Below are 72,089 nucleotides of genomic sequence, written 5' to 3'. Positions count from 1 at the left end.
TATAGATATTTCACTCCGAGGCAGAACCATGCTTGCATCCTTTTTTTTAAAACATCCATAAACAGGACCAGGAAATTAGTCAAAATAACAATAATTGTTTGGAAATATAGCAAATAAGGGCTCTGCAAAAAACGTGCCTTTTTTAACAAAGGAATCAACAAAAGGTTTGCTGTGCTAAGGTCACCACCTTCCCAACTTTCAGAAACACACAACACTCAACCATTTTTTTACCACCGTTTTGCTGTTTTTCAAAGAAGTAGCCCACATTTCCTAATGTATGTGCTATCAACCTACTTTGAGTTTGTGGTAGAAACCAGTGTGAAAACCATGGCTAGTCCCAGAAAGCTAAGCATTTTTGAAAAGTAAACACAATTCTAACTTCAGCAAGGGGTCATTTGTTTAATTCCCTGGTGGTCCTCCCAAAGAAACTATCTGTTAAAAAAAAAGAATGCTGAGAATGAGTAACAACATTCTTTCTGTAACTTCTTGTCTTGATGGGAGATTTAAAACAGTAATATACCATTATGTTTTATATAGGGTTTGTAGGTTCTCCAAGATACCCAGAGCCACCAATTGAGCAGCACCTTACAATGTTTTTTCTTTTTGTGCCAACTACACAGCAATTTAGATGGTAAAATATAAAGAATGAAAAAGGGGTGTGAAGGAAACCTATATATTTCTGAAATGCACACCAGACACAGTGTTTAGGAGCTGGGTTTATTTGTACATCTATTACATTTTGGCTACCCATACTAACAAAGGGCATTTTTCAAAATGTCTTCTTTCTTACACACTGACTTCATTGGAAGGCACAAATGCAGAGAAATCCAGTTGGTAATAACAACTTTTGAAAGATTCTGTGTTCCCCAATTGTATACCTCACTGTGTGAGTAGGCCAAGAGCCTACAAAAGGTAAGGCCCAAAAAGCAACATGTACACATCCCATTTTTCCACTGAAAACTGACCCTTTTTTTAAAAATATGGATAGCTGTGGATTTTGGGCCCTAGCACAGCTGGTATCTAGGGAAACCTAGAAAATCTGCAAGATTTGAAAACTCTAAACCATAAACTTTTGGGAATCTACAATGGGGTGACGTGTATGGCTATCAACAGTTTTCTTACCCTGAAGCCCTTTCAAACCTCAAACTTTGGCTGCAAAATACATTTCTTCCCATTTTTGTGATGGAAAATACTAGATTCGGCAGAGAGGCACAAATTTATAACTATCTAAAGTTCTTCCAAGTGTCCCAACAATAATGGGAGCTTACTTGTGTGATGGGTTTGCTGCCCACTGCAAGATAGGCCCCAAAATACAACATGTATACGTCACATCTTTCTACTGAAAACTGATCCTTTTTTGCACTGAGTAGCTGTGGATTTTTGACCCCAGCTCATCTGACACCTAGGAAAACATAGCAAACTTGCTCACCACCTAGAGAAATCAAGGCCGGGGTGACTTGCATGGCTCTCATCTGGTTTTCTAACCCGGACGCCATGGTAAACCTTCAAACTTTGACAAAAACCACATTTTTCTCATATTTCTGTGATGGAAAGTTCTGGAATCTGCTGGAAGCCACAAATATCCTACCACCTGGCATCCCCACTAGTTTCTCAATAAACATGATACCTCATTTGTATGGGAAGGCCTGGCGCCTGCGACAGGATAGTCCCTAAAATTCAACACAGATGCAGCACATTTTTCACTGGAAACTGATTTTATTTTGCAAAATAGGTAGTTATGGACTTTGAGTCTTAACTGAGCGGAAACATAGAAAAACGTAAAAAAACCTTCACATTTTCAAACACTTGACACTCAGGTGATAAGGGAATCCAGGTTAAGGTAACTAGCATGGCACTCATCAGGACATATTATCCAGAAGCCCTTGCAAACCTCAAACCCTCCTAAAAACATTTTACTAACATTTCTGTGATGGAAAGTTCTGGAATCTGTGGGGAGCCACACATTTCTGACCACCTAGACTTTATCCTACTCTACCAATAAAAATGGAACCTCACTTGTGTGGGTAGGCCTAGTATCCGTGACAGGAAAGACCCCAGAACACAACATTGACTCATCACATTATTCCAATTAAAACTGACCCTTTTTTTGCAATGTGATCAGCTGTGGCTTTTGGACGCTAGCTCAACCAGCACCTAGGGAGACATAGCAAATCTGTCCACTTTTGAAATATGAAATCAATTCCAGGATAGCTTGTATGACCTCAAACAGCAGCTAAGAACACAAATTTTCCTCATATTTCCGTGACAAAAACATCTGGCATCTGTGAGGAGCCCAAATTATCCTACCACCCTATGTTCCCTCAAGTCTCCCAAATAAAATTGGTACCTTTTTTCTGTCAGTAAGTTAAATGTCCTCCACTGGAAAGGGCCCAAAATGAAACATAGACACATCATAATTTGTAATACTGCCAAATGACACTTTTTTGCCATGTGGGTAGCTGTGGGGTTTGGGCCCTAGGTTGGCCTGCACATAGAAAGACCTAGCAAACCTGCACATTTTTGTAAAGTAGGCACCATGGGGTGTCTACGGTGGCTTGACATGCTTGGGCCTCACCAGCTAATGTTACTCTGAGGCACTTGCAAAGCTCATACTTTGCCTAAAACATCTTTCCTGTAATTTCGGTGAGGAAATCTGCAGGGAACAACAAATGTCCTACCACCCAACATTCCCTCAAGTCTCCAGATAAAATGAGTTGTGTGGGTAGTCCTAGTGCCCGCCGCAGAAAACGGCCCAAAATACAATGTGGAGACATCAACATTTCATGATGCAAAAATAATGTGATTTGGCAATGGGGATATCTGCCTTTTTTGGGAACAGGTCTTGCCTGCCTCCCAGGGCTACCTACCAAACATAGGCATTTCCAAAACCTAAACAACTAGGATAGTCAGGGTGTTGCTCTTGCATGAATACCACAGAGTTTTCTTAGCCACAATGCCATGAAAACCTCAAAGTTTGCCTAAAATTGTTAATTTTCCTTGCATTTCTGTGTTGTATACTTCTTGAATCAGCACAAATCCACAAAATTCCCACTATCCAGTGATTCCCCACTTGTCCCACTAAAAACGCATGTCCCACTTGTGTGGGTTGGCTTGGTGCCCACAAAAGGAACAGATCAAACCAAGGTCAATGAAAGTTCCTTTATGAGAACAACCATTGACCTTAGTTTGTTATTATTAATAATTAAGATAATTGAAATGTTGGAATACTGAACCAGTAACGCATAGCTCCTGAGCTGCAAAGCAATGACAAGACATTAACCAATTGACATGCCATTCACATACCTTTTCTTGCATCACATGCACAAAACCATTCACACCACCAGCTGGGGACCCAAAACATTACAAAACTCACATCAACAGATGGTGCCATTCACAGGCCCCTCACTTTTATACACCCACCGGACTGGCCCACCAATCACACTGTGGTATTGGGTTCCCAAGGCCTACATGCTCCGCAGAATACCCACTTACACCAAAAGTTTATTAAGACCCCATGGGGTGGTGGTACATTCCTACAGCACCCTTCGGCAATGCAAGAAGTATCACCCCGAACGTTGGTGCGAGTCCTTCTTTTATACAATTTTACAGACAATAAAAAGGTAGGCGGTACATGGTTACAGAGTTTAGGTACATATATGGTCATTTTTTTTTTGAAGCACAGCCAACTCATGGGAGGGGTTACAACTCCACTGGTCAGTTTGGCGGAACATTCCTAAGGGGTGACTGGTCAGTTGGAACTGCGCATGTACAGGCTTGACCGTTACTAAAAATAGCCTGTTGCTGGGCAAACTCGAGCGGTCAGCGGCACGGACAAAGGACTAAGGGGCATGCTGACCACAAGGCCGCTCATTCCCTAAAATAGCCGCCGTAACATACAAAATGGCGTTTTCGAATAAGGCCAAGTTAAGGGAAATAATCGCACAGCAAAGCTAAGCGCTAACCCAGCCATCGTCAAATTACGACAGACGACCCTTTTAGCGTTTAGCTGAAGCTACCTCATAATGGACATAGTCGGGATACTCACCTTCGATATCAATTGACATAATTTGAGCCACTTCTTTATGAAGCATCAATTCATTTTGGGCAAGAGCTCGTCTAGACGGAATACAAGCCGATAAACACATGGAACATAATGCAGGGCCACATTGTATACATAAACACAAAAAGAATAATATCCCAACTATGATACATAAGATTGTCAGTAGCTTCCAGCCCCATGTACTAAGCATTGACCAGAACCACCCCGATAGTGTCCATGTACCATTGTCCGGATGTATTTCAGCAGCAATTTTATGCAATTTTGATATGGCATCATATACAGATGGTGAGTTGTCAGGAACGTACACACAACAGCTACTTCCGATAATTCTACATGCCCCCCCTCGATCAGCTAGAACTACATCTAGAACCATTCGGTTCTGGAGCGTAACAATTCTAGATATTTGAAGCTCTTCAGTTATATTCCCCAATGCGAAAGCGGTATCATTAGCTACAGCCTCAACAACACGGGTCAGTCGTCGTATTTTCCGACTGTTCAGAGCAGCCCCCACAAAGGAAAACAAACCCAAATTAAAATCCACATATTGTTGTAGTGCAGTATCGGTCTGGTCAATGTCTTCCAGGACTACAGCACGTTTGACTCTATTTAACACAAAATCATGGTACAGTACATAGTCATTATGATACATAGGTGGGGCAGTGAATACAGGGGGCAATACAAAGGAGATATAACATGTACCTAACCATCCTAACGGGAGTTGATGATAACCTTTATTACCACAGATGAAGTATGTATTTCGGGATGCCACAAACGATATGCCATTCGAACTGTCAAATGTAAGTGTGGTGTTACATTCACTTTTTCCAACAGGGATTATACCTTTATTTCTTATGAAAAGATCAGCTTTAGTCTCTATAACATTAATGACATGAGAGCTGGACATATTAATGTTCCGTTGGTTACTGTAGATTCGGGGTGCAGACACATTGTCGGGGCGGTACTCTTCCCATTCGAATCGGGTACCCTCAGCTTGTGGATAACCGTCCCGATCATGATAGCATATCTTGTTTAAACGGAAAAGCACCCCCCCTTTTGTTGGCCAGCGCAAAGTGAATAGAAGAGTATACCAAGCATTGCAGGAACCATTGTGGGAAAACGGGAGTGGGATAAGTGGAGTGCCTCCTTTCTTCTGGTGCCCAGGCAACATCCCACACACCCAACAGTTAGAAGTGTTCGTCATATTGTGAGTATGATGCAAGATTTGAATGAAGCTATTGTTCAGATAAGTCTGTCGATGCCGTTCTTCATGGTAGGGTAAGGTGAAATGAAAATGTTCAGATGGAGCCGGGGTAGTCGGCAGCAAATGTTCTCGCACTGGCACCACAAGTTCTACTAACAAGGCTATCACTGCTATTATCACAATTGTCAATACAAACAATATAGCACCAAGAATTCTTTTATCTCGTGATGCAGAAGGCGCCATAGTTCAGAAGAGTTCACAATGTCTCGAATATACAACTAATAAAAAAAAAAAAAAATGTGAGTGCTGAGCTCCGAGGTAGCCGTTGTTTTCTTCTCCGGGGTCAAGACGGGTGTCGCTACTCTTGGCAGAACTGATCCCCCCCCTTTGAGATTCCCGGCTTCCGTTTCACAAACCCCAAACCAACGAGTCTCGCACCAAAAAAAAAAAATCTTCTTCCTATCATGGCCGCAGACTGTAGCGCTGTTGTCCAGAAACAGTATGGTCCGGGAAGGCTCCCTCAGATTCGGCCGACGTCACAGCTGGGCTCTTTTCTTCGTCCAAGATCTCTCTGTAGTCGGACAGCACAGTAGGATTCACCAGGTCCGGAGAGACGCGACGGCAGTGAGTTGAATGCACCCACCGCTTCCTGTTGGTCACTCGCACAGCCGTTCGAGTTGCAAGCAGGACTTGCTCGGGGCCACGCCACCTCAGTTCCAAGCTGTTCGCTCTCTCAAACGACTTTATCATTACGAAGTCGCCGGGACAAAGATTGTGAGCCTCTCCAATGGAATTGTCGGGGAGCGCTTCTCGAACCTGTTGGTGAATAGAAAGTAAATCATTTGTTAATCGTGCCAAATAATCGTTCATCATTATACAAGGCACATCATGTAACAATCGCGGCTTAGGAACTCCCCATATATTCATTGACCTTCCAAACACTATCTCATAAGGTGTGAGGCCAGTTCAAAAGTAGGGGACTGATCTAATAGAGAGCAATGCTAGCGGCAAGGCATCCGGCCACTTCAAAGACGTGGACGCCACAATCTTAGCCAGTTTTAGTTTCAACGTGGCATTGTACCGCTCGACAAGACCTGCTGATTGAGGATGGAACACAGCATGGAACTTTTGCTGAATCCCCAATCCCTTTAGCACATATTCCACAATTTTCCCAACAAAATGAGGACCATTATCGCTCCACAAAAATTTGCAAACTCCATATCGAGGAAAGTACTCTTTGAGCAAAACCTTAGCCGTTGTCAAAGCCGTATTATCTTTCGTGGGGAAAGCCTCAACCCATTTAAAGGCACACACCACCACTAAAACATACTTAAGGTTATTGCAACGCTCAAGCTGGATGTAATCCATTTGAAGTACCTCAAGTGGTGCAGAAGGTGGAACGAACCCTCCTTTCGGAGTATGCGTCCCTTTTGCAGGATTGTGCTGTAAACATATCAAACAAGTCTGCACTACTCTCTTGGCAGTGTTGGCAATCTCAGGATGCTCCCAAACTCGTGTTAACAGTCGAGTGATTGCAAGAGCTCCAACATGTGCCAACCCATGTGTCATCTGGACCATCGCTTGCAAGTAAGCTGCAGGCAATTTCCATTGTTCCATGTCCTGGCTCCTCCAACAACCCTCATCATCCAACACCCCTTCTGCTGCCCATGTTACAAGTTCTGCTTCAGTTGCTGATTTTTGGATGTCTAATATCTCTGCTCTAGCATCATGCCATCGCTCGGCCTGCAACTTCAATACATACATAGTGGAGTCGTTTCGTGACATAGCTGTTTGTCTTGCTATACTGTCTGCAAAGGCATTGCCTTGTCCCACTTTGTCAGTGACCTTTTTATGTGCACTGCATTTGATTATCGCCACTTTCTTTGGACAAAGCAACGCGTTTAGGGGATCACGCACTAGTTCTCCGTGCATAATGTGTACTCCATGAGAAGTCAAAAACCCACGCTCTCTCCAGAGTAGGCCAAAGTCATGCGCTACTCCGAAGGCGTACCGGCTGTCTGTGTAGATGTTCACACATAGGCCAGCACTCAATTCGCAGGCTCTTGTCAAAGCTATCAGCTCCGCTGCTTGGGCTGATTTCTGGGGTATTCGTGCTGTTTCTACCACCGTCTTAAGTGTCGTGATCGCAAATGCTGCAGAAGTTGTGCCATCTGGCAGCCTCAAACACGATCCATCAACCCACAGTTCCCCATCCACATCTGGAAGTGGCATATCCTGTAAGTCGACTAAGCATGGGCGAATTTTGCGGATCTCGCGTTCGCGAATTTTGCGGATTTGCGAACTCGCAATCCGCAAAATCCGCGAATTCCCGTGAATTTGCGGATTTTTTTTTTTTTTGTGTTCGCAAGGGTTTCTGCCAGTTCGCGGGGATTTGGTACTAGTTCGCAATTGCGAACTGACTTGTCGGCTCGCAACGGTCGCGACTATGTTGTTTCTACGTCTGGTTCATCATCACAGCCTCCCAGCACCCTCTGTTTCACCACTGGCACCCTCTCTTTGACCCATGCCACCCTCTGTTACATCAATGCCACCCTCTGGTTCATCATCACTGTAGAAGATGGGGGGGAAAAGCAAGCCCACCTGCCCTGCTTGAACTGACATGAATTAATTTGGGGTTAGTTTATTAACAACACCTGCCCTGCCCCAACTGACAATAATGAATTAGGGGCTAATTAATGTGTCACTGAAAGAATTTGAAGTTCCAGCCTGGCACCTGCTTGTCTGCTCCTTTAGCTGTAAATCAGGACCTTTGTGGCATACAGTTAAGGTCAGAGCAGGGTCACACAATAGTTGCAAGCAGGCAACCGAATTCTGGAGGGCCCCCTCAGGAAGCACTACAGAGAATCGTTACAAATCATGAGGTTGACCTTTTGCACCTGCTCATTGCTTTTGCTTTTGCTAAAATCGTTTTTCGGTTTTTTCGCGCTATTCGCGGGGCGCGGCGTCGTGCGAAACCGACCGCGGAAGCCGCCAATTCGTGCGAATGAGCATTTTATTTTTTTGCGGCTTGTTGTTTCGCGAGTTTTTTTGCAGTATTCGCGAGCCGCTTGCAGCGCAACACGCAAATTTACCCCAAGGTCGAGTACGGGCGCGGCCATTTTGTTTGCGTGACGTATTTCCGTTTCCGCCCGCTATGTATAATCTCGCGCAGTAAGCGCATTGCGAGTAGAGGTTCGCACGAGATCGCGCGGGAAATCTAGAGGTTCGCACGAGATCGCGAGGAAAATCTCGCGCGAACTTACTTTCGCGCTCGTGAACGGGCGCCGGCCATCTTGTTTTTCATTCATTTCCTGTGTCTGGGCATGGTGTTTAATCCTCTTGGTATCTTTGCCATCCTTTGCTTGTTTTCAGGTTTTTTTTTACGATTTTGCTTCTTATCTATCCCTCTCTTTTCCTAGCTGTATATTTTTGTCTTTTCTGCTATTTTTCTTTACTTTTAAACTACTTTTTTAAACTCTTTTCTTTTCTTCTTCCCTATCCTATTCTTTCTTAATTTTCTACTTCTTCCTACCTTACCTGCCCAGACCATGGTCAAGCCAGGCGCTGTGAAGCTGCCCAGGCACTTGAGGGCCGCAGCGGCGGCGGGGAGTAGTGCTGGACCCAGTGCCAGGACAGCATGCGGGAGATTGAGGGGGGAGCAGGTGACGCGACGGGAGATATTCAGCCCGGAGGAAGTGGGCGCGCTGGTCTACTTCGTCCAGCGCCGCCTGCCCAGGACCATCGCGGGAGGCGGCAGGATAGCGGCCGGCGGCTACAACATGCGGTAGCGCCGGAAGCGGTGGGAGAAGGTGTGCTGGGCCATATCCCACCTCTACGAGGTCCAGCGCACCTACAGCCAGGTCACCCATCGCTGGACGGACCTCCTGGACCGCGAGCGCGACCTGCTGGACCAGCTCGGCTTGGAGATCCCCGGGCTTGGTGAGTAGTAGTAGCCATTTAATCACTCACTACTATGATGTTTTCTCCTGCTCTGTGTTGTTGTATTGCAAATATTTGTTTTTTACATGGAGCAAGCCAATAATGCCGCTGATGACGATTACATTGTAGTTAAATTATATTTCAAAATCTTCTGTGCATTTCAGGTGCACTGCTCTCCTTCTCAGTGGCGTTGCTACTATGCTTATTTGTTTTCTATTTCGTGGTCTCATTGGCCTGAGTAACTATTATGTATGAGTGTACTTTACAGAACTGCGTAATGCTAGACACTAGGGGGCAGATTACATTTACAAGCCCCTTGCGCCACGTTTACGTTGCCTTGCGTGACGCAACAGCGGTGTAAACGTGCCGCATCCCTGCAAGTCATTTACAGCATGACGCATCTAGGGAGATGCGTCACGTTATAAAGCCATGGGCCTGCACCACAATGGGTGCGTTCCTAGTACGCAGGGTGGGCGGTCCGGCGGCTGTGCGCCTCGCAAAATTGCCTGCGTGAAATCTACAAGATTTAACGCAGGCACTTCTGCGACGCTGCTACGTCAATTCAATTCCTTATGTCTGCTTGAAGCAGGCGAAAGGACTGACACAGCATGTTAAGTATTGGGTGGCCCTGAGCATTACTGGAGTTGCATTGCATTGGCGACGTGACTCCAGCGATGCGCCGCTCTTACGTGACGAGATGCGTCACGCAAGTGCCTACCCTTGCGCCAGGGCGCGCCGCATTGTAAATGAGGCGCATCTGCCGTGTCGCAAGGGTAGTTTTGCGTGACGCATTTGATCTGGCGCATCTCTGGAGATGCGCCAGAACGCGTAAGTAAGTATGCCCCTAAGGGGCAGAATTGCAATTACCGTCGCATCCCTGCAAAGTAGCAGGGATGCGCCATTAATTGTGCAGCCCGCTACCACCACCAAACATGGTGCGCCGTATTTGCAATGCGGCACACCATGGGCCCAAAACGTCACCGAAGCTTTACTGCTGGAGTTGCGTCGCAACGATGGCGCAGCTCCAGCAATGCTCTGGGGTACACTATCTCCCCAATGCTGGGTCAAGCCGTACGTCTGCTTCAAGCAGGTGCAGGGTTTGTGTGACGCATCATTGTCCTAAAGGTGACTGATTGAAATTTTGTAGATTTCCCTCAGCCACTTTTAGGATGTGTTCCAGCGCAGGAATGCCCTCCCTTGCGCCGGAACGCCCCCTGATGGCGCAGGGCTTTATAACGGGATGTTGTTTCTACGTCTGGTTCATCATCACAGCCTCCCAGCACCCTCTGTTTCACCACTGGCACCCTCTCTTTGACCCATGCCACCCTCTGTTACATCAATGCCACCCTCTGGTTCATCATCACTGTAGAAGATGGGGGGGAAAAGCAAGCCCACCTGCCCTGCTTGAACTGACATGAATTAATTTGGGGTTAGTTTATTAACAACACCTGCCCTGCCCCAACTGACAATAATGAATTAGGGGCTAATTAATGTGTCACTGAAAGAATTTGAAGTTCCAGCCTGGCACCTGCTTGTCTGCTCCTTTAGCTGTAAATCAGGACCTTTGTGGCATACAGTTAAGGTCAGAGCAGGGTCACACAATAGTTGCAAGCAGGCAACCGAATTCTGGAGGGCCCCCTCAGGAAGCACTACAGAGAATCGTTACAAATCATGAGGTTGACCTTTTGCACCTGCTCATTGCTTTTGCTTTTGCTAAAATCGTTTTTCGGTTTTTTCGCGCTATTCGCGGGGCGCGGCGTCGTGCGAAACCGACCGCGGAAGCCGCCAATTCGTGCGAATGAGCATTTTATTTTTTTGCGGCTTGTTGTTTCGCGAGTTTTTTTGCAGTATTCGCGAGCCGCTTGCAGCGCAACACGCAAATTTACCCCAAGGTCGAGTACGGGCGCGGCCATTTTGTTTGCGTGACGTATTTCCGTTTCCGCCCGCTATGTATAATCTCGCGCAGTAAGCGCATTGCGAGTAGAGGTTCGCACGAGATCGCGCGGGAAATCTAGAGGTTCGCACGAGATCGCGAGGAAAATCTCGCGCGAACTTACTTTCGCGCTCGTGAACGGGCGCCGGCCATCTTGTTTTTCATTCATTTCCTGTGTCTGGGCATGGTGTTTAATCCTCTTGGTATCTTTGCCATCCTTTGCTTGTTTTCAGGTTTTTTTTTACGATTTTGCTTCTTATCTATCCCTCTCTTTTCCTAGCTGTATATTTTTGTCTTTTCTGCTATTTTTCTTTACTTTTAAACTACTTTTTTAAACTCTTTTCTTTTCTTCTTCCCTATCCTATTCTTTCTTAATTTTCTACTTCTTCCTACCTTACCTGCCCAGACCATGGTCAAGCCAGGCGCTGTGAAGCTGCCCAGGCACTTGAGGGCCGCAGCGGCGGCGGGGAGTAGTGCTGGACCCAGTGCCAGGACAGCATGCGGGAGATTGAGGGGGGAGCAGGTGACGCGACGGGAGATATTCAGCCCGGAGGAAGTGGGCGCGCTGGTCTACTTCGTCCAGCGCCGCCTGCCCAGGACCATCGCGGGAGGCGGCAGGATAGCGGCCGGCGGCTACAACATGCGGTAGCGCCGGAAGCGGTGGGAGAAGGTGTGCTGGGCCATATCCCACCTCTATGAGGTCCAGCGCACCTACAGCCAGGTCACCCATCGCTGGACGGACCTCCTGGACCGCGAGCGCGACCTGCTGGACCAGCTCGGCTTGGAGATCCCCGGGCTTGGTGAGTAGTAGTAGCCATTTAATCACTCACTACTATGATGTTTTCTCCTGCTCTGTGTTGTTGTATTGCAAATATTTGTTTTTTACATGGAGCAAGCCAATAATGCCGCTGATGACGATTACATTGTAGTTAAATTATATTTCAAAATCTTCTGTGCATTTCAGGTGCACTGCTCTCCTTCTCAGTGGCGTTGCTACTATGCTTATTTGTTTTCTATTTCGTGGTCTCATTGGCCTGAGTAACTATTATGTATGAGTGTACTTTACAGAACTGCGTAATGCTAGACACTAGGGGGCAGATTACATTTACAAGCCCCTTGCGCCACGTTTACGTTGCCTTGCGTGACGCAACAGCGGTGTAAACGTGCCGCATCCCTGCAAGTCATTTACAGCATGACGCATCTAGGGAGATGCGTCACGTTATAAAGCCATGGGCCTGCACCACAATGGGTGCGTTCCTAGTACGCAGGGTGGGCGGTCCGGCGGCTGTGCGCCTCGCAAAATTGCCTGCGTGAAATCTACAAGATTTAACGCAGGCACTTCTGCGACGCTGCTACGTCAATTCAATTCCTTATGTCTGCTTGAAGCAGGCGAAAGGACTGACACAGCATGTTAAGTATTGGGTGGCCCTGAGCATTACTGGAGTTGCATTGCATTGGCGACGTGACTCCAGCGATGCGCCGCTCTTACGTGACGAGATGCGTCACGCAAGTGCCTACCCTTGCGCCAGGGCGCGCCGCATTGTAAATGAGGCGCATCTGCCGTGTCGCAAGGGTAGTTTTGCGTGACGCATTTGATCTGGCGCATCTCTGGAGATGCGCCAGAACGCGTAAGTAAGTATGCCCCTAAGGGGCAGAATTGTAATTACCGTCGCATCCCTGCAAAGTAGCAGGGATGCGCCATTAATTGTGCAGCCCGCTACCACCACCAAACATGGTGCGCCGTATTTGCAATGCGGCACACCATGGGCCCAAAACGTCACCGAAGCTTTACTGCTGGAGTTGCGTCGCAACGATGGCGCAGCTCCAGCAATGCTCTGGGGTACACTATCTCCCCAATGCTGGGTCAAGCCGTACGTCTGCTTCAAGCAGGTGCAGGGTTTGTGTGACGCATCATTGTCCTAAAGGTGACTGATTGAAATTTTGTAGATTTCCCTCAGCCACTTTTAGGATGTGTTCCAGCGCAGGAATGCCCTCCCTTGCGCCGGAACGCCCCCTGATGGCGCAGGGCTTTATAACGGGATGCCTCTCCCAAATGCGTCACGTTGTTATAATATTATACGCCGCACCATGGCGCCCTTTTTTGTTTAGCTGCTGCGTCACAAACGTCACGCAAGAACGGCGCAAAAGAGCCGCAAGGGGCTTAAATCTGCCCCTTCCTTTGTACCCCTGACAATAAGAAAAATAGTGGCGGTGGATTGATAGTTTGACTATTTAAATGACTGGTAATGTAGCAGGCAACTGTTAGTGTTGTCACTGATCTGACTGAAATCACAATGGAGTTTGTCTGTCACTTTGCGTCTTGCCTGCGGACTGCTGCCTGCCAGTCCTAGGTAACCCTTTCAGTACTTTGTTTAGTGAGTTACCTGACTTTCGAAGTCACAGGTCCGCAAATAAATAAAAACTAACCCTAATCAATATAATTTCGCGGAAATATTTTGTTATTGTTCTTTTGAAATGTTTGATTTGGTTGACATTGACAAGCAACAATCATCCATGTTTTCTGTTCTTTCTTTCATGTTGTACGTCAGCTCCCCCCAGGGGCGAGAGGAGGACACAGGAGCAGCAGGCGGCGGATGCTGTTCAACAGGGCCAGGATCGGGCAGGCGAGGGCTCCTTTGCTGGCCCCAGTAAGTTTTCATTTTAGACTAGTACCTATTTTTCCTAGCGTTCCTCATTTGACTTTTTTCAAAATTTTCTTTGATCTTCTTGTAGACTGTATCTAAATTCTTATCCTGCCTCTACTATGACTCCCTGTGGTATTACTAGATTATTCTTATTAGTCTGTCTGTGTAGCTAACTAAGATTGCACGGTTGGCGAAACTCCCATGATTCTAGTCAGCAATAGCTCTATCAACTTAGTGCAGTCCTCTGGGATTGTCCATAATGTCTTTTGAAGTGTTCTATCTGGACTCATGCTTGCAAAAATTGCAAAACCTTTCGCTCAGTCACTCTAGTCTGGACCAAAAAACACAGATTGTATTTAAGTTTAAAAGCTTTATTAAAAGTAAACACATTTATTAAAATGAAGTCATAATAAAACTAAACGTTTAACTGATAATGGAAAAGTGGTTAGTGCTGACGATTAATTGAAGACATTTCTTGTGGTCGAGCCGAGCTCTCACCTGGTTTCAACTTGATCTTGTTGTTAGAAGTCCATCTTCTGTCTGTGTGGAGAAAAATGGTGCGTGTTAAAAAAACAGCCTTCATCAGTTGTGCCAAAAAGTGCTGCAAGACAACCTTCCCTGGAAAAAGGGACATTTTTTTTAACTTTAAAGTAGACAGTCACAAATTACATTGTTTTCACATGTCTTCATTCCTAGACCAAAGACTAGTGAGTGCTTTATTCTAACATTCTTAAATGTACTTTGTAGGTGGAACATCTGGTGGCGGGGCCAGCGTGGAGGTGGTGGTGCTCGACACGGAGGCGGAGGGCGATTCTTCAGGGGAGGAGGCGGCGGCTGTGAGAGTTGAGACGGTGGTGGTGGCGGCCAGAGGTAAGCTCTTATATATTCCTTACTTATTGAGATTGAAGACTAGCTGGGAAGGCAAGAATATGAGATGCATGGCTGGGTGAATGATGAAGCAATGATGGGTGGAAGGACAACAGCCTGGGTGGGTGACACAGAAACTGTATGTGTCCATATACCTGGATCATGCTATTATCTGACTCTTAGATAGCATATGTGTATCTAGAGCAGGGGTACTCATAGTACGGCCCGCGGGCCGGTGGTGGCCCGGCAAGCCTTCCTTGGCGGTGCGCAGACCTTGCAGACAATCACTGCTCCCCCGGCCCCCACAGAGCAGAGGCTTTTTTGTATTTCACCTGTTAGCGCCCCTGCATCTCCACTCTGACAATCACTGCTCCCCCGGCCCCCACAGAGCAGAGTGGAGATGCAAGGCCACAAAGAGGTGAAATAGAACAAAGCCTCTGCTCTGTGGGGCCGGGCAAGCAGTGATTGTCAGGGTGGAGATGCAGGGGCGCTACAACAAACAAAGCCTCAATAATATGTTAATGGTCTTTTAAAGACCTGTTAAGTACTTTGGTGTTGTTGTCTGTGTGTGCGCGTTGAGGAAGCGGTCTCAACCCGGGCTGAAGGCTGACACAGATAGACACACACACAGTGAGATGACAGAGGGGGAGGGAGAGGGAGGGCAGGAGAGAGAGAGAGATGGAGAGGGAGGGGAGGAGGGAGAGCAGGAGGGAGAGAGATGTATGTAAATGCTGGGTCTGGTGGCTCAGTGGATGAGGGCATCTGCTGCAGGGATCTGTGTGCAACCTCATGGTCACAAGTTTTCGTTTTGCTTTAGCCCCGCCCCCTCTGACTCCGCCCCCACCAGTGCGGCCCTCGGCCACAAACTACACTGTAAATTTAGCCCCTGAGAGAAAGTTTGTGAGTACCCATGATCTAGAGAGAGTAGACGGTCAGTGGATGAACTAAGTGTAACTTTGAAGAGCATGTAACACTGCACCCGCACGTCCGTTCCAGTGTAGGAAAGGCAAGGAAAAGAAGTTTTAATTTTGTCCAAATACTACCATCAATAGTAGCAGTAGTTTGTATTGCAAGCACAGCATAGATCCGGTTATTACGGTGGCCACTCCCTACCTCTCTTAATAAGTTTAGTAGTACTCAGTCATTCATGTGTGGATGTATCACTGGTCACTCAATAAAAAGCTAAGCACCTAAAGTCATCCCATATATAAGCAAAAACATCCCATGTGAAGTGATAGATAATCAGATTATTTACCTTCTTCAATTTTCCATTTCTAGTACTCATTTCCACTGTAGGGTGAAAGTTACATTAATTCAGCAGTAGCCCTTGAGTTGTAACAGAGTATTCTCAGTGCCACCCGTAATAGAAAAGTAAGAGCTTCACCACCTGCATGTACTGGACGGGTACAGTAACGCAACGCAAGTCTAGGTCACTCCTCATGGCGTGCGTCTCTTTTTCTCGGGTGCAAGTTTACTGTGCTGGCATTATGCCGGCTTGCAGAAGATAACGTACCAATTTTCCTAAACAAGAGACAAGAAGAAGAATAAGACTGGTGTACTTTCATAGTCGACTCCAATGGAAGTCCATAGTGCTCGTAGAATTTGTTCCTTAAACTCCCACTAATGTTAGAGCAAGGATGAAGAAGTGTGAGGTTAGATAGATACTGGCCTCAATAGTTATGTAATGCGCTTGCAAGTTGCTAGTTGTAGTGCAACACAAATTTCTGCTGAATGATTGAGTTAATCTTAAAGAGCATTGGTTACAGACTATGTCTTTCTTTCTTCATATAGGTTCTCCTTCCAAACGAACAAGGAGGAAGGAGCTGGCTAGAGCGGCCCGGCAACGGAGGATCGATGCCACTGTGGCCGAATATCGGTGGCTGGTGGCCCTGGAGGACGAAGAAAGTGTGCAGTCGACCACAACAACTACGTCGTCTGCATCGGCCTCCGTTCCCCCATGGGCTGCCAGTGCCACCCAGCACAGTGGTCCACCCAGACTGAGCCGGGCTGCCAAAGCCAAACGCCACCGCCGAGTAGCAAGGACAACAGCTTCCTCTCACAGCCGTTGCACCTGCAAGGCATTGAAGGCACGCCTGCGCCGCAGTACCCTGATGGTGTCCCGCCTCCAGCAGGAGCTCCACCACTTTTCAAAGGAGTTGGAGGGGCTCCGCGTAGAGCACGCCTTGCTCCGCCAGGAGCATGATGCCCTGGCCCAAAAAGTTGACAGCATCCACCCATAGTGTCCCTTGCCCCTTTTTTAGAGACTTTTGGGGGGTGGGAATTGGGAGTTGGGTTTTTGGGGACTTTTGAAGGACAATCGTTGGGGTTAGGGAGGGTCTTGCGGGAGATTATTTTGTTAGGGATATAAATATACTTTTTCAAACTTCGTCTGAGCATACCCGTTTCTTACTGCTTGCCTGGTGGGTGGGAGTTTAACAGTGACTTTGTTTTCCTGAAAGTTTAGTTCCATTTTCTTCCTTTAAGTGTAAATGCCCAAATGTTTTCAACACTAAGTGCCTCTCACAGAGTAAGTGAAGTGAATCCAAGAGTCCTAGGACTTTAGTAGTACTACCTTCAGTCTCTCGTCTCTCCTACTAATACTCCATTATACCCCCAAACCACCAAACGCTTATCTTACCTGTAATTTGTGTTTGAAAGTAGGGCTAGACCCAGGGCTGGCTCCACGGGAAACAGCGAATAAGGTTGGCAATCTTGGTCGGATAAAATTTCCTCATAGCGGTGGTACTGGTGGTGTGACACAGTGGCAGTTGCATGCCTATGAAAAAAAAGAAAATGAAATCTGGTTTGTCCTCCTGAGCAATTCAACGGTACAACTGAGAATATAGCAGGTGACAGAAGTACACTAGAACAGTGCCACATTGTAGCCTAACAAATGGTAAAGTATAACTACTAATTCGGTTGAAGTTCTTTGACATTAGCCATGGTATTTGTCAAGCAGAGTAAGAATATATCCTCGGATTTCTTCACCAGCTTGTTGCTATCACCTTATCCTCCCCAGCAAGTGTGTGGATTTATTGCTGTAATTTAGTCACACATCAATCAAAACCACACAGCCCGGGGGAAGAGGGTTAGGGTTTGAAAAATGGATGGGTACGGGGGTTTTTGGGAAAGGTTTTGGGAGACAAGAAAAAATAGCACAGCATAGACAAACAATTGTGAACATAAACAAATCTTTGGGTACAAACCTATCCATCAATCTTTGAAAGTGCATGCACTACTGCATGCATGTCAGTGAAAAGTAAGTAGTACTTTTGACAACTGTGGAAGAAAGAATGCGACAGTACAGGGCCTGTGTGGAATTATTGATAACGATATTCAACATAAGGTCTCTGTAGCCAGATACCCGAGAGCCTTGCTGGTCACTATAAATCCATTCACAACAACACTCAGTGGGGTTGGTCTGGAAGGTATAGTAGATAGAAAAGGAGAAATTGCTTTTTTTCTAGGTGTCCCTTCACTCACCAGGGTTGCCCCTTGGTGACATGCTTCATCATTGGGGCCATCCCAGTCCTCTACTGCCTGGGGCGTGCTGCGACTTGCGAATTACGTAGGAACACTTACAAATGACTATGTGTGGTGCAGATGTGATAGTGGAGTGGACTAAGTGATGTGTTAAGGGATCAATTTAGAAGCAGAGAGAGATCCAAGAAATGCAGTCACAGTCAGAGAAAAAGGCAAGGGATACTGTATCTATGTGGTTGTAGTGGTCCTGTTGGAAGTGGTAAGTAAGTTGCCTGCAGAAAAAAAATCCTCTTATTAGCGGCACTCCTCCATTGCAGCCAACGCTTCGTCCATCGATGTTGGTCACCAGAAGACACCCTGTAAAAAAAGCACAGCATAGACAAACAATTGAACATAAACAATTCTTTGGGTACAAACCTATCCATCAATCTTTATAAGTGCATGCACTACTGCATGCATGTCAGTGAAAAGTAAGTAGTACTTTCGACAACTGTGGAAGAAAGAATGCGACAGTACAGGGCCTGTGTGGAATTATTGATAACGATATTCAACATAAGGTCTCTGTAGCCAGATACCCGAGAGCCTTGCTGGTCACTATAAATCCATTCACAACAACACTCAGTGGGGTTGGTCTGGAAGTTATAGTAGATAGAAAAGGAGAAATTGCTTTTTTTCTAGGTGTCCCCTGACTCACCAGGGTTGCCCCTTGGTGACATGCTTCATCATTGGGGCCATCCCAGTCCTCTACGGCCTGGGGCGTGCTGCGACTTGCGAATTACGTAGGAGCACTTACAAATGACTATGTGTGGTGCAGATGTGATAGTGGAGTGGACTAAGTGATGTGTTAAGGGATCAATTTAGAAGCAGAGAGAGATCCAAGAAATGCAGTCACAGTCAGAGAAAAAGGCAAGGGATACTGTATCTATGTGGTTGTAGTGGTCCTGTTGGAAGTGGTAAGTAAGTTGCCTGCAGAAAAAAAATCCTCTTATTAGCGGCACTCCTCCATTGCAGCCGACGCTTCGTCCATCGATGTTGGTCACCAGAAGACACCCTGTAAAAAAAGCACAGCATAGACAAACATTTGAACATAAACAATTCTTTGGGTACAAACCTATCCATCAATCTTTGAAAGTGCATGCACTACTGCATGCATGTCAGTGAAAAGTAAGTAGTACTTTCGACAACTGTGGAAGAAAGAATGCGACAGTACAGGGCCTGTGTGGAATTATTGATAACGATATTCAACATAAGGTCTCTGTAGCCAGATACCCGAGAGCCTTGCTGGTCACTATAAATCCATTCATAACAACACTCAGTGGGGTTGGTCTGGAAGGTATAGTAGATAGAAAAGGAGAAATTGCTTTTTTTCTAGGTGTCCCCTCACTCACCAGGGTTGCCCCTTGGTGACATGCTTCATCATTGGGGCCATCCCAGTCCTCTACGGCCTGGGGCGTGCTGCGACTTGCGAATTACGTAGGAGCACTTACAAATGACTATGTGTGGTGCAGATGTGATAGTGGAGTGGACTAAGTGATGTGTTAAGGGATCAATTTCGAAGCAGAGAGAGATCCAAGAAATGCAGTCACAGTCAGAGAAAAAGGCAAGGGATACTGTATCTATGTGGTTGTAGTGGTCCTGTTGGAAGTGGTAAGTAAGTTGCCTGCAGAAAAAAAATCCTCTTATTAGCGGCACTCCTCCATTGCAGCCGACGCTTTGTCCATCGATGTTGGTCACCAGAAGACACCCTGTAAAAAAAGCACAGCATAGACAAACATTTGAACATAAACAATTCTTTGGGTACAAACCTATCCATCAATCTTTGAAAGTGCATGCACTACTGCATGCATGTCAGTGAAAAGTAAGTAGTACTTTCGACAACTGTGGAAGAAAGAATGTGACAGTACAGGGCCTGTGTGGAATTATTGATAACGATATTCAACATAAGGTCTCTGTAGCCAGATACCCGAGAGCCTTGCTGGTCACTATAAATCCATTCACAACAACACTCAGTGGGGTTGGTCTGGAAGGTATAGTAGATAGAAAAGGAGAAATTGCTTTTTTTCTAGGTGTCCCCTCACTCACCAGGGTTGCCCCTTGGTGACATGCTTCATCATTGGGGCCATCCCAGTCCTCTACGGCCTGGGGCGTGCTGCGACTTGCGAATTACGTAGGAGCACTTACAAATGACTATGTGTGGTGCAGATGTGATAGTGGAGTGGACTAAGTGATGTGTTAAGGGATCAATTTAGAAGCAGAGAGAGATCCAAGAAATGCAGTCACAGTCAGAGAAAAAGGCAAGGGATACTGTATCTATGTGGTTGTAGTGGTCCTGTTGGAAGTGGTAAGTAAGTTGCCTGCAGAAAAAAAATCCTCTTATTAGCGGCACTCCTCCATTGCAGCCGACGCTTCGTCCATCGATGTTGGTCACCAGAAGACACCCTGTCCACTGCCTGCCTGATGCTGAATTGTGGCTCGCTACTGTGAAGCCTGACTCCATCCTTTTTTCCCCATTGCAGAGACTGAAACCCGGCCTGTAATTATTCAACGAAAAACAGGAAGTGATATAATATTACAACACCACTGATAAATAAATATAAGGTATGTAGGCTGTGGAGTGCAAAAAGTCACAATTTGATTTTCCTAGTAGACAGTACAATATTTTGGAAAGTGCGTACTCTGAGTCACCTTTTGAAGGATAAATAAGTATGGGCAAATTAATGTAGCGGATCTTTCCCCTCAAGCTAGGTGTACTGTAAACTGTGTTTTAGAACAAAATTAGATCTTCCTAGCAGTGCTCCCACCCAGACCCTTACTAAAGCCAGTCGCAAAAATGTAGAAGACCCCCAATCAAATCTCAAAAAACGAGGCCTAGCAGAAAACTGGTGACAAAACTTACTTTGAAAGTAAAAGTAGGCCGAAGTACCCCCTTCCTAATTACCCCTTACCCACCGTGGATTGCATTCAAACCACTTGCAAGCAACCAAGCAAAAGTAGCCATAGCCAGCATCGCTCCAAGACTCGAAATCCCCCCCACTCAAACACATGCAATAGAAATACTGCTAACCCTAACAAACCCTAAGTTAAGAATAGTGGCAAAGGCTTTCTTTAACTATGCCAAATCCCCCCTTTCCCACCATGGATTTTCTTCAAATGACTTGCAACCAAAATTACACATTCTCACGAGTGCTCTAAGACCCCAGAACTCAGTTGCAAAAATCTAGAACACCCCGAAACACATGCAATCCTGCTGCTAGGGCTAACCCTAACGAACCCTAAGTTACAAAAAGTGCCAAAAGGCTTTTCCGCGAGGATTTTGTCCCAACCACTTCTACCCGGCGGTATTAGACCTTCCCAGGAATGCCCCAAGACCCGCCAACCCACCCGCCAAGAAGCATAACACCCCCAAACAGGCCAAAAGCAAAATCTCATACTTGCAATATTTCTCGGCCTTCGGTCCAAACGCGCTGCGTAGCTAGGCCATAAGTCGGGGTTGCCACGACGGATTTCCTGAAAAGCAAATGCAATCAAGATTAGAGTGTCCCAGCAGTGCTCCCAGACCACGAAACTCACCCACAAACACCAGGAAGCCCCCCAAACAGGCCCCCGAAAAACGCTACATTGAGCAAAATGTCAGAAATAGCCAAAAAAAATCGGCCTGGATTTTGTCCCAACCACTTCTACCCAGTATTAGACCTTCCCAGGAATGCCCCAAGACCCGCCAACCCACCCGCCAAGAAGCATAACACACCCAAACAGGCCAAAAGCAAAATCTCATACTTGCAATATTTCTCGGCCTTCGGTCCAAACGCGCTGCGTAGCTAGGCCATAAGTCGGGGTTGCCACGACGGATTTCCTGAAAAGCAAATGCAATCAAGATTAGAGTGTCCCAGCAGTGCTCCCAGACCACGAAACTCACCCACAAACACCAGGAAGCCCCCCTAAGAGCACCTCAAAGGCAAGCAAGTCATCAAAAACACAAAAAAATGTCCGCATGGGATTTGCTCCAAAACACTTTTATCCGGTATTAGAGCTTCCCAGCAATGGCCCCAGAGCCGTCAACCCAGGAGAAAACGAGTAGAAGACCCCCAAACAGCCAAATAGCAAAAGTACAAAAACGGGGACTTAGTCAATTTTTCACAAATTTCCCAAATCACTCCGCGCGCGCTCTGCAGCTAGGCCCTAACTCCCCTCTGCCACCATGGATTTGCTTCAAACCTCTTGCAAAGTAAAGTATATATAGCCAGCAGTGCGCCCAGACCCCGAAACCCACCCACAAACACCAGGAAGCCCCCCAAACAGGCCCCCGAAAACGCTACATTGAGCAAAATGTCAGAAATAGCCCAAAAAAAATCGGCCTGGATTTTGTCCTAACCACTTCTACCCGGTATTAGACCTTCCCAGGAATGCCCCAAGACCCGCCAACCCACCCGCCAAGAAGCATAACACCCCCAAACAGGCCAAAAGCAAAATCTCATACTTGCAATATTTCTCGGCCTTCGGTCCAAACGCGCTGCGTAGCTAGGCCATAAGTCGGGGTTGCCACGACGGATTTCCTGAAAAGCAAATGCAATCAAGATTAGAGTGTCCCAGCAGTGCTCCCAGACCACGAAACTCACACACAAACACCAGGAAGCCCCCCAAACAGGCCCCCGAAAACGCTACATTGAGCAAAATGTCAGAAATAGCCCAAAAAAAAATCGGCCTGGATTTTGTCCCAACCACTTCTACCCGGTATTAGACCTTCCCAGGAATGCCCCAAGACCTGCCAACCCACCCGCCAAGAAGCATAACACCCCCAAACAGGCCAAAAGCAAAATCTCATACTTGCAATATTTCTCGGCCTTCGGTCCAAACGCGCTGCGTAGCTAGGCCATAAGTCGGGGTTGCCACGACGGATTTCCTGAAAAGCAAATGCAATCAAGATTAGAGTGTCCCAGCAATGCTCCCAGACCACGAAACTCACCCACAAACAGACGGAACCTTCCCTAAGAGCACCTAAAAGGCAAGCAAGTCATCAAAAACACAAAAAAAATTCTTTCTGGGATTTGGTCCAAACCACTTTTATCCGGTATTAGAGCTTCCCAACAATGGTCCCAGAGCCGTCAACTCACCTGCAAAGAGGTACAACAACACCCCCACGAGTGCTGAGTCTTTCTTCATTGGGCGTAAACCAGCCCTCTGGTTTGATGGAAATAGGAGTCTGGAGGAGGAGGATAGAGGAGCATGTTCTTCTGAACTTGTGAACCTGAGGAATGCAGACTGCGGCAACTTCAAATCAATTAGCAAACCAGTGAAGACAGTTCTGCTGATGGGCTTGATTTTGTGATTATCTGATTAAAGTTTGAAATATATTAACTATGCACAACAAAGAAAGACAGACAGACAGGAATAAAAGTGAATAGGGACAAAAAAGAAAGTTATTGATTCGTTGTCTCATTTTCAGGGCTCGGTATCACGGTCCAGGAATAAGAATAAGGCTTCGTCATCATACTCTGCGAATTCAGGCAGGGTGAGCTCAGTGTCACCTGACAGAGTAGAAATTCCCTCATCTATGTTGCTGGCCACCTCCTCTTCATCCGGCACGCTTTCTCGTACTCTGAAATCTGGTGGTATGAGGTGCTGATTCATCTTGATCATTGTTAACCTCTCCACATTTTTGGGCGAGAGGCGGCTCCGTTTGGGAGTTACAATGCCACCAGCAGCACTGAAAACCCGTTCAGAAGACACGCTTGTGAGTGGGGAAGACAAGTAGTTTAAAGCCAGGTTGGTGAGCTGTGGCCACAATTCTTTTTTCCCATGCCAATACGCCAATGGGTCAGAATTAACATAGACCTCTGTTGAGTCATTCAGATAGTCCTTCACCATCGACTCAAGGTCCTCTTCCAAGGTTCCTCCACTTTGCTTAGCTCTTGCTGTGCCTCTGACCTTTTGAGAACCAAACCCACGCAGAGCTAGCCAATCCTCTTCAGCCTCCAATGTTTCTGTTGTGTCTCGTGCAGATGATCCGGGTGCCGGTGTCTTTAACGGCTGAGAGGTCACTTGTGCCACAGCCACAGGTGCAGAAGTGGATTGTTTTGACTGGGGATGGCCTGCTGATGTACTGCCATTTCCTTCAATTTCCAGCCGTTCTCTTTCAAACCTCTTGGCTGACAAGGCTAGCCAACGTTTGTACTTGGGAACATGTTGATCATCAAAAGGAAAGAATGCTTGGCCTGCCAGCGCCTTTTTGAAGCGTGGATCCAGAATAGTAGCACAAATGTAATGCTCTTCTGAGTGGATCTTTTTAAGACGTTCATCACCTTGTAGGAGCTCTAATAATTGCTCAGCCAGAAGCAAAGAGTCTTGGTTTTTGTCATCTTTTTCAAACACAGAACACACCTCCTTCAGTTGGTCCTCCAGCATGTACAACAATGGGATAGCTTTTCCCAAATTAGAGTCCTCCTTGTTGACTGCACGCGTGAAGAACTCAAAAGGACGAAGCATGCGTGTCAGGCTTTGAACTATGTTCCATTGTGGCCCACCCATCCTCAGCTCCTCTGTACCCTCTGTAAGGAAATATTGATCGAGTTCTGTATACTGCTCATACAGACGCTCAAGCATGTAGAAGGTTGAGTTCCAACGTGTTACCACCTCCTGGATGAGTGCTTTCACTGGCATTTGACGTTGATATAGCAGGCTCCTCAGCTGCTTCCGGGCCTTAAAAGAATGGCTGAAATGCTTGCACATTTTTCAGCAGGTGTCCAATACACTGTACGCTGCACTGCCTTTATTACCCAAGAATTTTTGGACAACCAGGTTTATACAGTGCGCCAAACACGGCACTCTGAAATAGTAACCGACCCTCATGGCCTTAACTATATTGGCGCCATTGTCCGTGGAAACATAACCAACCCGGCGTTTTAGTGGGGACAGCCAGTTAAGGACCTTTGTGTTAAAGACATCCAAAATGTTTTCTGCTGTGTGACGTTTCTCCAAACCAAACATGGCTAGTGTTGCATGTTTCCGAGCAGCTTTAAAAACAATGTTCGTGTCAACACCTGCGTTTAGCTTTGCTTTAGCCCCTGAAAAAGAGACCCAGTGTGCAGTGATGCACATGTAATCAGCGCCTGCGCCACTGGTCCACATGTCTGTTGTCAGATCTATAGTGTGAACAGCACTCTTCTGCAAAGCTGCCCCAATCACCTTCAGAACATCTTCATGTAGTGCTGGAACCGCAACTCGGGCAAAATAGAACCGGCTAGGAACCTTCCATTTAGGGCAGAGCGCTGCCACTAATTCTAGAAAACCAACCCCTTCTACAAAAGAAAAAGGGAGAAGGTCCAGAGCTAGCATTTTAGCCAGCTTAGTGTTATACAGACGCATCATTGGGTGGTTGCGTTCATATTGCGCTTCTGTAAACAACATCTTTTTAATGTTGCCCTGGACCAAGGATTTAGGGGATGATGATGATATCTTCGACCCAGTTACGCTCGCTGATGAACTTTTCCGCATTGATGTCTCACTCTCTCCCACACTCTTAGTGTGGCTCACATGGGGTGTGCTGCTGACAGGGGTACTGGGTGTAAGTGAAGTGTTTGAATCGTCTTCTTCCTCCTCGTCATCATCAGATGAAAAATCAACGTTTTCATTACGTGCAATTCGGGCTTCCTTGACCGCGTCTAGGTGCGCAAACCATTGGACAGCGTGCGTTCTCCTAAGATGACCTCTCTGGCCTCCGGTACCATAGTTGGTACCAAACTTACCACGACTAACTCGAAGCTTACAAATGCTACAAATGGCTACGTTTTCCTTTTTTGGGCAAACACTAAAGAAGTCCCAAACTGGAGACTTGAAATGTCTTTGGGGGCCGGAGGAGGCGGCGATACTGGTGGTGGTGGTCCTGCTGCTAATGCCAGATGAAGTGGAGGATGTGGATTGCGGAACTTCAGTACGTTTTGCACTTTCACCACCACGAATTGAGGTCGAGGTGGGTACCTTCTTGCGAGGAAGAAATATGGAAGCGGTAGGTTTTGGTGTACTACTTAACCCCAAATCTAATGATTCCATTTCCATTGCCTCCTCGTCGACATCATCATCACGCTCAGCAGCTTCTCGGGATAGGGTCAAAATGTCTCTTTGCTGCATGCCCGGTGGGGCTGCAGTGACCTTTGTGATGACTGGCTCGTCGTCATCGTGAGAGGCTTCATCACCAGCAGTATCTGTCACTTCTTGTTGAGCCTCATCACACTCCATAGCTATGAGTTTTTCGACGACCTTCCTTTTACGCTTAGGTACCTTTGTCAGATCATGGTGTGCCTCACTCTCAGGCTGCCGTGGTGGTACCCATTTGTCATCCAGATCATCAGTAGGAGGTGGGCTTGAAGAAGATGTAGACACCCCCCTTGATCTTTTCCTTGCTGGGAGGAGACAGTGAATGATCATCAGGAGGAGTGGCTTCCAATGATACCTCGGCTTCATTGTCGATTTCCTGATGTGCCCCTACTTCGGGAGGAACAACTATTGTGGGCACTTGTGAACCTCCATGCACCTTTGCTTGCGCATCTCCTTTTGCTGCCTCTCCTTCCACATGTACTTGGGCGTGTACTTGCACATGGTGTTGTTGTTGCGGCTGTGGTTGTTCAACACTTGTCAGATGAGTTACAACAACCGATGGTGATTGGAGAAGTACACTGACTGCCTCTGAAGCACTCAAGGGCTTTGACTTAAGTTGGCGTGGTGGTGGAGGCACTGAACCCAATGGAGCAGGGGTGCTGCTCCCAGCTTGGTCCCCAGCAGATCCTGCTGCTGCAGGCGTACTTTTTTTTTTGCTCCCAAAAAAAGTGGCGGGTGGCACACCAGCCTCCTTGGTAACTTTCTTCTTCTGCTCCTTACTAGCAACTTTCTTGCTAGAGGACCTACGGAGACCTTTTTTTGGGGCCATCTTCTTCAGAGCAGGTCAGACAGCAGGCCGCAGTTGCACGAATTGTAGAGTTGTCTGAGGCCAGACGTGACGTCGCGTGACGTTATGCTGCACACACACACCGCTGCAGGACTTCTTCCTGGCACTGGTGGTTCTCTTGAGTCTTGTGCACCTAAAAACAATGGAAGACAGAGGAACATCAGTTCAGTTATACAGCACAAAAAAAATCGAAAAACACTGCAAAATCAGCACAATCCCATTCCATCCATGCCCTCCATGATGTTTAAGTTCAAGACAGCCCACAGAAAGACTAGGCCCATGCTAGACTCAAATACCCCTGGTGAAAAGGCCACAAGTACAGCCCCAAAAAACGAAAATCACTGAAAAATCAGCACAATCCCAATCCATCCATGCCCTCCATGATGTTTAAATTCAAGACAACCCACAGAAAGACTAGGCCCATGCAAGACTCACTACCCCTGGGCATAAATAAAGGTTGAAAAGTAGGCAAAATGGTTGCAGGCCTAACAACAAAGCCTGCATTCAAAATGGCCACTTGCCTGCCAGCACATGGCCAGTGCCAGTAGCTGCACTCAAAATGGCCACCAGCCACATGGCCTGTCCCTCCCCATGAACACCCCCAAAAATCGAAAAACACTGCAAAATCAGCACAATCCCAATCCATCCATGCCCTCCATGATGTTTAAATTCAAGACAACCCACAGAAAGACTAGGCCCATGCAAGACTCACTACCCCTGGGCATAAATAAAGGTTGAAAAGTAGGCAAAATGGTTGGAGGCCTAACAACAAAGCCTGCATTCAAAATGGCCACTTGCCTGCCAGCACATGGCCAGTGCCTGTAGCTGCACTCAAAATGGCCACCAGCCACATGGCCTGTCCCTCCCCATGAACACCCCCAAAAATCGAAAAACACTGCAAAATCAGCACAATTCCAATCCATCCATGCCCTCCATGATGTTTAAATTCAAGACAACCCACAGAAAGACTAGGCCCATGCAAGACTCACTACCCCTGGGCATAAATAAAGGTTGAAAAGTAGGCAAAATGGTTGCAGGCCTAACAACAAAGCCTGCATTCAAAATGGCCACTTGCCTGCCAGCACATGGCCAGTGCCTGTAGCTGCACTCAAAATGGCCACCAGCCACATGGCCTGTCCCTCCCCATGAACACCCCCAAAAATCGAAAAACACTGCAAAATCAGCACAATCCCATTCCATCCATGCCCTCCATGATGTTTAAGTTCAAGACAGCCCACAGAAAGACTAGGCCCATGCTAGACTCAAATACCCCTGGTGAAAAGGCCACAAGTACAGCCCCAAAAAACGAAAATCACTGAAAAATCAGCACAATCCAATCCATCCATGCCCTCCATGATGTTTAAATTCAAGACAACCTACAGAAAGACTAGGCCCATGCTAGACTCAAATACCCCTGGTGAAAAGGCCACAAGTACAGGCCCAAAAAACGAAAATCACTGAAAAATCAGCACAATCTCAATCCATCCATGCCCGCCATGATGTTTAAATTCAAGACAACCTACAGAAAGACTAGGCCCATGCTAGACTCAAATACCCCTGGTGAAAAGGCCACAAGTACAGGCCCAAAAAACGAAAGTCACTGAAAAATCAGCACAATCCAAATCCATCCATGCCCTCCATGATGTTTAAATTCAAGACAACCCACAGAAAGACTAGGCCCATGCAAGACTCACTACCCCTGGGCATAAATAAAGGTTGAAAAGTAGGCAAAATGGTTGGAGGCCTAACAACAAAGCCTGCATTCAAAATGGCCACTTGCCTGCCAGCACATGGCCAGTGCCTGTAGCTGCACTCAAAATGGCCACCAGCTACATGGCCTGTCCCTCCCCATGAACACCCCAAAAATCGAAAAACACTGCAAAATCAGCACAATCCCAATCCATCCATGCCCTCCATGATGTTTAAATTCAAGACAACCCACAGAAAGACTAGGCCCATGCAAGACTCACTACCCCTGGGCATAAATAAAGGTTGAAAAGTAGGCAAAATGGTTGGAGGCCTAACAACAAAGCCTGCATTCAAAATGGCCACTTGCCTGCCAGCACATGGCCAGTGCCTGTAGCTGCACTCAAAATGACCACCAGCCACATGGCCTGTCCCTCCCCATGAACACCCCCAAAAATCGAAAAACACTGCAAAATCAGCACAATCCCAATCCATCCATGCCCTCCATGATGTTTAAATTCAAGACAACCCACAGAAAGACTAGGCCCATGCAAGGCTCACTACCCCTGGGCATAAATAAAGGTTGAAAAGTAGGCAAAATGGTTGCAGGCCTAACAACAAAGCCTGCATTCAAAATGGCCACTTGCCTGCCAGCACATGGCCAGTGCCTGTAGCTGCACTCAAAATGGCCACCAGCCACATGGCCTGTCCCTCCCCATGAACACCCCCAAAAATCGAAAAACACTGCAAAATCAGCACAATCCCATTCCATCCATGCCCTCCATGATGTTTAAGTTCAAGACAGCCCACAGAAAGACTAGGCCCATGCTAGACTCAAATACCCCTGGTGAAAAGGCCACAAGTACAGCCCCAAAAAACGAAAATCACTGAAAAATCAGCACAATCCCAATCCATCCATGCCCTCCATGATGTTTAAGTTCAAGACAGCCCACAGAAAGACTAGGCCCATGCTAGACTCAAATACCCCTGGTGAAAAGGCCACAAGTACAGGACCAAAAAACGAAAATCACTGAAAAATCAGCACAATCCCAATCCATCCATGCCCTCCATGATGTTTAAGTTCAAGACAACCCACAGAAAGACTCAGTCCACCCACCACTGAGTACCCCGGGGCAAAAGGCCCCAAAACAGCCCAAAAATCGAAAATTCCAAAATTTTAGTTGCAGCAACTGTAATGCCCCAAACAAACTTACTTGTAAAATTTCTAATCCAACAATGATCAAAAGAAAGTCAAAAAGGCCTCAAATCCAAATATCCAGCAGCATCCACAAAAAGTAATCCTTCCAGCTCCAGATCCAAATGAAAAGTGACCAGGAGATGGACAAAGCACTGGGAGGAGCCTGCTGGACAGGAACAGGAAGTTGAAGACTGTGGGGCACTTCCTTCCTCCCACCCCCCTCCCCCCCTCCCCAAAATGGACTCCTCGCTAAGAAAGTGCAGGCAAATGTCAACCTAAGGAGTTATTCAGATAAAAATCATCATTTCAAGAAGGTTTATGCTGCTTGCTGGTGGATTTCTTGTGCAGAATTGCAAATTTTATATTTTCGTTTGTGCGAGATTCTTGCTGCTCGCCGCATCTCAAATCTCGCAATTGCGAAGTACCGCGAGACGTGATCTCGCCGTACTCGCGTTGACAAACTCTCGCTCGCAAGCCGCGATGACGTAATCGCGCTCGCCAAATCCCGCGGGATCACACAGCAAGATCCAAAATGGCGCAGCACTCGCAAACTATCGAGAAAAACAACCCGGCAAACGATGATAAACGCTGCGCGCCGCAAAAATTGTATCATCAATGCCGCGCGCTGCAAAAAAAATCCGCTGCGTGCGAATTTGCGGATTTTGCGAGAAATTCGCAAATCTCGCGGATTGCGAATTTCCCGAAAATCCGCAAAATCCGCGAGCGTAACGGATTTTCCGCCCATGCTTAAAGTCGACACGACCCTTTGTTTGTTCCTCGGTCAGGAAAACACAATCATGGTGTTTTTCCTTCTGGCCCTCTTCAACCGGATATGGCAATAAAGTGGCAGGGTTCAGGGTGGCGCATCTTTTCAGGGTGATATGTGGCGCCAGGAGTGTGAGCTCATATTCTGTTAAACGTGCGCTCGTGAGATACTGCATCTTTGTTTGATTTAACAGGGCATCTACTGCATGGGGAACTAGCACGAACAATTTGTGCGACAAAACTATTCCCTCACTTTGCCGTATAGCTACTGCTGTTGCTGCAACTGCTCGGAAACACCCAGGTAACCCTCGCGCTACAGGATCAAGAATAGCGGAGAAATACGCACATGGCCTCTGCTTATTCCCGTGTGCCTGCACTAACACTGATAACGCGCACCCATCTTTCTCGTGCACGTACAACGGGAAAATCTTTGTATAATCTGGTGTACCTAACAGGGGTGCAGAGCAAAGGGCCTGTCTCAATTGATCAAAAGCATTTTGGCATTCATCTGTCCATTCAAGAGGCATTGGTGTAGCTTTGGACAATAACGCTAACAAAGGTTTGATAATGTGCGAAAACCCCATGATCCACTGTATACAAAAGGACGTTAGTCCTATGAAGGTGCGTACATCTCTCTGAGTGTAGGGGACTGGCGTATCTAAAATCACTTGAATTCGATCTGATGTTAATGCACGCCCCTCCTTAGACAAAAGATGACCGAGGTAGGTCACCTTGGGTCTAAAGTATTGTAGCTTTTTCTCAGAGACTTTATGATTGTTCTGAGCCAAAAAGGAAAGCAAAGCAAGTGTACTCTCTTCACATTGTGCATAGGTGTCTGCAGCCAACAGGAGGTCATCAACATACTGTATAAGTGCTACTCCGGATTGCAATTCAAAAGTGTCAAGCTGTCTTTTTAAAGCCTGACTATAGATGCTAGGACTCTCTGTATAACCTTGGGGAACACGACAAAATCTATACGATTTATTATTTAACGTGAAGCCAAATAGATATCTGCTGTCAGGATGGATGGGAATGGAAAAGAACACGTTTTTAAGATCAATAACAGTAAAGGTCGTTGCCGTTGGGGGTACCAATGTAAGCAATGTCGTGATATCAGACACCACCGGATATTGGGGAATGACAATTTTGTTAATTTCTCTCAAATCAATAATAAATCGATAGACTTTGGCGTCAGTGTCTTTCTTGAGGATCGGAAGAATAGGGCTGTTACAGACATTGTAAGGAACTTCCTCTACTACTCCTGCAATAATCAAATCCTGAACGATGTGCGTCAGGGCAATTTCACCTTCCCTAGAAATCTTGTACTGCGGTACACGTGGCAAAAGTACTCCCTCCTTGACAGTAATTTGAATAGGCGGGATAAGCATCTGTCCCACATCCGTATCTGATGTCGCCCATAACGTGTGTGGGAGAGAGGCTAATGCTTCAATTTCCTTCATTGTACACAATCTGTCCGAATCTGGGTAATTGTCGTTCAAAATAACCCGCACTCCTTCAGGAGCGCAGCGTATCGTTGCTCGAAAATATTTGAGCAAGTCAATGCCCATAATGTTATCTGGAGTGTGAGGTGACAACAAAAATGGGCAAAAGCTGAAAAATTTGTCAATACAAAGTGCAAGAGGTTGTGATAATGGGCTAGGAGAGGGTGTTCAGTAAATAGATGAGGAAGGTGCACAGCACTAGTAGTACCGAATTTGTGAATGTATGTTTACTCAGGGTGGGTGCTCTCAGGGGCGGTGTTGCCGTCAAACACCATACGATATCAATGAGAAAGTGTAAGCACACAGGTTGCGATTACATCCCCCGCAGGAGGCACTCCGGAAAGTTCATAACAATGATTCAAGAGGTTATTTGATAAAGGGTTTATTCAATGTTATACCCTTATTTGTGAGGCAAAGTTCAATGATTCATATGATATTATCGACATATCATGAATACAAACGAAAGGAAACTCCAATGCATTTCGGGCTCCACGCCCTTTATCAAGGAGAAGCTGAAGAGAAAAGAAGAAAAAAGCCCGGGTCAGGGGGGAGTATTTGGAGAACTATGGCATATAAACCAAGATGAAAGAAAAGGAAGGAGGTGAATATCGAGAAACATGCGGCGGGGATGTGATAAAGCTACTTGGTGCAGATTAAAGATTATGAAGATCAGCTGGTGAAAAACGTGGGAGTGTTGAGGGTTAACATGATGTGAAGGTGTCTAGATAAATATCGAGGTCCATGGAAATAAAGTAACGTAAAGGTCCCAAAAAATAAGCCAGGTGGTGCGAAGAAATAACTTTAAAAACGCGAGTGATTTTGAACGATGACACCAGGTTCTAAAGAACTGCATAGAAATAAGCATTAGTGTGCAGGAAGCATAACATTAATAACGCGAGTGCGCTAAGCGGTAACATCAAGTCCTAGAGTCGGACTAACACCGGCTGTTTCACTGTTTGCCAAGCTTTTCCTATCTGACCGCTCCGGCGTTGACCTGAGTAAGTTTACCTCACTGGGCAGTCCGATTCTAGGACTTGATGTCACCGCTTAGCGCACTCGCGTTATTAATGTTAGTCCGACTCTAGGACTTGATGTTTATATGCCATAGTTCTCCAAATACTCCCCCCTGACCCGGGCTTTTTTCTTCTTTTCTCTTCAGCTTCTCCTTGATAAAGGGCGTGGAGCCCGAAATGCATTGGAGTTTCCTTTCGTTTGTATTCATGATATGTCGATAATATCATATGAATCATTGAACTTTGCCTCACAAATAATGGTATAACATTGAATAAACCCTTTATCAAATAACCTCTTGAATCATTGTTATGAACTTTCCGGAGTGCCTCCTGCGGGGGATGTAATCGCAACCTGTGTGCTTACACTTTCTCTAGGAGAGGGTGTGCCATCAAACCCTATACATGTTATCGTTTCGTCAGACAGGGGAGCCCTTGGAACCAAGTTTTTGTACAAAACACTACGAGTAGCTCCTGTGTCAACAAAAAACTGATCAGTAGAACCCAAAATGCCCGCTGATACATATGGACCTCTTTGATCTACTGGCACTTCAACTGATTCCGCACCCCATCCTACGCAATCCTATGCATGCACATAATCCGATGCTCCACATTCTCACCCTCCGATATCTGATATTGATTCCGTCTATCGAAAGTATTTCGTTCATCCTGACCACGACCCCTCACTTCAAACTTACCACGATCACTTCCGCCACTTCTCGCTCCTGAATAACTATTCCTCGACCTTCCACCTCCTCGACCACGCTGGCTACGTTGCTCACGAAGCACCGGACAATCTTCAGCCAAATCCCAAACTCTTTACAGTATGCACATTGGTCCTCAGCAATGTCGGTACGACCGTACGACGCATTACCCTCTCCTCGCCTGCCTCTATCATTCCCTCTAGATTGCGCACCGCAAACCTGTGCCAACATCACCTTCGTTTTCAATTCCTTCGTTTTCTTATCAACACTTTCTTTAGCCTCTAATTCCTGCCGCTCGTAATACTGGGCCATAGTTAACAAAGACGCTGGGGTCGCCATGGTCCAGGAACTTTCACTCGTTTTCAACCGCTTTGCAATCTCCGGTAGGAGATTAGCCACATACTTATCAACAAACAGATGCCTACCCGTATCATCTGTTAATGATTGACCACTGTAGTCATGAAACGCTTCTTCGAAACGTGTAAAGAAATCAGATACCGATTCGTCTGGCTTCTGTTTGCACGAAGCTAACATAGTCCAATCGATCTTTTTAGGAGGAACAAGCGTTTTTAGTTTGTTCAAAATAGCCGCTGGGAGATCTAAAATTAAATCACATGGTTTGCATGCAGGTTCCCTGTCTAAGTCAGCCTGGCTTATCTCCTTCCAAGTTGCCCCAAACATCGCTTGATCATTGGTCTTACGAATCGATCTCCACATATCGGGGGGAGTATTAATCCAAAGAAGAGATCTATATCAACAAGAGTCATAACACAAGAGGAAATGGCCCCCTCCACCCCTCCATAGAATGCGGCTGGATTCTTACGGAGATCAGGTAAAGCGTTTTTCAATGCCATAACATCTGCTCTATTCCAAGGCGTATACACTCAATTATATATAAAAATACCCCTTTGAATTTGCCGACATTTTATCTTCATCTGTACCGTCCCCTTTAGGGGGAACATACAGAGGTGCAGCTTCACGCATAGGCATAACATGCACTTTAGAATTCTTATCTGAACCCAGGATAGAACACTGTTTGGACTGCTCCGTCGACTCCGGCACGGACTCTTTGTCTGCTTTTCGTGCTTCCCGCAATCTGGACGCCTCATCCCGTAGCTGGAGCAATCGTGTGAAAAAATCATCTGCATCTGCAAGAACAAATAAACCTTTACGCATATTCTCATGATGGACGGACATCTCTTTGGGTTCTAAGTCCACTGAATTTTTACGGAATCGAGCAATAACTTCATCTGCAAAAGTAGTTAAAAAACACATCAATTCTCGTTCCGACCACTTATCCTTTTCAGCTGTAACTTCTGACACAGTTATGTGATTCAAATTCAGTTTCCTACCAAAACTACGCAATTCCGCGGCTCTCTCAGCAGTTAACCTGGTACTCGACTTATCCCGACCTTCATCGCCGGAATCCTCAGACGGGGCCGTAGGCTGAACATACGGAGGCGGGGATCGATCTAATAACGAAAAATCATCAATTTCATTATTAAGGACAGGATAAATCGGACGACGAATAGGAAATTGACCGGTCGTTTGCAAATTACGTTCCCGTGCCTCCCTCTCTTTCTTCTCCTGGGCCTCCTTCTCCTCAAGCTGTAAAGCTTTATCTCGAGCAGCCTTACGCTGCTCTTTGTCTGCCAAGGCAACCTCACGCTTCATACGTTCACGCACTGCTTTCTCCCACATTCGCACACAATCAAACATGTCCTGTCTAGACCTGCGCAGAAACAAACATTGCTCCACAAACTGAACCTTTCGCAAATCAAACGACCCATGTAGTGGCTATTGCAGCTCAGGATCGTTTCTAGTGTATTTATGCCATAATTTACTGTACAGTATAGGGGGAAGGCCGAATTTCACATACATCTCACGATTAGGTGTTCCCTCTGGGGGAGCCGGCTGAGATTCTGTTAACCTATATGTATTACTATTTCCAAGACAGCACATCCCTCGGAGTGTGCTTAAAACAGGCATGTTCAAAAAGTACTACGAAAACGTGATACCGTAAAAATGGCACTTACTGTACTTCACACAAATGTGCCGCTCAAAATACGAACAAAGTTAGAGAAACATCTCTACATGCCTGCCTATGTGAAGTGCACTACACATATATATTCAAAGTTCACAAAGTCAAAATGTTAGCTAACTCAAATCATAGTCACAATCATAGAACTTCAGTAAGCGTCCGTAGACTACCTTACCGATCACAAGTCTTACCCAAATCTCAAATATCCAGATTCCAACTGCCAAGGTCTTTGATCGAATCAGCCAAACGGGCACTGTACAGCAACGCAGACGATCAGGATCTCAGTCGGAGACCGGCGCCACCTGGAAAGTCAGATCAGAAGGAAGGGAAGAAAACACCGTGGGTGCCAAGACTCGGGTCACTCAGTGGCAGCGTACGCGTCCATGGCAAGTTTCCAATCCTTCGTCACAACCTCTCCTTCGGGCATCCGAGTCGCCGATGAGTCCCTTCGTGGTCGCCAATTTGTGGTATTGGGTTCCCAAGGCCTACATGCTCCGCAGAATACCCACTTACACCAAAAGAACTGTTGGCACGGAAACTGAAAAGTACAAAAGACAAGTTTATTAAGACCCCATGGGGTGGTGGTACATTCCTACAGCACCCTTCAGCAATGCAAGAAGTATCACCCCGAACGTTGGTGCGAGTCCTTGTTTTATACAATTTACAGACAATAAAAAGGTAGGCGGTACATGGTTACAGAGTTTAGGTACATATATGGTCATTTTTTTTTTAAGCACAGCCAACTCATGGGAGGGGTTACAACTCCACTGGTCAGTTTGGCGGAACATTCCTAAGGGGTGACTGGTCAGTTGGAACTGCGCATGTACAGGCTTGACCGTTACTAAAAATAGCCTGTTGCTGGGCAAACTCGAGCGGTCAGCGGCACGGACAAAGGACTAAAGGGCATGCTGACCACGAGGCCGCTCATTCCCTAAAATGGCCGCCGTAACATACAAAATGGCGTTTTCGAATAAAGCCAAGTTAAGGGAAATAATCGTGTAGCAAAGCTAAGCGCTAACCCAGCCATCGTCAAATTACGACAACACCACCTGGGACCCTGCAAAGTGTGTGAACTAGTGTTTGGCTGCCAGTGTGTGTGTAGTGACCAGCAACAAGTCACTTCACACTAAAACTGCCAGTGCAGCCACTGTTCCACACATGCTTGTCATCCGCTAACCCACACACACCACTAGCCAGACACCAGTCCACACACACCAACAGCCAAATGCCAGTTTACACACACTGCCAGCCAACCATCAGTTCACACACACACTGCCAACCAGACTCCAGTCCAACTCCACAAAGACTGCTGACAAACGCCAGTTCTTACTTACCACCAGCCAAATGCTAGTTCTCACACACCATCAGACACAGCCACTCAGATACCACCATGAAGCCCCACATCATTTTCATATCTAAAACACTACCACAATAAACATTTTACACACACAAAGTACAGAAAGAAAAAATAAAACATCAAAGTAAAACAGAAAACATTTTCAAACAGAAAGAACCAACCTAGAGGTCAGAAAGGATAACACAATAATGTATACACGACAGGTGTTACTAAACACATCAAAATACTACCAACAGGTATCTAAACAGAAAATACATATAGCAATACAGATCACAGTATGATCTCTTTCACAGTTATGGTTGCTCCCAATACTTGTGTTGTCTAAGGGACAATATTAAACAGGTAGGCACTCTTAGGCCAGGATTAGAAGAGCACTTGCGGCAGTACATACAACTCTCATTTTGTACTCCTCTTTGGACACAGACTCTACTTCTCCGACAAGGACAATTTTTTATGAGTTTCAGACAAATATATTCAGGAAAGTGGCAACCTTTAAATCTATCCATATAACCCACCACTCCGATTCTAGGAACACCTGCCTGCTTGATGGCAGCAAGGCTGCCTACTGCAGACTTTTCAAACTGTGGAAAAGTCATCATGAATTCTGGAGAACACATTTTAAAAACAACATTACAATTGTAAGATGCCAAATGAATCAAATGAATACTCAACTTCTTGTACCAGATGTATGATTTCTGAGCATTTTAAGGCTCTAACGCTTGATCTACTCTATCTACACCTCATGTGTGGTTTTTGTAATCTAAAATGTACAGCGGCTTATGCAGTTTAGCTATATGACCCCAAACATTCAAAAGTGAAATGCTTTCGTTGTGAATGGTTGTGAGCATTCATATATCTCTTCGATCAGAACATTTTAAAGCAAAGAGTTGATTACTACGCAAATCACTGCTCTGACCCCTTTCATATGTTTTACACACATGCTCTTTATTTTTATAGAAAATTTTGCAGAATGCCACAGTGCCCACTTTGAACAATTCCTTAAATGATTGCCCACCTGTGTAGAAATAGTCCACATATAAATGGTGACCTTTATTAAAAGTGTTTTGTCAAGTTCCCACACACTTTTTTCACTGACTTCAAAGTGCAAGGGCAACCTGGGAGGTCAATGCAAGAATCCCTACCAGTGTACACCATGAAATTATACGCGTAGCCAGTTGCACTTTAACATAGCATATACAGCTTAATACTATAACATACTTTATTGCTGTGAATGTATTGTCTGATAACCAAATATGCCCTTGAACAGGATCAGAGACTCATCCACAGATATCTGCTTCCCTGGAACATAGATCTCTGAGAAAAGATCTAGTAATTGGTCAAGGACAGGTCAAATCTTGAAGCGACTGTCACAATCAGGGTGATCACATACAAAAACTGTAGTATTATAGACAAAACGCAGTATCTGCTACAGAAGCAAATACCACTCTTGACCCACGGTTGCTGAAAATATAGCAGTTGCCATCAATGACTAGTAGATCAATATAAACACAGTGATGGTTTCCTTAGCAATCTTATCAACAAAATGAATCCCTTGAACTGCTTAATCTCGTGTAGATTTATGGGACTCCAGTGTGTAGCTCTAAAGTGGGTCTTAAGTAAGGCACTGCTGTCCCTAAAAAACTGTTCCGCATAAAAAATTAATCTGCTCAGCAATATTATTCAAAACATATCAAATCAAATCAAATCAAAATAAGCTTTATTCGATATTCAAAATGATATCATAAAAGCATTCATTACATAGATTAAAAAGAAAAACAATTCTGCAATCAAAATAGAGACATAATCATAAAGAAACAAGGAATAAAAACCTCTTTCATATAAAATGTGTTTAAAAAGTTAAAAGAACTAAGATTTGGAAATGCATATATACACAAGCTATCCTATCGAGGTCCTAAATTTAAGCAGCAATTTCAAAAACTGTACCATAGTGCGTATGACATCCCTATCCTCCAACTGTTGTAATCGGTCGAAGGCATCTTTACAAGACCTCAAGCCCCATTTCTTCAATAATGGTCTCAGTATAGATTTCCTGGGCACTACATAGTATTTACAAAACAGTATGGCATGGATGTTCGATTGAGTAGAAATGTCATCACATGGGCAGGGGCACAGTTTTCGGGTCCAGTCATTACAGGAAGGAAATGTTATTAGGCGAAAAAAGGAGCCCAGTCTAAATCTGGAGAGAAGCATTCTAGTAAAACAAGATAAGTCAGTGGAGAGATACAATTGGAGCCCCTTATTCAAGGTAATCCTTTGAAAGTCCAAGATTGTTTTCTTAAGTTTTTGGATAGCCCACCTCTTGGCTTCCAGGTGGTCCATTAGAATCTTTCTCAACGCTTTCCTTGAAATGTGCTCCAAAGTCAGAGGGTCAGAGTAAAACCGATATCGCAGAACATACTTTTAACATATGCCAGCCATTTTGTATGTTTTACCCCCTCCATCCTTTGAATGTCCAAGATTATCTCTCGGTTTAAAGCAGCCTCAGAGGTAGTCCAGATCTTATGCCACAAGAGGAGCGGCTCAATTTTGATTACATCTGAGATGAACGGTAGCCCTAACTCTATGTGTATCATATAGATGGATGTTGATTTTGGTATCCCTAATAGATACCTTAGAAACTGATTTTCCACTATCTGGATGGATAGTATGTTATCGATCCCCCAGAGACCGGCCCCATAGGTTGCCGTTGAGGCACATTTGGCTTTATAGATGGTGATGAGCTGCTTTACTGGTCTCCCCCCTATTTTACTGGCAAAATCTCGTAGCGCCCCATTAGCTCTAGTAAAGGCAAGTTTCCTAGCCTTAACTGCGGGCTGCCAGGTCACCTTTCTGTAGATGCAAATGCCCAGATATGTAAAATGTTCAATTGTATCTATTTTTTGACCTTCAATGAATATGGGACATGAGATTTTCTTTGTTCCCTTACTGCATACCATGGAGAATGTCTTACCAATATTCACTTTCAGGCCCCTTTCATGCATAAAGTGTGTAAATGCGGTGACTGCTCTTTGCAGCCCCAATCTTGTTTGAGACAAAATAGCCGCGTCATTGGCATACAACAAGATTGGGACGGCATGACCCTCCACTTTCGGATAGTCACATTCAATGTTTTTCAAATGGTCACCGAAGGCATTTATATAGAGGGAGAAAAGCAGGGGGGCTAAAATGCACCCCTGCCTCACCCCTCTAGTGATAGTGAATCTTGGAGAGCACTCCCCCCTCAGACCAAAACGCACCCTGGTCCCCGCATCCCTATACAAATTAATGATAAAATTGAGGATAGATGGATTCATCCCCAGATCCTCAAGGATTTTCCATAGATTTTCATGGACCACGCAATCAAAAGCTGAGCTTAAATCTATATATGTTACAAAGAGGTTACCATTTTTAACCTCCACATATTTAGACATAAGGAGATGTAAATTCAGGCTCTGTTCAACTGTGCCCCTTCCAGTTCGAAAGCCATATTGAAGTCTGGAAAGGACATCTGCCTCCTCAGTCCAATGGTGTATACGTTTTAAAATAATACGTCCCGCAACCTTCATTAAAGAGTCAAGCAAGGAGATAGGCCGATAACAAGATGGTAAATGCCTATCTCCTTTTTTATATATGGGAACCACAATGGCCTCTGCCCAAGTTGGAATTTGACCATAAGCATTAGCAGAGTTCAAGGCAGAGGTTAATACTGGGGCCCAAAAGTCTATTTCCGCTTTGAAGACGTCCGCTGGGATGGCATCACGGCCAGGAGCCTTCCCAGCAGGGCTCTCTCTTATAGCTAGCATGACCTCCTCATATGAAAAGACAATGTTAGAAGGACCTATTGTAATGATACAATACTAAGTAATCAGGAAAGAAGTAGTTTATTGGCCCAACAGGGAGGCAAGTCAGCAACATCCGAGACCATGAAGCAACTGACTGATACATGTTACATTCTATGATGACATGGCTGCATTCTCAACAAAGAATGCACATAATTAAAGGCATAGATACAACACATCTCCCTTATTATAATAACAAAATAAAACAAGAAGGAGAAAGAAAAAGAAAAAGAAATAAACAACAAACAAAGATCCTGTGAAAGGAAAGAATCATTCAGAATAGTAATCTTGGAGATACAAAGGAGGTCTCCTGATTCTAGAGTTTGTCCCACGAGAAGAGACACGCTCATCTTGAGGAAGTACATGCTCACCTTGAGGAAGTTGGAACGAGCGTACAAGATCTGAGCATTCCACTGGAGCAGTCTCCACAATACATTTTCCAGGAACAGAACCAGACTTCACTGGAGCAGGTTTCACAATACCATCATCCCCCTCCACACACCTTGACAAACGTGACATGCTCCAGACATCTCCCCCAGCAAGTATAACCACGTTCTTCATGACCTTTACAATACGCCTAGGCCCAAAGAACTTGGACTCACCCTTAGGGGACCAAACAGCCTTTTTGATAAAAACAAAATCACCTACTTTCCAAAAAGAATCCTTCGCCCCCTTCAAGACGTCAAATCTGCGCTTGTACTTATCCTGGTAGTTTCCTAGCCTAGAATCATTGAGCACAGAGCCTCTATCCTTAACAGACAACCACAAAGGATTAAGCTTGGAATCAGCAACTCTACCTTTGAGTTTCTTGAAAGGCAAAATGCCAGTTACACTATTGGAAGTGTTCCTGTGCGCCCACAGTTTTTCTCTGAGAATAGGTTTCAAAGGAAGTCTTCTCTCCAAAGCAGTCTGGGCACACGCCCTAATCAACCTATTCATGCTTTCCACCAAGCCGTTTGCCTGCGGAGAATAAAGGGCAGTCTTATGATGGGTGATATATAGATCCTTGAGAAAAACAGACATTTCCTGGGAGGTGAATTGGACACCATTATCAGAGACCAAAATGTCAGGTACCCCTTCACAGGTAAAAGCATCCTTTAAAAACTCAATAACATTCTTACTTAAAACAGTTCCCATACAAGAAGCAGACAACCACTTCGAAGTGTAATCTACTAGAACGACAACAAATCTCTCAGAGGGTCCGAGGTTCTCAAAGGGTCCAATAATATCAACAGCAACTTTAGACCAAGGACGTTCAGGTATGGCAACAGGAGAAAGAGAGCGGTGTTCACCTTCCTGGATTTGTCATTACCAGCACAAATGTGGCAATCCTTGACAACAATTTCAACCTCTCGGTCCAACTCAGGCCACCAATAGGATTCTCTGACCCTTCCTTTGGTGAGACCACAACCCAAATGTCCCTCATGAGCTAAGTTAATTATCTTTTCCCTCATTCCAAAAGGGGGAATCAGTCTGTCGCCTCTGAACAATTCACCCTGACCAATGTTCAATTCATCCCTTACATTCCAATAACCTTTAGCAGGATCAGGAACTTCTTGCTTCCAAAACAAAATTCCTAGCTGGATCATCAGAAAAACTGTCTTTCCATTCCACTTCATTTAATGCAGACTCCCTTACCCATGAGACAGTAGGAGAATCTGGATCATACATGACCAACTTATCAAGGGGTAACCTAGAGAGAAAGTCAGCTGGAACATTTTTAAGACCAGGTAAGTACTCAACACAGAAATTGTACTCCATGAGTCCTTCAACCCATCTCTTAATCCTAGGAGTTGTATATTCGGCATTCCTACACGAGAACAACTGCACAAGAGGTTTGTGATCAGATCTAACCACAAAAGGTAGACCCCACAAATAAAACCTAAAATGCTTGATGGCCCAAAAACAGGCTAAAGCTTCACGCTCAATGACCGCTCCTCAGCACCCTTCAAGGAACGAGACGCGAAACCAATAACTTTTTCCGAACCATCCACAAGCTGTGACAAAACAGCCCCCAAACCACGTAAACTAGCATCAGTGGACAAAATGGTCTTCTTGTGCACATCAAAATGCCCCAAGGTTGGCATCTTTGCAATCTCAGACTTGACAGTATCAAAAGCATCAGAACACTCCTTGTTCCAATTGAAAACAGCACCCTTTTTGAGAAGAAGTCTGATAGGTTGCATAACACTAGCAAAATTTGGAATAAACTTAGAATAATACTCCGACAAACCATTGAAGGATTTTACATGATCCTTGTTAGAAGGGGGTTGAGCTTGAAGAATAGCCTCCGCAAGGTCAATCTTTGGACTGATGCCCTCCCCAGATATGTTGTGCCCCAAATAAGACACAGACTTAACCCTGAATTTGCATTTCTCCCATTTCAAGGTTAAACCAGCTACCTTGAGTCTAGACAAAACAGCAAATAAGATAACATCATGCCTGCTAACGGCAATCCCGTGGACCAAAATGTCGTCCTGGAAAAAGAGGACACAATCAATCCCTGATAGAACATTTTTCATGACTCTCTGAAAACAGGCAGCTGCTCTGGCTAAACCGAAAGGCATCCTAATGAACCTGTATGCACCAATAGGAGTCACAAAAAAGTTAAGTGTCTTGACTCCTCATGCAATAGGACCTGGTGGTATGCTGCTGACAAATCCATAACGCTAAACACAGTAGCACCACCCAACTTGGTCAAAATCTCATTGATATTAGGCAAAGGCTGCCTATCAACCCAAATTGAACTATTTAGACTCCTGAGGTCCACACACATCCTAATTTTGGTACCCTTGTCCTTAGGTGCCAAAACAATTGGCGCAAGCCATTCTGAGGATTCTATCTCCTCAACAACACCAAGTTTCAACAGCCTGTCAATTTCAACTTGAAGAGGTTTTAACATGAGATTGGGCACTTTCCGGACCTTATGTACAACAGGCTTGGCATTCCCTTTCAAAACTATCTTGTGTTTGAAACCTTTCAGTAAGCCCAGGTCTTCACTAAAAACTTCAGGAAATTTCTCAACAATGTCTGAAAAATCACCCAAATGAGAAACCAACATAACCTGTTCGGGTGCATTAGGATTCAAAGTAATTCCTAGATTCCTTTGGTGACGCCACCCAAGGAGATTATCACCCCTCTTTGCGACGTAAACCTTACCAACAGTTTCTCTGCCTTTAAAAGCAATGGTTTGGATGGAGTATCCTAATACCTCAATCCTTTGTTTAGCATACCCAACAGGATCGATATCAGGAGCCATAAGTTTGATTTTATCTCCATCGAAATTGGCAAACCAAAACTTATCACTGATAAGGGTAAACAGTGAACCAGAGTCAGCAAGTACGGGAACAACTTTGTTGGCAATTTGGATGTCACAAGTAGGCATAAATACTTCATCATCATGAACTTGACTCACACCATTAATAACATCATTTGTAATGCAATGAATTGAATCCTGGGAGTAAACTTCATCATCATCAATACAATTAACTTTGTTGCTCTTACACATCCTTGCATAGTGGCCCTTCCTTCCACAATTTCTACAAACAGTACTTTTAGCAAAACAGTTCGGATAGTTCGGTCCATGCTTCTCACTACCACATCTGGGACATCTAAATTTATTCTCTCTGTTAAAACTGTTAACATTGTAGTTTTCTTTAGGCCTTTCAGCTTTAAAAGTGGTTTTCTCTTGTTTGGGAGGAGCTTTACTAACAGCAGCAACACTACACTCCGGTTGAAGAATTTGGCGATGTTCATGACTAACACTGGAAACAGGATCATTTTGAGAAGGACCCTTCCTAATCTCCTTAACCCAAGTAGAGGTATGTTCAACACTCTCAACAATAAGTATGGCCTCTTTTAAATTAGGATTTTTAGACAACAGTTTTTCTTGAATTTTGAGGTCATTGGTACAACGAACGAGTTGATCACGAATGAGAGAGTCAGTCAAAAGTTCAAATTCACAAGTTTGTGCAAGGGATTTACGTGCTGCAACATAGTTTCCAACTCTCTCAATTTTAGCTTGTGTGCGCATGAAAAATGTGTGTCTCTCCATGACAACGGTAATGCGTGCACCAAAATGATTTTTAAGGAGAAGTACACTCATTTCATACACATCCGAAGGTTCACCAGCTCCCCTGCCAATAGGTATCGGATCTAGACTATCATAAATATTTCTTCCTTCGATACCAAGGTTGTTTAATAAAACAGCCTGTTTCCTGACGGCAGAAAACTTCTCTCCACCAATGGCAAGTAAATAAGAGTCAAAAATAGGTTTCCACTTTTTCCACAGTAAAATAGGTTCACCTTGCTCACTTAAAAACTGGGGAGTTTGATTCATTCCACTTGCAGAAGACGACATGCTGAAAGGAAAAAACAACTAAACAAACTAACACAATAAGTTAACTAAATAAGCTAACACAACAATCTAAAATAATAGTTCAAAATAAAGAATTAAAATAACAACAAGAAGGCTTCACTGCAGCTCATCTTTAGTGTGTACTGCTTTGCTTTTCTTGGATACTTCTTACTACATCACTTCAGCTACTCCATACTGCGTACTGCTTTTCTCAGATACTTCTTATCTTCACACGAACAACAATAAGTTCCAAAGTAAAGGAAATGACTTCCAGCCGATTTCTAGCTGACTACAAAAATCCAATGGTCAAATTTGCATCAAACATAATAAATTATGACTTGCCACAAGCTATCTGGAAAACGTGGTAACAATGAGGAGACCATAACATGTAAATCCGGAGCCACAACGCACTTCCGTAATTGTTTTAGGAAAGATAAAGCGCGTCCGGACGGCAAACACGCGGTTGCTAGGTAACGAGGTAGCAACAACAATGCGCGTCAAACAGCAGAGATGCGGTTGCTAAGCACCAAGGCAACACGTAGAGCGTGTATTTGCGTGTGACGTGTGGCTGAGCGCCGGTTTCATAGATGAAGATGGGACGTTCCAAAGCAGACACGCTCCCACAATGGAAGGCACGCTCCAACACAGCCTGAACACTTTGCGTGCAGAATTTGAAAGACGCCGAGAAACGAAGGTAGGGACACTTCCACAAATATTCCCAATTAATAAATAAAGAAAGTTGTACCTGCCGCTAATTGCCGCCAAGGAAATCGCCACAATAGAAATCACGCAGGACACGTGAAAAAATGAACACAGCAGTCCATATAAATGAAAAAGAAAAACGAGAGTAAGTAATCAAGAAAGAAGTAGTTTATTGGCCCAACAGGGAGGCAAGTCAGCAACATCCGAGACCATGAAGCAACTGACTGATACATGTTACATTCTATGAGGACATGGCTGCATTCTCAACAAAGAATGCACATAATTAAAGGCATAGATACAACAGGACCCTTTCTCAGATCCATTGTGGTGGTATTTGAGGAAAGAATGGAATCCGATGGAGAAATGTTAGATGGAATAGCTTTACTATACAGTTGTTGAAAGTAGGCGGCCCATGTATCTCCATCGATTGCAAGGTCCAAGCTCCTCTCAGGCATTGTGACCCAAAGAAGTTGGGTATTTACAAATTTCCAAAATGCTGAGGAATCGCGGCTTTCACAGGTTGACAAAAGAGTCCGCCAGGCTTCCGCCTTCAGAGATCTTTTCCTATTCTTAATGGCAAGGCGGTAGCGAAATCTAGCCTGACGTATCTCCATAGGTATCTTTGGGTTCGAGTGTAAAGCTTTCTTCAATGTTTGTAGGGCTCTAGTGCAGTCTTTGTCGAACCACCCTTTGGGAGTAATAGGGCCCGGCTTGAACTGGCGGGTAAGTAGCTTTTTTAAACTTTCCTGTATTTTTAGAAAAGCTTCGAGAATTGTTTGAGGGTGATCAGTCGGGGACAAACACGTGTGTACCTCCTCCCACCTCAACTTCAAAAGATTTTTGAGGAGACTAGCTAGATTGATTTTTTCCCATTTTAGGGTATAGCCATTTATTGCCCCTATTTTAATAGGTTGCTCGTAGCTTATAGGGGGATTGTTATGGCGATTTGTGGGAAGCGATAACACAATGAATAGGGTCAAGGGATAATGGTCACCGTAAATGCGGTCGAGGGTATCCCAGGAGGATATAAGGGAAGCATGCATCTTTGAGAAAAGAACAAAATCAATGGTCGAGTTTGCTGCTCTTCCATGAAAGGAAGGTTTAAATGGTTTAGGTGGAGAGCATATGTCATTTGCGAAAGCTAAATTAAAAGAAGCCATAAAATCATTTAATACCTCCCCTGTTTTTGAGTGTAAGAAGTGATTTAGGATATCATCATCAAATTCATTTTTTTGTGTGGAAAAGAAATCACACAACCCCCTTGATCCGTATTGGCAAGTATGACAATTAAAATCAAACAAAAACGCAGTCGCACACTCACCCCCGCACCACTCTTCGATGGAAACGACGACATGGAACAATTCATGTAAGACTTTCTCCAAACCCTGTAAAAGCATATTATTATAAAAATTGATTATTAATAGACTCAAGGATAGGCCTATTTCAATGACGATTATTTGGTAGGATTCCTTAAGGAGATGTGTCCGGATCCTCAATCCCATGCCAACACTAACATATATACACAAACCCCCCCTATGTCTACCTTGCTTGCTCTCTATCGCTGGGGAATGAAAGGTCTGAAAACCCAGTAGATGTGTTGGGGTTTGTACCCAGGTCTCCTGGAAGCACAGAACTGAGAAGGAATTGACCACATCCACCCATGCCTGTTGAACAATTTTCGAAGAAATACCAGCCACATTCCAGCTGAGAATCTGTAATGTGGAAGATGATTTTAGGTTCTCCGAGTGGATACAGGAAGTATTTATAGTATTTGGCTGGTGAACAAGAGACAATATAGTTGTTGAATCCATAGTGATTGCCTTGCTTACTGGCCCCTTTTCTACTGGCTTACTGCACCCCAGATCACCATTTATAGATGGTGAGTTGAAGGATATACCGAGTACGTGCCCCATCACAAGATTTTCAGCATCAGGTAAGGAGAGTCATTCAATGTCGTCCAAGCCGCAAAGCGGGGCATAATGGTTGTAGCAAGGGAGATTCCATGAGGGAGTTATAGGTGGTAAGTATTGACCATATCCAACAAAGTCGTGTACAGGGGGTGGAGGAAGTATATTTTCCATCATTCCATGCCTAGGGGGATAAGAGTTGTAAGGTAATCTTTGGTGCCGGGGGAAGGAAAAGTTGTCATAGTACGGTTTGGGACGAACCGTTTTTCGGGGCATTAAAGCCTCCGGGTAAAAGTATGATAACACTTTGGGTGAAATCGAGCCTCTGTTAAAGTCTGAGAACCAGTCCCTAATGTGCGCGATGACTCTAGGGTCTTTGAAAGTGATGATTACTATATCACCCTCTATGTCTTTGGGACGTACCCCAACCCAATTGGTTCGTCGCACCGTGATGATTTCGCCATTTAAATGGGGTGGCAATGGCCTGTTGTTTTTTAGCCAATAGATGACTTTATTCTTTAGGCTAGTGTGATTTTCGTAGGAACCTGATGATAAGGGCAAAACCCCGTTAAAACAATAACATTGTGTGAGGCAGCTGGAGGTAGGTCCACATTTCTTTCCCGTGGAGCTCTTGTGGATTTAGAACCAGCCTTATTTGTGTCCAATGTGGACTTTGTGTTCCCCATTCTGGCTGATTCCATAAGAGAATTTATTTGAGAAGACTGTGCCTGTGAGTTTAAAGGCGTTTTTGTTTGGGCGGCGGGAACTTTATTAGCTGACTTTATTTTTGCTGAAGAGGCTTGTATATTGGGGGTTTGTAGTACAGGAGTGTTTTTGACCTTATTTGAAGGTTTATCTGCCTCTTTTGAGTTAGGTGATTTTGCTATGTCCTTACTAGTTGTGATTTTTAAAGTAGGACATTCCATAAGGGTATCCAGTTGGACACCTAGTCTCTTAACTCTCTCTACTATTGGAAGTAGTATGGCTTTCAGTAAGTGTTCCATCGCATCAACAAAATCTTTTATGGAAGGTGGAACATGGGAGGGAAGTATTTTTTCAGGTGCATTGGGTGCCCCTTCCACTATTTGAAGTAGTTCTTTCTTAAGTGAGTCCTTCAGGCATTATTTTGTGGACGGGAATATCTATGTTACCCAAACCTCTTTTCCTGCGTGTTTTCGGAGGGGACCGAATATTAGCCTGTTTCTTTTTAGGGAGGTTAATAACAGTAGGTGTCTTTAGGCCCGCACGTTGAGAGGTAGCTACTTTGGGTTGCGTTTGCTGTTCGACATCCAGGGATATTTGTGCCCCTATGAGGTTTGAACTTGCATGCTCAGAAGCCTTAAATGTTTTGGGGGTAACAAGATCAATAATTGGATTACTGCTAGGGAGGGGTGGGTCAAGTTGAATAGTAGCAGATGTGTCATTTTTAGGGGACGAGCTGACCTGAAATATTAAGGGAATATTCTCTGTATTAAACAGATCAGCGTCTGTATTTTCCATGGAGGCGTTAGCCAAATGTGAACCAAGGGTAGCTTTGGATAAAGAGTCAAGTACAGTATTTTTAAGTTGCTCAATAGAAACCGATGAGCAGCTCGGCGCTCTGCCAGAGCCATATCTCTGTCGACTTCAGCAATAGCTCTCAAAAAGAATTTATCCAAGGGACCCAAGATGGAAACACCTACCCTGGGTTGAAGGTCATCCGCAGCAGGTGTAGACATTTCTGGGGCTAGAAGATAAACGTTGGTGGGTGTGCCAAGCCGAGCCTTGTCTGGCCTTGGAGGGCCGTAGAGGGCCCGCCCTTTGCCCGGGCTTAGCCCCGGGCGTCCCGCGACCCGGAGGGCTCAGTGCTTTTACAGCCCCTCCTGGCGCGTCTACCGCGTCAGGGCAACACGCCGCCGCAGAGGCTGCCGGGATGTGTAGTCCCGGAGCGGCAGCGCGGTTGGTGGCGGCGAGAACTGCTGTGTGGCGCTGTGGGATCTTCAGGCTGCCCGCTCTGCCTCGATCCAATGGTGCTCCAAGTAGGAATTAGACTCCCCCCGCTCCACCGAGGGCTCAGTGCTTTTACAGCCCCTCCTGGCGCGTCTACCGCGTCAGGGCAACGCGCCGCCGCAGAGGCTGCCGGGATGTGTTGTCCCGGAGCGGCGGCGCGGTTGGTGGCGGCGAGAACTGCTGTGTGGCGCTGTGGGATCTTCAGGCTGCCCGCTCTGCCTCTGCCTCGATCCAATGGTGCTCCAAGTAGGAATTAGACTCCAAACATATCATCAATAAATAGTTAGAAGAAATGAATAAGCAAAAAAGTTTGTATATTTATAATACACCATGCAACACCACTAAAGGCAGACAAATGTTGCAGGTTGCACCATGTTAGGGGCAGCACTAGGCTCAGCATGCCCAATGTGAAGCCTTCCTACCCCTGGCTGCAATCCACCTCGCTCTTCCTGCACTACTGTCATATCAGTATCCTCCTCTAGAAGAGGTACATCATTAGCACTAATAGTGGTTCCATCATCAGATGATTCCTCTTGAACAGAAAACTCACTGCCATAATCTTCAACTTGGCCCTCAGCCTCAAATGCAAAGTCAGTATCATAGCCATAGTCAGGGGCAGATTCAAAAAGCAAATGAACAACCTGCTGGGCAGTTAGGTTGTGGGCTGAATTAATGCTTACTAATGAAGCCAAAACAACAAAAAACAATATTGTGCCAAATTAGACCTCAACACACTTTGCCTATATTAAGTAGCAAATATAACTATACATATAAAGATCTAGAAAAAACTATCAATACAAACCACACAATTAACTTTATGAACCAGAAAGCTACCTTTCACTTGCCACAGACAGCTAGACTGAGGATCGACTTCACCTACTCTGCACAGACACAACATGCACCATAGATATTCCACTAGAAAGGAAAAACTAAATAATTACACACACAACAATACACATCTTGCACAAATCCAAATGTGAATTTGAGCCACAATAAAACAGAAGTTTAAATCTGCTGGCAAAAAACACATTCAAGCTTGAAAATTACACTCATTTGAAGTAAACATTACATAATATATGCTACTACACAAACTGTGTATCTACAAGGGGTGAACCTACAAGTAGGAGTCACCACCAAGGAAATCAAAGGTTTTGCACTACAATAAAAAAGAGAAATAAACATTAGGGGGTCCATTTGAATTCGGACGATGGCACCACTGTGGTTCTGGCGGGGCGGAAAAACGCCTTTCTCCGCCCGCGAGCAGCGGTACTCACAACAGCCACATTAGTATAGCAAAGTCATTTCCCGTCTGCCTGGAGCGACGTGCACCGCCATCAAAGTGTGCCCGCTACCACGGCGGTGGGAGGCAATCGAGACTTACCGCCGTGCGGAATGACATCCACCCTGCTCCACAAATTAGGATGGCCCAAACAAACAGACGCACCGCAGCGGAGACACCGCCCTACCAGAGACGGGGGAAACTCGACAGTGGAGTGCGATAGCAGAGACCAGGTCCTCTCCACCCGGCAATGAGCCCCATGGAACCAGCCCTACATATGCATCCGGTGATGTACCTGCTGCAGCACCATCATCAAATGGGCCACTGCGGACGACGCCGCAGGTAAGCAAATACACAAATACAACACACAACACACAGGCTGACACAGGGTCCAAAACTATAACAGACATCCTGCTGGGGGTTACAACACATACACAAGGGAACCCACACATGACCCACCTGCCAACAAGTCACCCCTCTGCATCTGGGACACACATCAACCGTGAACTAGCAGCAACATCCCATTCCTGGTCATGTCACCGCCGCGGTCAACACATACGCACAATGCAGAAGGCAGGGCCACTCCAAGGCAGGGGAAGGGCACAAAGACCAAGGGACACACCACCCCCAACCACACATCCACACATCCCATCAAGTCACAGGCCAGGTGGGCATCCTGTGCACCCCCATGCACACCAACAAGCAACAAGCACAGCAACAAGCAAGTACAATACACACCCTGCACCACACAACACACAACCAGGGAGACAGCAACTGCAGGAGTGGCTGACAAGGAACACACAACACCAGTGCCTCACACACTGTAGGCTGCCAATACTTCCCAGCACATATACACACAAACAAAGACACACCCTGGGTGTAGCCACAAATAGAACACACACACATGGAAGCCTGAACAGATGGCTGACCAAAAACTACACACAAACACCACAGGAACACACACAGAAGCCCAACAGAAACAGACATACCCTGTCAGCCAACCTGTGGAAAGGCAATGGGAGCACACACACAACATGAGTGCACAACATCATCACTCAAGAACAAAACACACCCAACATACCACAAATCACACAAGAACAGCACCAGCACAGAACCACACTGCTGCATCAAACCAACCACACATGCACATGAAAGCCAAAATCAACAAACACCACAGGACATCAGGGGATTCACATCAATCAATGCCAAGAACACATACACACAGCACTGTATGCACAACAAGCAGTCTGTGCACACCAAGCACAACATGACTGATACAACCTCTTGTATCAACCTTCTTGGAGGATTTTGGTTTACAATGACCAGTTTGGATGAACTTTTTGAATAAACTTTGGAACTAACTTGATTCGAAATGGTGCATAATTGGCATGCTTTCATTACCGCTGTGCGTCCAGATATGGAGTAAGAATTTGCCCCATAGTTCCTGATGTACAACCTCAACACACACACCACATATCAGCACAGCACAAATACAACAGCACACACAGGAAGTGAATCAATACCACATCCAACACACATACATCCACACAACAACAACAACAGGATGCACCACTCTGGGATACAAGAGCAGAACCATCTTCACCAGATCACTGGGCAGCACACACAGCTGAAGTGCACATGAGCAATCCTCACTGATAAATAGCACAAGAACATCACACATAAACCATTGGGGCACTGTCCAGAGTAGAACATCACTCCTTATCCCAATAACTGCACCACAAGGCAGTCTCACAAATGAAGTGATGGGGAGGCACATACACATGTAAACCAAGGGTACAGCTGACATCCAAGTCAACTGACTAGCATGTCAGTAGTAGGCATGTAAGGGTTGTACCATACACAAATATGCACCATGTGCCTGCAATGCATGACAAACACAATCACAATGCCAGTGAGGAGCAGCAGGGCCACACAGTCTACACAAACACACTCAAGACACATTGATGATCAAACAAACACAAAACTGATGTGCAAGTCACACACATTGCACACTCATAAGTGACCAAATCAACAAGGAAGAGTCACACAGAACTGCATGGACACACCAACACACTGCACAGTGAACAACAGACAACTCACACAAGTGCATACCATCATTTACACATGGCAGGACAATCCAAACAACAGGTGCACGGCTCCTGGGTGATATATGTGTCTATCACAATCTAGGGGCACACACACATCCACAACCACTACAAAGTCACACCCTTCACACTGCACACCTCTTCACCACCCACAAGCACACATCTCATGTAGGCCAGTGGACCAGGGCTAAGGGCCAACACAAAATGACCATACACATACACAGCTGGGCACATATACAGGAATAACACACATACATCATGACTTTGCCCAGCCTGCATGCAAACCTGTGCACAGCATCACACCCTGTGCTGGCAGTGTCCCCCAACCTGACATGGCAACAACGTAGCCAACACTAGCAAACCGCTAAAAAGAGAACTGCATCACAGGTAAAATAGCCATCACCGATAACACTAGTATCAGTGTCTGAATGGACTGAAGACCCTGTCACCCTTGTTTACAAATGTGTTGTTGCCAAAGAGTTTAGCAATGTTGAAGTAACACATAGAGCATAGGGCAAAGGCAAACAAATGCACACACCAAAATAACTTTAATCAGCAAGGACACTGAAAATACAGACAACAGGAGTAACTGTCTTTATTTACATATTGCACAGATGTGACAGTAGAAAAACAGTACAGAAGAGCAAGGCACAACATGCTGATCATATGCAAGATAATCTACACAGGCAAAATACAAACAGGAAGACCAGTGTACATGGCAGGTGGCACAGCAACTACAAGAGAGACAACAACACAGCAGAGCAACCGGGCCAGTGTCCATGGCACAGGTGGGAGTATAATACAGCAGAGCAACAGGGCCAGTGTCCATGGCAGGTAGCACAGCAACTACATGAGAGGCTGCACAGGTGTGAGTACAACACAGCAGAGCAACAGGGCCAGTGTCCATGGCACAGGGGAGAGTACGACACAGCAGAGCAACAGGGCCAGTGTCCATGGCGCAGGTGAGAGTCCAACACAGCAGAGCAACAGGGCCAGTGTCCATGGCACAGGGGAGAGTACAACACAGCAGAGCAACAGGGCCAGTTTCCATGGCACAGGTGAGAGTACAACAGAGCAGAGCAACAGGGCCAGTGTCCATGGCAAGTGGCACAGCAACTGCATGAGAGGCTGCACAGGTGAGAGTACAACACAGCAGAGCAATAGGGCCAGTGTCAATGGCACAGGGGAGAGTACAACACAGCAGAGCAACAGGGCCAGTGTCCATGGCAACAGATGAGAGTACAACACAGCAGTGAATGACAATTTAAGTTGCCAGGGACAAATGCGGAATCAGGAAATGAGAAGTTGCACAGTGAGTGTGTTTTCCTGTACCCTTCCATGACCAGCAACGCACCCAGGTGGCAAATAATGGGAAGGACTAGCACACCTGTATGAGAGACAGGTGTATGAGGGGGACTGCCACTCACATTTGGCTGTCAGGCGGACTTGGAGCTGGCTGTCTGTCAGGGACAGCAGGAACACTTGACTGGGGAGACCAAGGCCCAGGTGATGAAGGGCTAGCAGTGGAATGGCAAGCTGGAGGGCTGTTTGTACCAGGTGATATAGTGGCACATGGAGTTGGAGTCAAGCAGACCTGTGACACAGTGTGGGTGGGAGAGGTTGGAGGGGTGCCCTTCCACTTTTTGGGAATACAAATGGCTTCCCTGTCTTGGGGTTAATGGGAACTGGGGATGAGACAACAGGCACACACACCAACTGTCCCGCATCAGGTGCAGACACTGGCACTCCCTTTGGTGAAGTGCTGGATCCTGCAGAACGCTTTGTTTGGCTATGCCTCTGGACCACTTTCCCCTGCTTGCCAGGTGTCCCACTTACAGTGCTCTCCTTTGCCTCTTTGCCAGGTGTCCCACTTACAGTGCCCTCCTTTGCCACTTTGCCAGGGCTAGCCCCTACAGTGCCCTCGTCCACCTGCCTCACTGGGCTTGGAATTGAAGTTGATGTGGTGGGGGGATGTGGCCCTGTGCTCTTCCCTTACTAGGTGTACCCTTGCCATACAACACCTCCTCAGTCGGTGCAGACACTGTACGCCTAGCTCTGCGTGACGTTTTTGGGACAGTAGAGTCCTTTTCTGGTGATGCCTCTGAGGCATGTGAACCTGATGTCAGCCTCATTGCTTTTTCGCCCTTGCTCTTCCTTGACGGGCTCTTGTCTTTGCATTCTGGGGTGGCTCTGCTCTTCTGTGGTGTCTGCTCTGTGCTCCTTGTGCTGTATTGTGTCTGTGACGCATGCAAACCATGGCCACTGTCATCTGATGTGGCCACTGACAGGGGGGTGGACAAAGGCACCTGAGCAGGAATGGGGGCATGTGCATGTTGAAGGGCAGACATCACTGCGGATGACAAAGCCTGGACTGTATGGTGTAGCCCACCCACATCAAAGTGTATGCCCTCCATGTATGCAACCACCTGGCCTAATTTCTTGTCATGGTCACTGAAGGTATTGAGAAGGGCTGTCTGTCCCACACAAAGTTGGCGCAGGAGCTCTACACACTCTGCACTGAGGGCAGCAGGGGGGACAGGTGCAGGCTCAGCGGTGCCAGGTGTGAATGTAACTCGTCCCCTCTTACTGACACGGACACGGGTAGCACCAGATGAAGTTGATGGGAGGCTGGGCACTGGCCGCTGTGTGGTAGATGATGTTGCAGACTCCCCATCCCCTGTGCCTGCCAACATGGAAACATCACTACTGGCATCAGATGATGTAGTACTCTGTGTCTCAACCACAGATTCCTCCTGCATACTACGGTCCCCCTCAGATGTGCTGGTGAGCTCTGTGTCACTGGCCTCTGGTGCAGCTGTCGTGCTACTCTCGCCACCACTGGTTTCCGGCTCCCATTCCTGCATGCCCACTGGCGATTCTGCATGAGAGACAGATGAAGGGTTGTGTTAGTGTCATCATCAGGACAAAGCAATCAGATTAATGCAGTACAGGAGATGCCCAAATCAACATGGGGACCACCACACCTTGCAATCATATTGCAGCAACACACAACATAGACCACAACAGTGCCTTTAACCCTGAATATCTGCCATGACTGAGCCATGTTGAGGCCACACAGCACAACACCCTGTCCGTGGATGAAGTGTAACAGACACACAACTTGCCCTGCACACACCTAGGGACATGATGTGGGGACAACACTCATTGCCACAAACAGACCTTCAGGGAACAGAAGGGGACAACACACAAGTGACTTTTTTGCCCCCCCCCCCACTCCGGCTGATCGGCCCAATAAAATGGCCGATCTGCCCGCAGTAGAGGCAGAAAATGGTCAAAACATGTTGCAATAATTTTTGTATGTGACCCTTGCTCAAGGAGCCACTCCTTGACATTGATAAAAACAAATACCTGGTGTCTTGTGGTTTTCTGAGCAGACCAACTAGAAAATGGCTGATATATCTCTGAGGGGGGAACAAATATATCCAAATCATATTTCCCATAAAATGGGGAGCACCCCTTTCCCAAGGTGGTCGTACCCTGACAGGCATGCACAGTGATTCCCTGTTGTCTAAAGGCTTTCCTCCCCATGGGGGTAGATCAGCCCAAAAAATTGTGGATCTGTCCCTAGGGGAAGAGAGGCAGCCAAAACATATATCCCCAAAACTGGGCAGTGATCCTTGCCCAGGGCTGTTCCTAAAACATGCATAAAAAATGATTTCCTAGTCTCTAGTAATCTTCTGTCACCCATGGGAGTTGTTCGGCCTAACAAATGGCCAATTTCCCGGGTGGAAGGGGAGAATACAGCCAAATCATATTTCCCATAATAGGTGGCATGGCCCATGCCCTAGAGCCCACTCCCTGACATGCATTCACATGGATTTCCTGTTATCTATGGGTTTACCTCTCCCTGGGGGGCATATTGGCTTAAAAAGTGGGCGATCAATCCGGGGCGGGCTAAAACCAGCAAAAATATATGTCCCAATGAATGGGGAGCAACCCTTGCACAAGGGGCTGCACCCCAATGAAAAATAAAACATAACTGGTGTCTAGTGGGTGCATTCCTACTGCAAAATCACAGTCCCATCTGCGATCCCGCAGTAGGAATGCACTGAAGAGAGACTTCAGGGGAGAGGAAAAAAGCTTTCCTGTCCCCTGGTATATGTCTTCTTCCACCCAAGTCCTGCTCTTAGCACAGGACTTACTAAAGATCAGTCTTCTCGCCAGCCTGTCCTGGAAGCAAGGGGCTTTCAGTGTATCCTCGGATGTTTAGAATGTTATTGGCATGCTGTCATCATCATACTGGAGGAAGGGGTGGGGTGGTAGTAGAAACTGTCACGTCCAGATTCAACTCTTCTCTGAGCACCAAATACTCCTGTTGATTTCTTGTATTGTTGACTGAATTGCTTGTTTGCCTAAAATTAGTCCACCTCAATTTCTTCCGTAAGTTGGGCCTGGCTGTTGCTATTTTGTACTTTTATAGCCCAGTGTTAAGAGTCATATATCTTAACTTGATTTTGAATTTGTAATGAACCTTAACTTTACCTATTGAGTCCTGGTCCAATAACCAATCAGTCGGACATAATGGTTCTTCGGAAGGCTAATAGTAAGCAAGTGGGCCCAGTATGCACCATATAGTCACATGACTTTCCTAATGACAGGCAGGAAAGCAGAGCCAAACCTTTGCCAGGCATAGTATTCGGAACGTTGGTGATTGTCAGAAAAACATTATTCCCTGTCCATACCTTTATGCTTTTATTGGTGACTCGGGTCTATTGTGTTCCAATGTTGATGTCACAAGTTATTTTCTAGAATGTGTAGCTAAAATGAGCATTCTGCTCTGGGCAACCATACTTTTCCCTTTACTAATGTTTCTCAGAGTTATATAAAAAACATGCATAGTTGGACTGTAAATTGATCATATTGACATTATTACAAAAAGGTAAGCTTTTGAGTCATACAATAGTGGCACCATCACATTTCTTCGTTCAGTTTGGACTAATATGTTAAAATATATAAGATAATATGACAGAATTATGCTTTAAAATGATATAAATTGAATTAGAACATTTCATTAAGTAATATGTTTATTGAGCCCAAGAGCAAATACATTTTTCAGAGTAAAATATGCAAACTATAAAAAGGCTTTGGTGCTTATTTGCTGAGATATATATCTGCACGTTAAATCAAGAAAGTAATACAATCTTTGAAAAGAGAAATAACTTCTGCATTTGAAGGAATATAGCAATTTAAAAGTTCAATATTTGTATATCCCTGTGGCATTTGAGGAACGTGTAGTGTTTTTGATTGCATATAAAGAAAGATATACATCCCTGTGCCGGTAAAAATTACTTAATAAAAACATAAAATAAACAAAACGTGATCATGTATTTCAATGAAACGTCTTCTCCACAATTCAAAGTTATTTCACAGTGTCCCAATGCTTAAGAATAGTCATGCTAATATACAGCATGTGTAAATCCTATGCATGTTCCTAATTTAGGATAACATAACATATGAGAATTGCACAAAATTACTAGTGTGAATGCTAAGTCCTGTTTCCTAAACCAGCACGTGTACCCTCATAGCTATTCGAACAGTTACCATATCTAGATTTGATAAATTTGTATAATGTTTGTCTTTCAGTACAAATGGTTCTTGTCTTCAAATGCCACCCTCCCCCTTTCCTCAATATCCCTCTGGTTGTTCCAAATTCTGGACCGTTTTCCTGATTTTCGGAATCACTCATGCTTGAACCTTTCATGTGTAATTTTCAAATTGACAATAGTAGTGTGAAATGCTTTACAAAATATGTGTGAAAACCACAAAACGAACCCTGAGAATTGATATTAGATTTCACTTACAGCCGATTCATTGTTGACAAGTTCCACTAGTTTACACTAAAAGCAAAACCACATGTAGATAATTTACCCATGACCTTCTTCTGCTCTCAAGAGCTGTTATATATGTTTATACATTTTTAATTCGGGTATAACCTTTGGGCTGGCAAATGTATACATTTTCACGATTGGTTAGGAAGTAAGCTTTAGCCTATACAGTAACCCCGGTTAATATCTTTTTTTGTATGACAATATTTAGATTTATCTTTATCTGTGGTTGTATAGTACTCTACCTTACTATATATATTGTAAATTATCACCTACCTCACGAATATTAATGGGCAGGTTGGATTGCAACCCACTCCGAATCTGAATTTTCTGAAGCGAGCTATGTTCAGAATCACTTACCGGTCTTAATTGAAACATGTATTTTGTGAGCAGCAAATAAAACATCTGGTCCTTGGGTGTCCGTTTCCTAAGTTTGGACTGATAATTCTTAGGGCTGTATCATGATGGGCTTTGCTGGGGCAGTGAAGAGCCCTGTGCCTGTTATATGCACATGCAATTTTTAAAGTTAATTAAGTTAACCTGATATTTCTTTGAGTTAGTTTCATTTTCGGATCGCACAGATCAGAAACTGTGGGCAAGGTTTGGAGCTTTCTGTTTCTGAAATCAATGGACTAAATCAGAGTAAAATTTGGTTAAATAAATTCATTTTATGCACTACAGGTACAGAAAAAGATACTTGGCTCTGCACTGCACCAGCATAGCTATCATGCTAGGACCCATGTTGTTCTGTTCCTGGCTACATGTCGACAAATAATTGAAGAGCCATATCTAGAAAAGCAATAGGAATAGCAAGGGCTTTGCCTAGCATTAACTACTTGGACTTCCGTTATTTATATGCATTCTTGTTTTCAGTTTCTATTTATTGGAAATTTCCTTGGGGTATTTTTAACTCATTCAAAGATTGTAAATATCAATGTTTACCAGCATTTCAGTTTTTTCAGTCATCAGTATTTTTCTGGTTCTAATATGACATTCATGGATTATCGTCCCAGTGGTTGTGGTCTTGTATGGCATGTAAGTTCTTATATAAGTTGTAACATATTTTGCAAAGCTTACGACCCATCAGATGCCAAAAACCCCAAATGCAAGACACGCAAATGCTCATTGGAATGTCATTACATTTACACACGAAATCAACAAAGACAGATGCTTCTTTTTCAGCCTAAAGGAATTCTAAATATTGCAAAAATGTTTATATTGTTTTGGGCATGGGATAGCGAGAGGTAAGGGCTTCTTTTACAGTGACATCTCACAATGATAACATATTTAAAACACTTTTAATTTAAAAGAGAAAGGTTTGCGAATAATGTAATGATTGCTCGGGTTATTGTACTCACAGAACAAGGCATGAACTGCAGATGGATTCTCAGGCACAGAGAGTGCCAAACGTACAAGAATAGTGAAGCATTTAAACTCACCACATGTTTTAATTATATTATAACTTGGGTCTGTAGAACATTTGAACTATAATGCCTATTTTTTTTTACATTGTTTGTATGATGCCGAGAGCCTTAGCTAGTTCCTGTAGGGGGGAAAACCAGACTCTGCACTACCAGAGCGCATAATTATCGCTAAGCGCACTTAGCGCTAGGATAATTATCACCACCCAACTCTGAATTTTATTGCGGAGATAGCGTGCTATCAGCAACGCTTATATCTACATTGATAAAATTCAGAGTGCAAGCTGCCTGAACGGCCGCAAAAGCTGTGATAATTTTTTAATGCCCCCTTGTTGATATGCCCCTAAGTTGTTTGAGGCTGCCTCAACATTGCGTTCTGCAATACAAAGGAGGACAGAGATCCCCTTCAGTAGGTGCAGTGAATGAAAGCACTTGCCTTGAGGCTGGACATTGCCTTATTCAAAGTGACACCTTGTGGCATATAGTCAGTGAACCTCTTCACAACATTGTTGCCTCTTTAAATGCATGAAGACCCACTTTCAGTCATGATGCCACACTTGTAACAGAAGTATGATATATATTTTGAGAAGGGTCATGAAAGCATCTGAAACCCCTTCTACAATACCAAAGGGCCCCAGAAATGCAAAAAGTGGCAACACATGCCCATTTCACCCCAAGGGCACTTTTCATTATACAGCTTCAGTGTCTCTTACTGGCAAAGGCTGGACCTGCTGATGTTCACAAAGGTGAACAGCTAACTTTTCACTTCAAACATAACACTTCCAAGTTTTTCTTTTTTCAAGTTAGCCTTACTAATCACCCCAGAAACCCAGAATGACTGCCCAGAAAGGTATGACCAAAGTGGCAAAATAACAAATTAAGATAATTAACTCTTTACCAACTCAAAAACCACACAAAATCAGTTAGTTTATGTAGCAGATTTACCTTTTGTGTATGGTCGTCCTATATTATTCTCCTTTTTTAGTCCAGTTTATTTAGTTTTAGTAATCAGTAACACTGCTATTTAGTGTCACATTGCATGAACTCTCATCAATTCTAGTGGTAAAATTGGTTTCACCAACTTGGTCTATTTAACTTGCCATGTGGTCACATTAGGCCTGGGCGAGTACATGATCATTTAAAGTTGACATCTTTTCTCGAATGTTGACATTTGACACACCTTAGATTGTGTGCTTGTATGGCATAATGTTCTATGAAATAACTTTGCTGACATTTATACGTCTTCATAGGCATATTATAAGAGCCATGAACATCCTGTATGAAAGCTAAAGTTCACTGTACAAAATGTTGTTAGTTATTGATGTTCGCTCCGCAAGAGCTTTGTCAGGATAGAATCAATAATGATAGCCTGACTGGGACTTCTGAATGCCAACATGGGGGAAGTTTATTATATAAACATCATCCTTCCTTTGTGGAGTTAGAGGCGCATTTCCCTGACACTGTCATGGTTGCCCCTGCCTGATTTCCAACCCAGCTAAATCCTGTTTACCTCCTGAGAAGGATGGTGCCCAGCTCTACAGCAAGATGGGCTCCCAGATTATACATACTCAAAGGTAACTGGGTAGGTAGATCACCCACAGAGACTCTGGCATATTCAACCACCCTAGGCACACTAGGATGGGGAGCGCTAGATAGGAGTATAACTATACTTATATGCAGCAATATATTTTATGTAACCGCACAAGAGTTGAACTGTTGATTTCGTTGTCATTGTTGTGATGCTGATTACTCTGTTTTGTTTGCTTCTGTTAATAATTTGAGCACATGTTTTATACACAAGAATCTTATTGCTTCAATAACATTTTGAAATGACAGTGCGAGTATTTCTTATGTCTAACTTTGGGCATCCATGACTTTCCAAATGAAAGGGCTTTAGATCTTTTTCCATGATTTCCTTATGGAATAAGGGTTGTCATGTTCTGAGGTTGCATATACCAGAAGCTACCTTGCTTGGTTAGGGGTGCAGATGGTGTACTTTGAGCTAGGCAGGACTCAGGCAGACATGTCTTGATGGTGTGTGTTGACTCAGTCTTGCACAGTTTTGACAGTTATATTGCCTAACAAATTAACAGTTTTACTCTGAAAAAACATGAAGAATACAAAACAGATGTATTCTATTCGTGGGTCACATTCCTGGCTGTAAATGCCAACTCAGGGAATTTTCACACATGCACTGAAATAACAGTACCAAATCAATACAGATCATGTGAGAATTTGGAAATCTCACTTACTTATCAGGAATACATAAACTGGTTCCTAGGTGCCCTATCAAATACACTGGATGATGTCAGACTGGATCCTCTCAGCAATGAGAGAACATGGCCAGTCTTAACTGGTTACACACTATATGCAGATATAGCAAACATTACAGACGTAGAGCTTGGGCAACTATACAGAGATTTAGTAACACTCTATAGATGTCTAATACAATTAGTTAAGCAAACCATAATTATAGTCCCAAAACGGGCTGCTCAAGCTCCACACCAACAACTGGCTATGCATGGAATTAGTCAAGTAACCTATTAATGCAATATTGGTTAAAGTTCCAATCCAACGGGATGAGATTCCATTCTGGATTGCACAAACAAATAGTCAGCTTGAAACAGTGTTTCTTCATATGGGACTTCAAGAAAAACATAGAATTATCACATTGTGCCTGCCAATGGGGATGTCTCCCCCAGTGGAAGACTGACCCTCTTGCGGCACAGTATTTTCTGCAATCTATACCAGATGCATGTTACACTATCATTAGCTATTTTGCCTGAAGTGCTGAAGCATATTCAAAATGAGTATGGGGCAGCCTCTGCCCTGGATTTGGTGAAGAAATTAATGGCTAACTTTTCCATAGTATTCTCAATCATATTAAGTAATATAAAATGGAAAGCAGCAGCCTTTGCTATATGCCATCAATCACATTGGTGGCTTTGGTAAATCCAGGAGTGCGAAATACCTAAAATATGTGAGGAAACATATACATCTATAGGTAGAGATAATTTGGGTGCCAGACCTAACAAACCACAAATTAGGGGTAATTTTGAAAATGATAACTTGAAGTAGGCACCTGAGTCTTCCAAAAAGACGTGGGATAATAAGAAAATTAAAGAAAACACTAAAACATGGGGTGGATCTCCTTTACAGAAGTCACCTGACAAGAGCTAAAATTCATATACACAGTCAAAGCCTAATTTTAAAAAGAAGGTGGCTGGGATTAAAGCCAAGCATGTTACAAATATTGAGGACTCTGCTCCTGAATGGGGATTGTGCTCTGATCATGCTGGACAGAGCAGCAGGAGTCACAATGCTTCCCTGGAATCTTATGGAGTGTCTCGCAGTAGCAGCGAGCGACTAGATCCAGGTGGAAACACTGGACCAGAGACTCAGAGCCCGATTCACAAAGGCAATCTGAGACAAAAGTCTAACTTTACGACTTTTGGTATTCACATAAATCATGTACGGGTTGTATCTTTTGCATCTGCAGTCAGGCCGGAATCTCCGGTTTCGGCCGTGCTCTCTGCACACTGGCTGTACTCTGTGGCTTCTGCCGTACTCCCCAGCTCAGGCCGCATTCTCCGTCTCAGGCCGTATGAAGTGTAATCAATGGGCCAGAAAGCCATTTTAACAAACATGGAACATAAGGAACGTGTGATAAATGGTAGAGGTGGTCAAGAAAATCAGTTTGGGCAGGGAAAAGGTTGTGGCCGGACACTGCATAATTTCTGAGAAAAGTTTGCATCATGTTTGTACATGCAGTCCACAATTTGCGCTCCCCTCAGTGTTGACTGTAGTGTCCAAAGAAAAAGTATGAACTTGCCACCACACTTGAAATGTGTACAGAAAGAAAGCTTACAAGCTAAAATATGTTAGGCAAATTACGACGCTGGGTGAAAATACATGTGTAAATGCACACAGCCATGTAAAGTTAAAGAAAGGCACCCTGAAATAATGTAAGTGTGTTATATTCAAACAAAAGTATTGTAACATTAGTGAAAATTAGTAATTGAAGCATAAAATTCGAAACGCAAAAACAAGAAGACGTCTCTTAAAAACTCTTTAAGCACACACTGAACAAACACACTTATTACTTTCAGTCCAGGATGACATGTTAGCTTCAAAACACTTGCACACACTTAGAGATCTGCATAATTGTGGCTACATCAGTTTACACATATATCACATTCAATCAAGTAGACACTCTACCAATTGCATATGAATCACATTTATATACACATTTATTTGCACTGAACCAAAAGTTCCTGATGGTGGTAAAAACAGCAGTAGTGAAAGAAAGTAAACAAATAATTGGTGTGACACCGTTTCTAGCCTTAAAGGCTGTTACAAAGGCCAGTTTTTCAAACGTGAAAGCTATACATTCATGATGGATATAATGTGCCAACCTACTCACAGCAACATATACAGATTATATCTTTGACGCTATACTATAAACACAGTAATACTACCATGAATATCCTCTGCCCAATGACATGATGCCTCTTCATCAGTTTGATTTTATAATTCACACTGACAGTTCTTCCCAGCCTACAGTAGGGACAAAATATCAATGCTCTTCTGCTTGTGCAGGGGCGAAGGGTAAAATGAGGGGTGGAGTATTCCTGCCTCATAAACGTACACACAGTTGCTAGGTGATTTCATTGCACAGCGGGCTGAACTGAAAGCTCTAATTCTGGCACTTGAGAATACAGATCTGAGTTTCACACACTTAGGGGCCGATTATGATGGTGGACTGACCTGAGTCCGTCTGCCACCATAGAGTAGGAGGGACCATCCGCAGGGGCAGCGGCGGTCCCTCCGTGCAGATTAGGATGTGACTGCCAGGGTCACATCCTCTATCATTAACATTGCGGCTGCAGCTTCAAGCTGCACCCACCACAATGTTAAAAATGCATGCACTGCATTTGCGTGCTCAAAGCGGCAGGCACCACACGGTGCCTGCCACTTTGTTCACGCAAATGCAGGGGGGTACCATAGGTACCCCCCATGTGCACCCCCCACCCCCTTCACCCAGGGGGCCCGCAACGGGCTCTGAAGTGAATGTCAGTATGCTTTTCCATGACGGAAAAGCCACCGTGGAAAACCATACTTTCTACTCCGTCCTAATATGGCTGGCGGTGTCTGATAGACACCGCCAGCCATGTTAATGCTTTTCCGCCGCGGTCAGAAGGCGACCGCGGTGGAAAAGCGGTGGACAGATTCCAAGACCCACCAGCCAAACTAATTTGGCGGTGGGTCTTTCAAGCATCCGCAGTGGTTTTCCCGCATCCTCCGGGCCGGCGGTGGCTTCCGCCGGCCCGGAGGATGCGGGAAATCCGCCATCGTAATAGGCCCCTAAGTGTGGGATTCAGATTATTGTGTCCGTTCTTACAATGGGTATTGACACCATTGGAGCCAGAATGCATTCAGAGATTCCAAACTGTACATGATAGAGTATAAGATGCTTTTGGGGACAAGTCGCTAAGCTTCAAGCAAGCTTGTGACAGGATCATGCCATACATACACTGAGCCATCAACATGTAGGATTTAACCGTGGGCGGAGAGCTCCGCTCCACCAGCGGAGTGTGCGGAGTTGTGCCTACTCTGCGTTCCACAGAGAACAAGGAGTAGGCACAACTCAGCACACTCTACGGCAGAGCAGAGTTGCCCAACCCACACCTCAACCCCTCCTAGGAAGAGTTACATCAAATATACATTAAAGGTAAAAAAAATTAACACTTACCTTGACTGCGGCGTCCCCGGGCTGCCGTCTTCCTCTTCTTCGGTTTCACAATGATCTGCGCATTCGCGTGTGCCCGTGCATGCGCATTCCTTGCTAGAAATGCGCATTTGTGGGCATGCGCATGAGCAGATCATCGTGAAACTGAGGAAGAGTTGGACAGCAGCCTGGGATGCCACAGTCAAGGTAAGTGTTTAATTTTTTTACCTTTAATGTATATTTAATACAATTCTTCCTTCCTAGGAAGGGTGGAGGCGGGCAGCCGGCGGATTATCCACAGAGTTGGTACCCAACTTCATGGACCTCCGCATAGAGCCGCTCCGCCCAGGCTTAGTAGAATTAAACTTTGCAGGGAATTCAATGGATGATGAAGCCACAAAAGCAACAGTGCAAACTGCTGTAGTCATTGCATTAAATTGTTCTTGTATGGTAATAGATATAGGCATCATGACGGCTGTCAGTGTTGCTTGCAATGGCACCTTATTACCAAAAATATTTCCTCTAAAATATTCCTATAAGGGTTTGGCAGTGAACTCCGCTCCACCGGTGGAGTTTTTCTACGCTGCCCTCAGCCGACCATTATGTGCCACTCACCCTGGCATGGATCAGTACCTCCACAGTCCATTTTGTGCTGCACTGCAATATTCACAAAAGGATTCATCCCAAAGTTAAACCACTATCCCAAACATCAATACTTGAAAGCCAGGAAAAGTGTACCGCAATACATGAAGGAAAACAAAAGATGATGCATCAGAAAAAAACTGAGATTGGAATTATCGACAAAATAGAGAGCCAAATAATAAGGAGAAAAGCTGCAGGGGCCATTATTCCAATTAAAGTGAATGTCAGAGACTGGCTTCTGGCTGACTAAGGCTCTCCATCTACGACACCTGCACCCCATAGTAAACTTCATATCCTCGATTGTAGCTCATTAGGAACTGACTGGAAAAAGAACATGCAAGACCCCATTGGCTGATAGGGCACTGTCAGTCTCATGCTACACTGTCCGTACCTTTCTGCTGGAAATGGACCAAGTCTCCAAGCATAAGTCTACCCAAATGCCATTCTTCCAAATTTTATGGATTTGGGCACACAACTCCTAGTACTGGCTCAAGTGCAGCTGGGCCATATAGTCCAGTGCCACAGGTCATCTCTTCCAGTTAATCTGTAATGCTCATCTTTATGAAGTCATGGAGGAGTTGAGCTGAGAAATGACGATGGGACGAGCTGCCACTATGGCTCTACTACTGTAAGAAAAAATGTGGTAGAAAGTTACACTTGGTCTGGGTGAACAGACTAGGTGATGAGACTGGAGGGCTGGTAAGCTGCGGAAGCGAGATCTGCATCAATTGGAGCCCAGGTTCACACCACCCATTGATGCCTGAGGTGTAAGAATTTCAGCACAGAAATTTAAGTCATGACATTTACACAGTTGTGCCTCAGCCCTAGTTACCGCACAATACCACTTACCTGAAGGTAGGTGGCACACAGTCGAAGAAACAAATAAGAAACACTGGAGCTGTGGCAGTGTGCACCGAAATCAACAGAAGGTTCACGATTCTTACGCAAGGGTAGATCCACTGATTGGTTGTAGTGGTAACGTTTAAAGCAGCACAGCAAGGTACACAACAGAAGGTACCTGCAGAAGGATGGAGGGGGTAAAGCAGTGATATGGCCTTTTGCTAGTCCCTGCATTCTTCTACCCATTGTGCTGTCACAAGAGAAGAGCACAGGAGTACAGCAATGATGCATTGGTCACAATGGCGGCTCCTGCTCAGGGCACTCTGCTTCTCCATCCCAGGTTTCACAGGATTCATAATGCAACAGGAGGGAGGCACCTCTTCCCCTCCTTCATGCATACAGGAAAGGTGTGCGGAGCCAAGCGTGGGGACAAACAGCACGTTGGAATATGTACTGTGGCAGGCGATCCTCTTGACAGTTGACACAAGGTTGAAATGATTCATAACTTTGAACCTCACAGGTGAATTGTACATTAGCAAAACACACACAATGGCTGTAGATGAAGGTGAAGCGTTTATTGATAAGGGTTGCACATGCAAAATGTTATTGTCATAAGAGTAGGGGTGGCCGAGCAATAACTCTACCTGCTCACAGTAACTCTGCGGAATTCCGCCCACCTCTATTGCAACTAGTTAAGCTCCCAAAACTTTACATTTGCTCATATTCCTGAAGTGGGGGATAGAGTAATACCTAATTCAGATCACAGATTAGGACTGGTCATAGCAGCAGATGAGGGTCTATCATCTGCTCATGCATGGATATGGATGGTGGCTACAGTTTCAATTTTGCAGCAACGCTGTTTTTGGCCAGGTTTTTACAAGCAGGCTAATGACTATATCCTTAAAAGTGACATTTGCCTTCAGATAAAAGTTGCCACCACAGCTCGTCCAACACATACACCTCTTAATCTCAAACAAACCTCTGACTTGTGTCTATCGCGACCATCGCGGACCCTTATACTTAGATGGGTCTTACAAATATATCATGTTAACAGTGGATTCCTGGTTTTGATTTCTATGGGTATGAGTACAGTGATCAGCTGACACTCAAACATTTAGAGAGGGCTTGCAATCATTATCAGCACATAAGCAGTAGCCACATTCCATTCAGACTAGGGTCCAGCCTTCTCCTTTAAGGCTTACAGATAATAATACTATTTTAATGATCTTTGCTTCTTTTTGGGCATTGCAATTAAAAAAAAAATTCTAATTTGCTTTGGTAATGTTATTCTGTTGTGTTCTTAAAATTGTTGATACTGCTTGCATGTGCACTTCCCTGAGGATTGCTTGCTGATAGTGACATAGCTAATAAGGTTTTTTTTAACCTAAATAGAGTGGGTGTATTAAGTTGGGAGAATGTCCCCCTTTCAAAATAATAATTCTTCCCACAGTCTGATCATTGATCACCCAAATGATCAGGTCAAATGAAGGAAACTGTTGACATGTTAATAAGCACTCAAATGTATTTTTTAGAGTAAAAGAAAGGAGTATACCTAAAATCTATCCAACCCTAGGAGTTCATTTATAGGTGGTGCAAATTAGTGACGTACAGAGGCTGTCAAAAGGTTACAGTGGAGATGTTCCTCAAACTTTTATTCATAACAAGAAAATAGACTCAACATGAATGGCTGGAAACCACAAATAAACAATATTTTCTATAATCATGCACAAAACACAAAGGCAAATGAAAATGGATTAAATGATTAAGGAGACTGTTGTCCTACATATTGTCAAGAGATGCACAAACACCCTTGTACACATAAGGTTTATGCTGCACTCAAGTGAGTTTTTCCACTCATTCTTACATATCAGTAGGTAAGCATAGAGTGCAAATAGCAATTCTGCTCATTTCCCATTGTGCAAAAGTTTGCACACGCAATTACTTTAATCTGTTCCCACAAAGAAGAAAGACTAGGGGCCATATGTATCAAGGTATCACTTAGCGATTCTTTAATAGCGATTTTTAAGAAATCGCTAGTTCAGAATCGCTAAGTAGTATGTATGAAGGAAATCGCATAAAAATAGCGATTTCTTAAAAATAGCTATTTTATGTGCAATTTCCTCAATTGCGATGTTTTATATCAGAAACTCAGGTGCAGCTTGATGACATCACAACCAGGAAGTGTGTCTACCCATGCTGCACCTGTGTTACTGATTACCAGAGTGAAGGAGTGTTGGAGAGAGAACACTGCAGTGCATTGTGAACATGCAGGACACAGGAGACATGCCCAGCCAGGACACCCCCAGCAGCAGCAACAGGAACACCAGAGGAGGAGAAAACAAAAAGTTTCTGAAGCAGAGCTTGAAGTCCTCATCCAGGAAATGGTAACAAGCCATGAACTGTTGTTTGGGAAGAAATCACTGAGGGTGCCTGAAGCACGAAAGAGGCGCATATGGGCAGACATCCAGGAAAAGGTGAATGCAGTTGGGGTGACAGATAGGAGTGTGGAAGACCTCCGCAAATGATGGTTGATATGCGCCAGCGCTCCAAAGAAAGGTGGCTACCAGGTTGGAGCAAGCAAAGAAAACTGGTGCAGAGACCTCCACTGCCACAGATTCAACACCATTGGAGGATCTTGTGGAGGTAACACTACTTCCAGAGAGTGTCATAGGAGTGGCTGACCTGTACGGCTCAGACCCCCCAGGACCAGGACAAGGTAAGAGGCATGCTTTCACACCCCTGACCCCTCCCCAACTACCCCAACACACCCAGTAGTGACCCTGGGGCAGAAAGAAAGTAGTAATCCTGTGCAGGTACACAAACACACACTGCAATGCATTATGGGAGATGTAGTCACATGCACATTACATTGGTAGACTTACACCCAGCCATTCCCCAAATGCATATGTGCATCAGGAAAGTGAGACACAAGAAATGTGTATTAGCAAAAGTGAAATTTATTTATTTACAAGTGCTAGTCAGAACAGCAATTAAATGTATGCCTTCAAGTCCACAGCATGTACTTCAAATCAGGCAACAGGCATTGGGAGACAGGGAAATTCCCCTACCAGAACAGCAGCTGCGCAGGAGCAAAAAAGTGAGGACGGGGCTAGTCCTGTGAACCCTCCCCAAGCGTCGCAGGAGGATTGCTGTGAGACCACTAACCCCTTTGGAGGACGAGTGCCAGGACACTGATGGGGATGGGCAAAGCAATGACACACAGCCTGAAATACAACAGCACCGCCGTGCAGAGCCCATGCAAGAAGTCCTAAACAGGCGCAGGTCCCATGCTGCAACAAGTGCTGTAGATCCTGGGGATAAGTCCGTGTTTGCCCGGCTTGAGCTGAATATGTTGCAGGTACAGCGCCTGCAAGCAAAAAACATCACGTCACACCAACAGGAAGTCAGGGCAGGCTTCAGGAGCATTACATGTGCCATGGAGGCACTCTGTGGCGAACTCAGGGCTGACCGTGCAGCCAGGCGTAGGGAGATGCAGCGCCTGGACCTGTATACATGTGATGTAAACCGCCTGGCCTCCTCCAACAACATACTAGTTAGATGCCACATCAGCATGCAGCGCGAGTTTGCAGACAATAACCAGAACGTGTGAAGGGCCCTGCTCCAAATCTCTACGGCTGTAGATGAACTGCGTGCAATCTGCACAGCAGGGCCAGGAGTCCTAACTTCAAATGATGATGATGCCATATGAGTAAGGAGCAGCGCCACCCCCCCACCAACCATGGATAGGCGCCGTAGTGGACGCAACAGTAGGGCGACTGAAAGAAGTGAAGGAGGCAATATGCATCCCCAGACAGGAGCTTCCTCCCGCCCCCGCGGCTAGTAAAGACACATCAATGGGCCCACTGGATTGGTGCAGCTAACCACTGTGCAGGGACCATTGACCATGAATGGACACATGCACTGTGCATTAACATGTGCTGGACATTATGAAGGACATTGTTTCTCACTCAGCCTTCGGATTTTTTATAATCCTGATGTTAAGGAATAACCACAGTCTGACAATTGTAAATTAGCGTTGTGTCATTTTCTCTTACCTAAAAATAGTTGCGCGTAATCTCATCCCGCCTCTGACGGCCAGCAGCTG

The sequence above is a fragment of the Lissotriton vulgaris genome, chromosome 2_1 (assembly GCF_964263255.1).
Source record: "Lissotriton vulgaris chromosome 2_1, aLisVul1.2, whole genome shotgun sequence".
Taxonomy (NCBI): domain Eukaryota; kingdom Metazoa; phylum Chordata; class Amphibia; order Caudata; family Salamandridae; genus Lissotriton; species Lissotriton vulgaris.
This window is presented reverse-complemented; position numbering follows the sequence as displayed.